The sequence below is a fragment of the Cajanus cajan genome, chromosome 10 (genome assembly GCF_000230855.2).
Source record: "Cajanus cajan strain Asha chromosome 10, NIPB_CcT2T_4, whole genome shotgun sequence".
Lineage (NCBI taxonomy): Eukaryota > Viridiplantae > Streptophyta > Magnoliopsida > Fabales > Fabaceae > Cajanus > Cajanus cajan.
Window position 1 is genome coordinate 49,205,415 of NC_138526.1, and position 60,647 is coordinate 49,266,061.

At 26.5% G+C, this 60,647-nt stretch overlaps 5 protein-coding genes and 1 pseudogene across 7 annotated transcripts in view; all 6 read right to left on the reverse strand.

Moving 5' to 3' along the window:
* The window catches only part of TOP6B (topoisomerase 6 subunit B), an 8,531-nt gene extending 6,221 nt beyond the window's left edge, over positions 1 to 2,310 (reverse strand). Inside the window, exons 1-9 of one of the 2 annotated variants that reach the window (XM_020369197.3) lie at positions 2,077 to 2,310; positions 1,940 to 1,992; positions 1,751 to 1,848; positions 1,532 to 1,637; positions 948 to 1,085; positions 722 to 773; positions 553 to 617; positions 298 to 404; positions 115 to 217 (exon numbers count right to left, since the gene is read on the reverse strand). In XM_020369197.3, the coding sequence (XP_020224786.2) occupies positions 115 to 217; positions 298 to 404; positions 553 to 617; positions 722 to 773; positions 948 to 1,085; positions 1,532 to 1,637; positions 1,751 to 1,848; positions 1,940 to 1,992; positions 2,077 to 2,170 (816 nt within the window). In that variant the 5' untranslated portion in view covers positions 2,171 to 2,310. The remainder of the gene's footprint in view (positions 1 to 114; positions 218 to 297; positions 405 to 552; positions 618 to 721; positions 774 to 947; positions 1,086 to 1,531; positions 1,638 to 1,750; positions 1,849 to 1,939; positions 1,993 to 2,076) is intronic. The other variant, XM_020369198.3, reaches the window with a different exon arrangement.
* A 6,549-nt stretch (positions 2,311 to 8,859) lies between these two features.
* Positions 8,860 to 20,489, reverse strand: LOC109805952 (beta-glucosidase 12). Its single transcript, XM_020368255.3, has 13 exons — positions 20,280 to 20,489; positions 19,032 to 19,101; positions 18,011 to 18,069; positions 13,496 to 13,571; positions 13,314 to 13,391; positions 13,121 to 13,208; positions 12,166 to 12,421; positions 11,952 to 12,067; positions 10,743 to 10,960; positions 10,622 to 10,653; positions 10,414 to 10,516; positions 9,222 to 9,330; positions 8,860 to 9,137 (listed from the first exon to the last, which is right to left on the reverse strand). Exons 1-13 carry the CDS (start codon positions 20,442 to 20,444, stop codon positions 8,969 to 8,971), a joined length of 1,539 nt encoding a protein of 512 aa, XP_020223844.1. The 5' UTR covers positions 20,445 to 20,489; the 3' UTR covers positions 8,860 to 8,968.
* A 9,944-nt stretch (positions 20,490 to 30,433) lies between these two features.
* On the reverse strand, positions 30,434 to 40,491 carry LOC109805798 (cyanogenic beta-glucosidase-like). The gene is made up of 13 exons (XM_083065649.1): positions 39,126 to 40,491; positions 37,673 to 37,742; positions 37,193 to 37,251; positions 36,923 to 36,998; positions 36,739 to 36,816; positions 36,528 to 36,615; positions 33,133 to 33,388; positions 32,885 to 33,000; positions 31,832 to 32,049; positions 31,709 to 31,740; positions 31,526 to 31,628; positions 31,253 to 31,361; positions 30,434 to 31,165 (listed from the first exon to the last, which is right to left on the reverse strand). The coding sequence occupies exons 1-13, from the start codon at positions 39,282 to 39,284 to the stop codon at positions 30,994 to 30,996; spliced, it is 1,536 nt and encodes a 511-aa protein (XP_082921775.1). The 5' UTR covers positions 39,285 to 40,491; the 3' UTR covers positions 30,434 to 30,993.
* Positions 40,492 to 43,018: 2,527 nt separating this feature from the next.
* LOC109805606 (beta-glucosidase 12-like) lies at positions 43,019 to 45,825 on the reverse strand (annotated as a pseudogene).
* A 106-nt stretch (positions 45,826 to 45,931) lies between these two features.
* On the reverse strand, positions 45,932 to 52,500 carry LOC109805809 (beta-glucosidase 12). Its single transcript, XM_020368018.3, has 13 exons — positions 52,306 to 52,500; positions 51,935 to 52,004; positions 51,061 to 51,119; positions 50,712 to 50,787; positions 50,518 to 50,595; positions 50,317 to 50,404; positions 48,679 to 48,934; positions 48,430 to 48,545; positions 46,832 to 47,040; positions 46,714 to 46,745; positions 46,516 to 46,618; positions 46,262 to 46,370; positions 45,932 to 46,184 (listed from the first exon to the last, which is right to left on the reverse strand). Exons 1-13 carry the CDS (start codon positions 52,474 to 52,476, stop codon positions 46,013 to 46,015), a joined length of 1,539 nt encoding a protein of 512 aa, XP_020223607.2. The 5' UTR covers positions 52,477 to 52,500; the 3' UTR covers positions 45,932 to 46,012.
* Positions 52,501 to 54,242: 1,742 nt separating this feature from the next.
* Positions 54,243 to 56,615, reverse strand: LOC109805448 (uncharacterized). Of its 2 annotated transcripts, none has more exons than XM_020367518.3 (3): positions 56,454 to 56,615; positions 56,163 to 56,246; positions 54,243 to 55,005 (listed from the first exon to the last, which is right to left on the reverse strand). In XM_020367518.3, the coding sequence occupies exon 3, from the start codon at positions 54,957 to 54,959 to the stop codon at positions 54,549 to 54,551; it is 411 nt and encodes a 136-aa protein (XP_020223107.1). In that variant the 5' UTR covers positions 54,960 to 55,005; positions 56,163 to 56,246; positions 56,454 to 56,615; the 3' UTR covers positions 54,243 to 54,548. The 2 variants fall into 2 exon arrangements, with proteins under 2 accessions (XP_020223107.1, XP_020223106.1); XM_020367517.3 differs by having other exon boundaries at positions 56,406 to 56,615.
* Positions 56,616 to 60,647: the final 4,032 nt, after the last annotated feature.

Below are 60,647 nucleotides of genomic sequence, written 5' to 3' on the forward strand. Positions count from 1 at the left end.
GCCTTTCAATACAATCAATAAGCATGACAGCAGTTTATTAAAGAAAATGAAGCTGCTCAATTATATCTAGAGTTTGCAATAAAAGTATTAAAATTTCATCAAATAATTAGATACCCGGTAAGTTGTCCAGTTCCCCTCTATGACAACTTGAATTTCAGCTCCACGCCAATGTTCCTTGTTCTCCCGTTTTTCATGTAAATGTACATGAGGAATATTCCTGAAAATTGAAAATTTTGTTTATTCGGAAGGATCAAAGGAATTTAAATATTAATTCATTTACAATGCTTAAAACCATACTTATGAATGTCTATATCCAGCCTGCAGAATGAAATATAATTTTGGTTCTTCATTGATGAAGAGATCTCAATAGGAAGCCCAGTACTCATTTTAGACCATATTAATGCCTGCATACATGAAAATACCAATTAATAAGGCCACGTTAAACAAGTATGTAATACGACTTCAACCGAAAAGTTGCCAACTGTTATAAATTAATTATCAGAGTAAATAAAAACAAAAACAAAGAGGGAAATGCATGTTGTTAATCAATACCATCTTCGCACCAAGACCAAACTTTCCCCGCGTCTGTTTTAAACCATATTTTGTCCCGGATAGAACTGCATGAATTGATAAGCTTACAGTATGTGAGATTTCTAATTACTGCTGAAATGTCTAAACATGTTGATTCAGGGATAACTGAAGCAGCAAGTAACTGACTGACCTCGGCCAAACATATTTGGGATGTCATCATGTGGCATTCCTTTTCCATTATCCTAAAATTAGTAACAAGAGTGAGACTGATAACCACAAAAACTAGAAAATAATTTCAAATTGGATTTCAAAATCTGATCGAACAGTTTTTTTCTGACTGGATCAAAGTTAACACAAAGACAATGCACATCAACACAGTATCACAAAGGAAGGCCTGAGGCAGAAACCATGCGCACCTTGCATGTAACTCTGTAAAAGGAAGCCTCACCTCGACCCTTGATAACCTTTGTAGCTGACGTTTCTTTCACTTTCTTTCCAAGGGCAGCATTCTTTGCTTGCATTTCTTGAGCACGAGCCTCTTTTGCTAGTCGTTTCTGCAAGGGAAGGTACTACATGAAACAGAACACTACCTAGAGAGACTTTCACATTTAGGGTCTATTTGGATAAAGTTGTCCAAAAATAGTTCTAGGAGAAGAGAATAAATATGGAAAAAAAATAATAAATTTCTCCAAAAGTTAAAATTATACATACACTAATTTGTAGAAGATTTCTCATACTAACTTATGCGAAATATATTTTTATATATAAGCTAATTTTCTTCTTATTTTCCTATCTATTAAGTTTCTATAAAAACATTTGTCCTACCAGACCCTTAGTCTATTCAATTGCTCAAGTTGTTTGTAGGAATGAACCAAGATGATAATTTGAAATTTGTTACCATAACAACTTAACCAGATATACTTCCCAAACCCAACCATTTTAATCCAGACTGGTATATCTCAGTACAACAATCAACTTTACAAGATAAAACTAAACACACCTCACGAGCCTTCTCAGTTTCATAATCATCATACAACGCAGCATCAACACGTTCCCGGTCAACAAGACCAATCATGGAATTAAATTTGCTCTTCCCTATCTCCTCACTACAACAAATACATCACAAAACAAATCATTCACAAATATAATTAAAAACCTGTTGTTCACATAAGCTCATTTACTGGTTCATCATTCATCATACTTGTACATGCAGACTTACATGGTAATTTCAACCACCGGAAGCTCGGATATGGACTCCGCCGAGTCAAGCGAATTCTCCACGAGCTCTCTAACAGTAGTATAAAGAGATTTTCCAGGCTGCAGTTAAATAGAGAAAACATACATATATATTAAAAAAAATCACAAAATGCATACACATGCCAAATCAAACACATCTTTGTACAATTACGTTATCAAATCCTGCAATATTCTTGTTTTCCGCGAAGAACTCAGCAGGAGATTCTACAAATTTAAATAAATAAATAATCAGTTGAAAACAAATGCGTTCCGACTTGAAAATGAACTGATAGAGAGAAAGAGAGATACTCTGCTTCAGAAGGCTTTCTTTCGGTTTTCGAGGGGTCTTTGACTTGGTTTTCTTAGTTTCGGTTGGGCTTTCACTGCTGTAATCTCCATCCATGGAAATTTCACCCCTAGAATCTCGAATTGTCGCGGATTTTGAGATTCAGAAGCAGAACCTGAGAGTGAGTGAGACTGTGAGAACAATTTTTCGATTCTGCTAGCTCCTGTATCAACCACTACACTAGGGCTTCCAAGTTGAAAAACTGAAAGTGTTTGATTTGTGCCTGTAATCTGGTGTTGTCGTCCGCATCGCGGGTCATGCAGCAATGGCCAATTGTCACATTGACTCCCAAGATCAACGACCAATATTTTTCTATAATATCATCGCTAGTATTCGGATATTTGGACGGTCAAGATCCGTGATGGTTCAGACATTATGTTCTCTGTATCATCAGGGTATTCTGTGGAAATTTCATCGCTTTTTCCCGCCAACCCAAAAGCTTCATCTGTTTGGAAGATTACATATTCCAAAATTAAAATTAATGTAAGGAACGATCTTTCATTATAATTTTAATTTTTAATGTTTGATAATTATTTAAAAAAAATTCAAGAATATAATCTTTTAAATTTATTTTTATCTTATTTTTCACAAAATATTTTCATGTGAATAAGAATACAGCTTTCTTGACAGAAAATTAAATAGAGGCTTTATAATCTTTTAAAATTTTCATTCACTTTTTCACTCTTAGTTAAGAATGAAAATATATTAAATCTTAAACAAAATTTATAACTTGATCTCTTTAAAATTTAGACTAATCCGACTTATTCAATTAAAATATTAAATTTAGATTTTTAAAAATCAATTTATATAAAAATGTTAGACTTAACTTATAAAAATATTTATTAAACTTGATAAGTCAGCTTATTTATTTATATAATATAATCAAAAATTAATATACATATATTATTAAAAATATAATTAAATAAATAAATAATTTTATAAAAAAAATTATTAATATTTAAAATATATTTTTATATAATTTTTTTATTATATGTTTATAAGTTTTTGACTTGTGCGTGAATATACGTCAACATACGTGACTAAATATGAATTGTTTTTTCAACACAAAATGATTCACTTTTTTCTATAATATTTCTTTCAAAATTTAAATTTTAATAATATTAAATAAATTATATTTTAAAAAATATATTTATATAATGTAATAATAAAAAGTAATATACATATATTATTAAAATATAAACAAGCAAATTAATTTATAAAACAAGAATAAATTATCGATGTTTAAAAAAAGTATACAATTATTTTTTTCATTACAGGTTTATAAGTTTATGACTTATGTGTAAGTATATATCAACATACATAATTATACATGAATTGTCCCTTCAATAAAAAATGATTCATTTTCTCCCCTATATTTCCTTTAAAATTTAAATTATAATAATCTTGAGTAAATTATATTTTAAATATAAGTTTGGTGACTTTTTAAAAATCAAGTGTATTGATCTAATTAACATCATTAATATAAATAGACTTTTAAACAAGTTAATAAGTTTAATCAAATTTTAAAAATATCATGTCAACTTATAAAATAAATCTATGATAAATAATAGGTCAGACTTAGGGGGGTGTATTGGTTTAGGATTTCGTAAGATTTTAAAAGACTTTTTTTGAGTAAAAAAGTCCATTGGTATTCAATCAGGATTTTATGTCACTTAAAAACAATCCAGTGGTATTCAATCTGGATTTTCAATATTTTTTAAAGAGTTCATTAAAATCCACTGGTATTCATTTGAGATTTTTTACAACTTAAAAACAATCCATTGGTATTCAAAAATATAAGGATTTTAAAGGATTATTGTGTGAGAGGGATTTTGAAGGATTTTCTAGTGTTATCTATAAATACCAGATTCATAAAACAATCTCATCCAAACCCATCGGATTTTGAATGATTGTTTGAAGTGAATTTTCAAGTGTTTTAAAAATTTTCAAGTGAGTTTTTCATATTTTTTTTATGCTCCTGTCTTCTCCATTTTTTCTCTACTAATAATACTACATTATTGTTCATTGCTCATATATAATATTGTAGTACTGTTCTCATCCCATTCCCCTATTTTGTGAAACTTTGCTATGTAAATGATAGTGTTATTGACTTGCTATATTTTTCTGTTCGTTCTCTTTAATTGACTTGCTTTATTTATTATATGTAGTTGAACTTTTTCCTTTATTTAACACAAAAAAATCCTTGAAATTTCAAATTTTAAGTGGTAATTTTTTTTTATAACACACGTCAAGAAAAGAAAAAGGTGAAAGATGAAATTGATATTATAATCTCTACAATATATATATATATATATATATATATATATATATATAAGATGAATTTGTTAGGGTTTCCGTAAGTAGAATGAGATGAAAATGGATCTTAGTTGGGGAAGAACCCTCTCAACATAAAAACTGCGAACTCTCTCCTTCCCTTGAATTTGTTACTCTTATCTATCATTCTTTTATGACTCAAGAATTATTTTATTTTTTTTACTATGAATTTATCTTTTTTATTTTTATATTGTGAAATTAAGATTTTTTTATATTTTAAAAAAAGAAAATTAACATAAGACATTGCAGTATCTAATTTTTTAGGGTTTAGGATTTATGTCTTCATTAGCTTATTTTTTAAAAAAGAAAATATTGTTAAAATATTTGTTAGAATAATTTATATTTATAAATATCGTTAAAAATTATTATATAATATATAACTAAAATAATATATATATATATATATATATATATATATATATATTCTCTATATCTAAATACTTTCGTTTATATAAAAAAAATTATATATCTAAATATTTTCTCAGTATCGAATATACTAATTTCTTTTTTATATAAAAAATTATCTTATGTTTCTATATTTCCGGTTTTACATATTTTTTTTTATAATGACTGAGGTATATGATTGGTGTGCTTCTAAAAATAATAATATAATTTTATTGATTTTGTCTCTTATCCATAATTATTTATATAACTAGTTTTCAACATATATTGTTTTAGTAATTCAAATGAGAGATTCACGAGGAAATAATAAAGAAAAAGGAAAAGAGAAAGAAAAACTATGAAGCTTGGACCAAGGAGGATTCCGATGAATTGTTACAATTGATAGTAGATGCTATAAAAAGAGGATAGAATATTATGGAGAATTATCATTATTATTTATCTAGACATTATTATTATTTTTTTTTTTTGTCTTTAACTCTTTTTAAATTTGAATGTATGCATTTTTTTTAAATCTTATCAAATGTCAAAACTCTACAAAATCTCACAGAATCCATTAAAATCCTGATTTAAAAGTCTTGCAGAATCCATTAAAATCATGATTTTAAGTCTTATGGAATCTTGCAAAATCTTAAAAGTCATAAAAATCTTGCAAAGTCTTTTAAAATCCGCAGGATTTTTTTTAACTAAAAAAATCCTTTAAAATCCTAATCCAATACATCTCCTTAGACTTTAATTTTGTATAACAAATTCGAACTATATATTCAAAGTCTAACATAAGATGATGTATTCTCATCCTTACTTTTACTCCTTGCCTTTCTCCTTTCTCCTTATATTTCTATCTATCTTTCTCATTCTTTGTCTCTCTCACTCCCCCTTTATTCCTCTCTCCCTAGCTCTCCTCCTCCCATCTTTTTCCTTCCCTCCCGTATCTCTATTTTTCTCTTTCATTTGTTTTATTATTTTTTGATTTTATTAATTTTAATAATATTATTAAAGTTTATTTTATTTTTACATTTTAATGGTATTTATTAATATTTTTTAATTTGAGTGAAATAAAATAATATATCTTTATTCTTCTTCATTATAATGTAACATTTTATTATTATTTTTCGTTGAATTTTATATTTAAATAATTTTAATAATTTTCAATTTTTTTAAATATTTTAATGTCATATATGTAATAAGGTTGGAATAAATAAATATATTTAAAGAGTTTATTTTAGTAAAAAATATTTTTTATAAAAAAATATTTATATGTATAGACATATACTATTGTAATCAAACATAAAAAATTTTAATTCTCATAAATCTAGAAACTTTTATGAATAATCAAACATATTTTAACAAAAAAAAAATTTAAATTGAGTATGAAAAAAACTTTTTTCCTATCAAATGTCTCCTAAGAATAATCGTCCCATATTAAAATTGAAATTGCCTAATGTTAATGTTTCTTGTTGAAAGAAACTAAGGTTAAGTTTAAATATTTATTTACCCTTTATAACATTATTAAAAATAATTTTTTACCTTTATGATAATGAACAATAGTAAAATAACATTTAGTTTCATATGATTTTACATTTATTAACCTGTTATGTGGACATTAATAATCAAGTTAGTCATAATTTATTAAAGTATAGCAACACCAATGAAATCTAACCCTAAAAACCAATTTATGTGATAAAAAAACTAATTTAACCATTTTTTATTTTTGTAGGTACAAATATTTTATTTTAGTGTTTATTTTTCAATAATTATAATGTTGGTAAAGAGTATTTACCGTCAAAATTCAAACTTTAAACAATTTGATTAAGAAATACAAGTTGTTATTACTCGTATCAACCAATGTTCCTATAACAATAGATAAAAAATATATTGATTTTTTATTTTCACTTTTTTTAAGATTATTTATTTTTTAATTAATTTATCTGTATTATATTTTTATCATTATTTTTTATTTTGACTAAAGACCATCCATTCGAATAATTGAACAATTATACATTCTTTTTTTTTAATAAGAACTGATAACCATATTTTTCTATCAAATAAAATCACCATTATTTCTTAAACTATAATTTGTTGACACTAAGTATAAGTTAAAAAAATGTAAAAGAATTTTTGTATCTTCAATAATTTTTTGTATAATGCAAATTTAATCGATTCAACTATTGAATTATATAATATCATGCTTATGATCATGTATATTAATTTCACATGATTTGAACTTTTATAGATATATTACCCAAAAATAAATATTTACACATATTTCAAATATCATATTATACATCAAAATAAAATCACGTGATAAATTACTACATAATTTTGAAAACGTGTGAAATTAATATACATAATCTTAAGTATAATATTGTATATTTTAATAGTTGAATTGATTAGTTTACATTATACAAAGAATTATTGAAAGTATAAGATATGGTGTAAATTTTTAGACATACAAATGATGTTAAGAGATCTAACTTTTATTTCTTTTAGTAATCTCTATTATTTTCATTTTTTTAAAATAAATATATGTAAAAGCACATAATGTTTCTTTCTCTCAAGTTTATATAATTTTTTCTTTGTAGTGCCCTTTTTTTATAAATTTTTTATTTAGTTTATGAATAAAAAAGTTGTATGAATACAAAAATTACTTTTTAGTATTTTTATAGTAAATAAACAACATAGATTAAAAAAAAAGTTATATGAATAAGAAATAAAATAAAAACACTATTTAATTATAAAAACTAAAAAATAATATTCATGAATATATAATGATTAAATGAGTATTTAACCTGTAAAATATAAACATATTTTTAATTAAAATATTGTAAATTTAAGTTCCATGCACAATAGAAATACTTTTATCCTATTAATAAATTAAAAATCAAGGAGAATTATTGTTAGTCTTTTTTTTTATTAAAAAATGGTAAATATGGGATGACACTTTCATGGATATTGGACAAATAGTCAATTACATGTTTAAAATTTTTAGACTAAGCATCATTGTTCACTTAGTGGTGAGTCAAAGTTCAGTAATGTCAATTTAATTTAGGATTTTACTTATCAAATTGAGAATTGGTAGAGACTCGCCAAGGAAATTTCACATATGGCACCAAGTGATCTCCTTGAGTAGGTATGTCTACTAAATTATGATTTTAATGGTCACATGGGAATATCGAACTCATGTCATGGAGAACTCAAATTCTAGTTGGATCTTAAACTATTTATGTCAACTTATGATGATTTACTCGAGTTAGTCTAGTAATAGAGAGTTATAAAAAATAATATAAAGGATTCAACCAATGAAATAATAGTTAATTTTTTATGTAATTATTTCATTTAATAACTTATGATCTACATTGAATTTCAACAATTGAATCGTTGAAATAAAAATTATTAATGAATAGATTAAATTTACAAAAATTTATAATTTTTTTTTAATATTTTGTTACATAATTCAAATTGACATATATTTATACAACATGTCATACATTAATTTGAATTTATATAATAAAGTATCAAAAGTTTTTTAAATTTTGTAAAAATTTGTAAACTTAATCTATTCATTAATAATATTTATTTCAACAATTAGAACGTTGAAATTTAATGTAGATCTTGAGTTATTAAGTTAAATAATTTTACCAAAATTACTCATAGAATAACACACACATATATATAGAGAGAAAGAGTAGGAGTCCACTAACTCAAAGAATAAATTTGCCTAAGCTTACTTCACTTAATATTTTATGTTATATATTAAATTTCATTGATTCAATCATTGAAATAAAAAAAATTTAATGTATAGATCAATTTTGGAAATTTTAAAAAAATTTGAAGACAATTTGATATTTCGTTTTATTAATTCAAATTGACGGATAATCATAAAAATATTTTATACGTTAATTTAAATTTATATAACTAAGTATTAAATAGTTTTCAAATTTTTAAAAATTTTACAGACTTAAATCTATGCATTAAGAACTTTTAATTAAACGATTATATATTTAAAGACACAATTATATAAACATGATTTTTATTGAAAGACCATGTAATTATTTAAAATTAAACATGGTTGATACAGTTCATTACATTATTTATGCGATCATAAGGTACACATAAAGTCTATTATTTTTTGAGAAAGTTCTTGAACCATTTTGCTGAGAGTTTTTGGTATCTCTTCAGACCATTTTTGAAGTCCACAAAGTTCATTCCAAATCGCACTGTATAACCATTAGCCCATTCAAAATTGTCCAGCAATGACCATACAAAATATCCTTTTACATTTGCTCCATCCCTTATAAAATAAAACATAAATAGTATTAAAAAACAAAAACAACAAAATAACTATTTTAAAACATATAAAAGATCATTGACTTACTTGATTGCATGTTGAAGATAGAAGAGATGACGATAATAATAATCTATTCTATGAGTATCTACAAGAGCTTCCTCAAGTGATAATGTTGGATCATTAAACTCATCGATACCTGCAAATTAAGTATAATATGAAAAATAGTTTTCATGACTATCTTCATTAGTATATTAACATAAAAGATAAAACACTATAACAAAACAAAATATGTTTGTGCATTGTTTAAGTGCCAAAATAAAATGTAAAGGGCATACAAATTTTAACTATATAGAAAGTCGTTCACTAATATTTTATTGGAACAAAAAAAGAAAATTACCAAAAGAAACATAAAATAATAAACAAATGAGAGATGTAAAATATAGAAAAGTCATGATTATGCTTGTGTGGAATAATGTCACGTTTTTTTTTTATTATCAAAAATTCAAGAGACTTGTGAATTATTTTTTATATAATGTTCATTTTCATGTTTAAGTATAGGAAACAAAAAAAAAAGGTCGAAAGGAACTGTAAATATTTAATATAATAACGAGGTTTTTCAGTGTTACATGAAAATTATTGTTTGATAATGGTTTTATTTGTGAGATGCTATCAATTATTAGATTCTATAAATCTAATATAAAATTTTATATAAATTGAATTATTGAGTTTTATGAATTTATTGGTTTTTGGTATTACGTGCATAATAACAAAAATTAAATATCACATATACATTAGTATATTGCCACTAAAGAGAAACAATAATAGCTAGTAGAAAATCGCGAGTAAAGTGACAAGTCAAATAAATAGTTAAAAAGACATTACAAAAATGTAAGATTAAAGTTGGATTGATAAGAGGAATTAAGAATATTGAATAGTACGTCCACAGTATAACAACCTAACCATATATGATGAAAAGAGTCTAAAATACAACAAAAGAGAAGTTAAAAATAATTAGATTTATATGGTTTAAAAAGTATAAAAAAAAAATTTGAAGGAAACTTAGGTGTTGGTTCCATAGCCCACACTTCACTTTTTTTTTTTTTTTTTTTTTAAATAATGTATGGTAAAAATCACATTATGTTAATAGTCAACTTTAAACATTACGTAGATCAATTTTACGAAGAAAAAAAAATAGCTATACATATAACCATTTTTATATGTAAATTTACTTCACAACAACATTAAAGATTAATAAACATGATATTCAATATAAAATTACCATTTTCAGTAATGTAAATGGATGGATTGTTGTACTTGTTCTTGACATAGAGTAATAATTCACGAATTCCTTTGGGATAAACATATAACCAACTTGAAGCAGCCTGTAAATGCAATTACAAACAAAAGTTATACACACACATATGAAATCAAACATTTTAATAATGATACGTAGTTATAATTTAACGTAGCTATACATATATACGTACATTTGAACCTATGGGAACCCCGTTGCGTTGAGCTGTGCTCACAAAACCATAGATAAGTTATTATGAAAGGTCAACACATATATACACAAATTATAAAGTAAATAAACATAGACATTCTTACTCGTAAGTTTGGCATGAAAATCAGTGAGGTAACTGGGTCTAGCATTCCTTAGTTGAGGTGCATCACCAGCATAATTAGCAGTGTAATAATTTAAACCAATAAAATCAAATGAACCCACTACTAATTTGGCTTGTTGTTTTGAGAATTTTGGCAATCGTCCTCCAACTAGGGATCGCATGCTTTGAGGATAATTTCCTGTTGTTAGTGGCTCTATAAACCTGTAATCATTGTTACAAAGTACTTAACTTGAGAATCATTTTTGTTGTGTTTTGACTTTATATATATGCTTTATTTTAGTGATAAGCGATCATCAAGTAATGCTTATGAAACTTTAAATTAAACTCTTGAAAACAAACGGAGAAAATGTTTTAAGGCCTTCGTCTTGGACATAAAACCATGAATTAGAATGTCAAGCCTTTTCTCAATATTATAATTTGTATAAGGTAGGCATGACAATGAGACGGGGTGGGGCGGGTTTTATGTTCTCTGCCCCCGTCCCCGCAGATTTAAACCGTCCCCGCTCCCGTCCTTGATACTCACTGAGAGTAAAATTTGGGTATCCGTCCTTGTTTCCCGCAGGGTTCGGGTTTCCCCACTCGCCCTTGCTCCTACCTTTTTATTTTATTTTTTTCTTTTTTTATTTCTAATAAATATGAAAAAATTTAAAAAATAAATAAAATAAAAGTAAAATAATACAAATTTTTATATATAAATATTTCTAATTTTGGTTTATATATATATAAATAATTTTTTAATTATATTATTAAGCGGGGCAGGGACGGGTACGAGGATGCAATCAAGGAAAACCCAAACTCAAACCCAGTAAACACGAGTTTTTTCCGTTCAAATTAGGACGGGTACTTACGAGAATGAGTTAGATTGTCATGTCTGATATAAAGTGGTAAATATTGAGAAGATAGTTGAGTAATTATTGATGACCCACATGAAAGACAACCTATAAATAATGTCTTGAAATAAAATCAGTCCAAAATGGAGTGAGATTGAAAACAAAGGAAATATGAGATAGAAAAACAAATACCTAGTCAATAAAAATAATGTAGTAATTTGGAGTTTTTGACACACATGTGCATTAATTGATTAAATTCTAAATCTTAAACCTTAAACACACATATATTGTCTTAATTAATGACTAACTAATTCATGTTTATTTAGAGAATGATTATATTATATTGTAAATTTAAACATTACCATCCAAGCATGAAGTCAATTGCTCTCCCAGCAGCATCTTGGTCTAATTTTTTATTTGAAATTGGCACATACCAATGAGAGACAAGGGTTATGCCTATTGTACCTTTTTGAGATGTCTACATATATAAAATGTTTTGGATGTGAGACAACAATAATAGCAATAGCACTTATAAACTTATAAGTTAAAAATTCACTTAATAAAGTTATAATAAACCTGATACTTCTTTTTGTACACTTGAACAGCTGCTGCATGAGCAAGAAGTAGGTGATGTGAAACTATATAAGGCTCTGTCCCTGAATCACCACCAATGCATTTTGGGTTCGACCATTTAGAACATCGACCTGGTGCTTTCACTCCAGTTGCATAGCCACCAGTACTATAAGTATATGGTTGATTTAAAGTAACCCAATGTTTCACTCTATCTCCAAATTCCTTGAAACAAACTTCAGCAAAGTCTTGAAAATCATGTCTGGAAAATAATCATGGATTTTGATATTACTTAGTATACAAGGTTTAAAATTTTATATTGAGAAATAGTATAAAAATAGGAAAAATAAAAAAAAATATATATGTTTGACACATCAAGTGATTCTTTTACTTATCATTGTTTTGCTTTGCAACATTGGGTCAAATTTACTTTCATGTGGGATAGTAAGATTTTGTAATTTGGTTAATTAATCTAAATTATCCTTAACCAATACCTTATAAATATGAGATTATGGCATCCCTAGTGCCACAATATAATTTTATTTGGCCGTTTAAAAAAAAACGTGTGCATCATATAAGTTTAGAACCTATATTCCTTATAGAATCTCATGACATGTTAAATATGAAAATACTAATATGCTTTATTTATAAAAATATTTTTTTTATTGTTAAAAGGGATAAGTTGAATTACATTTTGTGTACAAATTATGAAAATTGGTATCCAACGTGAAATTGTAAACATATATTGAAGATGATTTCTTATTTATAACGTTATTTTTAATAATTATGTTCATATATTTATATGTTTGAAAAACTAAATTAAATTGTCAATACAATATTTAGAATTGGAATTTCATTCCATTAGAAATATTTATCTCATACACACGCGTACACACAAAATATTATATAATTATTTATAATAATTATAATTTATATAGAAATTAAATTTTGTATCACTTACATAATACGAGGGTTTAAGAAGCCGCCATACTCATCTTCCAAAGCTTGAGGAAGATCCCAATGAAAAAGAGTCACAAATGGTTGTATACCTATAGTATTAAATTTAATCAACAAATTGTTATCAATTGCTAAGAGAAATATTCACATGTAAATTTTAATAAGAAAAATATAGTAAAGGAAGTTTAGATTTTTACCATTAGCTAATAATTCGTTGATGAGGTTGTTATAATATTTGATTCCTTCCTGATTTATACCTCCGTTCAACTTTCCCTCTGTATAGTTTATGAGAAAAATTGAAAAAGTCAATTATATATAAACATCCATTAAGGTAAAATTAAATAAAAAATTATGAATATATCTTCAATATTTAACTCACTTGGGAGAATTCTTGGCCAAGAGATGGAGAATCTATAAGCATCCAAATTCATATACTTCATGATCCCAACATCTTCCTGTGATCAATAAAGATATACAATAGGCCATCATTTTATTAATAGGCCATCATTTTATTGTACATGGCAACAAAAATATTAAAACGAAGAGGAAAATTAGAGTTTTTATTTTAGTCTACTATATTTTTTAATTGAATTGAGTTGGCTCAATTTAATAATACACGTACTTTTATTTTCATTTTTTGAATTAGTTTACAGTCTGATGGAAATATAATAACAATATCATATCGATGGAGCAGAACACTTTTATATTGTTAATTAATAAATAAAAAAAATTATCGTTACTACTTTAGTTTTTAATTTTTATCATAAAAATAAAAAAAGTTACATACACTATGATTTGCGATTAGATAATGGTATGAAATAATTTTAACATTGTCAATTCAGAGCTTATTTTCTCTTAAAATTATTACACTAAATGTGACTATTTAATAAATAATACATTTATAAGATTGAAGTCTATCATTAAAAAAAAACTCATTATAATAAAAACGTTTTGAAGGTCAGTATAAAATAATACAATATAATTAACTATATGAAAGATGATCAGATATTAAAAAAAAAAAAAACATAATACATTTTGCTTATTTGAAGGTCAATATAGATCAACCTATTTTTCGTAAGGCAACTTGCATCGAACTATATACTAAAATTTTGAAATCGCTCAAGTTAGTCTAAAATAATTTTAAACTTAAAATTTAATAATGTAATTTATGTTTTATAGAGAGCAAATCAAATTCACCCATAAAGAAAATACAGGAGCCTCAATTTTCGTTTGATTTTATTTTACACTACACTTTTACTTTACGAGAGATTTATTGGTTTAGGATTTTATAAGATTTTAAAAAAATTTTTTAAGTAAAAAAATTTGTTGATATTTAATTGGAATTTTATGTCACTTAAAAATAATCTAGTGGTATTCAATATGAATTTTTAAGATTTTTTAAAGAACCTATTAAAATTCATTAGTATTCATTTGAAACTTTTTACAACTTAAAAATAATTCATTGATATTCAAAAATATAAAGATTTTAAAAGATTGTTGTATTAAACGGATTTTGAAGGACTTTTTAATAGTATTTATAAATACCAAATTCATAAAACAATCTCATCCAAACCCATCATAATTTGGAGGATTGTTTAAAGTGATTTTTAAGTGTTTCAAGAATTTTCAAGTGAATTTTTCATCTCTATTATTTTTCTGTGCTCTTGTATTCTCTATTTTTTTCTCTTCTATTTGGTGAAATTATAGTATGTAAATGACAGTATCATTGACTTATTCTATTTTTTTCTCTGTTCTCTTTAATTGAGTTGTTTTTATTTTCATCTATTTTTTTTGGTTCGTCCCTGGAGTATCAAGGCCGATAGCAGTGACTAATCTCCTCGCTACGTTGGAGGCACCTCAAAGGGTAGGATAGTTGGCCCCAAGATTTAACGCGGCTGCATACACAAGGCAGGATTCGAACCCCTGACCTTGCTTAAGCGTGGATCAACCCCTACCGCTGAACCACACGTTTGGAGTTTTATTTTCATCTATTTAGTTGAGTTTGTTCCTCATATATATATTATAACAAAGAAAATGTTTGAAATTTTAACTTTTAAGTAATAATTTTTTTTATAACGCGCGCGTCAAGAAAAAGGAAAGGTGAAAGCTGAAATTGATATCATGATCTCAACAATTAATTGTAGATCTTCAAAACCTTGTAATCAATTTAGATTTATTAAAATAACACACACACACACACACACACACACATATATATATATATATATATATATATATATATATATATATATATAAAAGATGCATTTGAGTTAGGGTTTCTGTGAGTAGAATGAGATGAGAATAGATCTTAGTTGGAGAAAAAACTCTCTCAGCACAAAAACAACGATCTGTCTTCCTCCCTTAAATTTGTTACTGTTATCCTTCCTCTTTTTATAACTCAACAATTATTTTATATATATTTTTTACTATGAATTTTATTTTTTAAGGGGGGTGTATTGGATTAGGATTTTAAAGGACTTTTTTAGTTAAAAAAAATCCTGCGGATTTTAAAAGACTTTGCAGGATTTTCATGACTTTTAAGATTTTGCAGGATTCTATAAGACTTAAAATCAGGATTTTAATGGATTCTGCAAGACTTTTAAATCAGGATTTTAATGGATTCTGTGAGATTTTGTGGATTTTGTATAATTTTTGTGGAGTTTTGACATTTGATAAGATTTTAAAAAAAAATTCATACATTCAAATTTAAAAAGAGTCAAAGACAAAAATAATATAAAAAATAATAATGTCTAGATAAATAATAATAATAATAATTGTCCATAATATCCTATCATCTTTTTATAGCATCTACTATCAATTGTAACAATTCATCGAAATCCTCCTTATTCCAAGCTTCATATTTTTTTCTCTTTTCCTTTTCCTTTATTATTTCCTTGTAAATCTCTCATTTGAATTACTAAAACAATATATGTTGAAAACTAGTTATATAAATAATTATGGATAAGAGACAAAATTAATAAAATTATATTATTATTTTTAGAAGCACACCAATCATACAAGATCAAATATATCTTGACTATCCCAATGGATCAAATACCTCAGCCATTATAAAAAAAAACATGCAAAAACAGAAATATAGAAACATAAGATAATTTTTTATATAAAAAAAATCAGTATATTTGATACTGGGAAAATATTTAGATATATAATTTTTTTATATAAACAAAAGTATTTAGATATAGAGAATATATATATATATATATATATATATATATATATATATATATATATAATTTTAGTTATATACTATATGATAATTTTTAACGATATTTATAAATGTAAATTATTCTAACAAATATTTTAACAATATTTCCTTTTTTTTAAAAAAATAAGCTAATGAAGGCATAAATCCTAAACCCTAAAAAATTAGATACTACAATGTCTTATGTTAATTTTCTTTTTTTAAAATATAAAAAAATCCTAATTTTACAATATAAAAATAAAAAGAAAAATTCATAGTAAAAAAAATAAAATAATTGTTGAGTCATAAAATGAGGAAGGATAAGAGTAACAAATTAAGGGAAGGAAAGAGATCGCAATTTTTATGCTGAGAGGGTTCTTCTCCCAATTAAGATCCATTTTCATCTCATTCTACTCACAGAAACCCTAACAAATTCTTCTCCCAATTTTTCTTTTCTTGACGTGTGTTATAAAAAAAATTATCACTTGAAAGTTAAAATTTCAATCATTTTTTGTGTTATATAAAGGAACAAATTCAACTACATAGAATAAAATAAAGCAAGTCAATTAAAGAGAACTAACAGAAAAATATAACAAGTCAATGACACTATCATTTACATATCAGAGTTTCACAAAATAGGGGAATGAGATGAGAACAGTACTACAATATTATATATGAGCAATGAATAATAGTGTAGTATTATTAGTAGAGAAAAAAAATGGAGAAGACAGGAGCATATAAAAAAATATGAAAAATTCACTTGAAAATTCTTGAAACACTTGAAAAGTCACTTCAAACAATCCTTCAAAATCCGATGAGTTTGGATGGGATTGTTTTATGAATCTGGTATTTATAGATAACACTAGAAAGTCCTTCAAAATCCCTCTCATACAACAATCCTTTAAAATCTTTATATTTTTGAATACCAATGGATTGTTTTTAAGTTGTAAAAAATCTCAAATGAATATCAGTGGATTTTAATGGACTCTTTAAAAAATCTTGAAAATTCAGATTGAATATCACTGGATTGTTTTTAAGTGACATAAAATCCTGATTAAATACCAATGAACTTTTTTACTCAAAAAATGTCTTTTAAAATCCTACGAAATCCTAAACCAATACACCCCCCTAAACTTTTATATTGTGAAATTATGATTTTTTTTTATATTTTTAAAAGGAAATTAACATAAGACATTATGGTATTTTAGAATTTAATACTAAAATATTTTTTTTTTTCAAGTGAATAATTGAAAGTAATTAAAAATTTAAAAAAATTATCTTTGACTTTTTTTTAATTTGAATATATGAAAAAAAAATTTAAACTTTTATCATATATAAAAAATTCATAAAATTTTGCAAAGCTTACCAAATCTTACATAATCCATTAAAATCTTAACTTAAAAATCTTGTAAAAATTATTAAAATATTAATTTAAAATCTTACAAAATCTTACAAAATATTAAAAATAATAAAACTTCTACAAAATCTTTTAAAATTCGCATGACTATTTCCTTAAAAAAAAAACCATTAAAATCTTAATCCAATAAAGTTTCTATTGTATATTTCATTTGCCAATTAAATCCCATTACGATTAATGGATGTTGCTTCATAAATCATAATTATATTAAAAAAAGGATCATGTTTGGTTCTTTAGTTGGTTCTGTCACCATAGATCTCGAATATAGGATGTACCTTGTAGCGGTGATATTGGTCGACAGCGACATCTCCAGTACTTCTATCCACTATCTTATCTGCACGTTGCATATTTATGAAAAATGATGAATATACATTTTATTTTTAGGTACAGGCCGTAAAAGAAAAGAAAAAGATAGAAAAACATAAAAGAAAGTACAACTCCAATAATAATTAATGTGACGAAAAATAAAATAGAAATGAAATAAAAAGGAGAAAATGAATATAAGACAAAAGTAACTCCATATTTATTATTCAATTAACGATTTGTATAATTTTAAAAAAATACAAATAAACATGTTATATATGTGAGAGAGAGAGGTAACCCACTATATAAATTAAAAAAAAAAACTAAATTACATTTTTAATCTGCTGATTCTAAATTTTAATTAGTTAATTTTATAAAATTCATAACTTTGATTTTACAACTAAATGTTTATCTATGAACTGTTAAAATCGTAAAACTAGTTAAAATAACACAAAAATAACATTTTTTTATTAAACACTCTCTATATATAATTTATTATGGCACTTATTTAATTAAACATTTTTTTAACGTTTCATGTTTTAAAATACAGTACTTATTAATAAATATTATCTAAATAGTACTATCTATTGTTGATGTAGTGTTTCTTTATAAAAATTTTGGTCAACGTTGAATCTAACTTTACATTTTAAAACCTTTTTTTTAACGGTATATAGATTTTTTTTTGTTGAGAAGCTTGAAATATATTTGACTTTTTTAAAACCTTTTTTTATCTGTATTTAAATATTATTTTTGAATTTAAACCGAATCAATTTTAGTTTCTTATAATTTATTGTGAGGGAGGATTTGAAAGTTATGACGAATTGTAAGCTTACGTACGTGAGTAGTGACTGTGGAATTGCAATGATATAATAGAAACAAATTAAAGAGTTGTGGTGAAGGAACGATAGACAGGGAAGATTTTGCTTTATTTTGCTTGTCCGTGATTGCATGTGGCTATTATACATTTTAGAGAGAAAAAAGGTTGAAATTTACCTGGATATTTATGGGTGAAGGTGTCCCATATGCTTTGTCCTTTACCACCATCTTTTGCTCCACCTTCGTACTGTATTTAATGAGCAAAATAAAATCATTAATCAACTTTATTTGACTGCATGTCCAAATAGTTTATAACTTAAAGTATTGAAGGCTTTCCATAAAGAGGGTTACTTAAAGGGATATTTTCAGCAATTGGAATGGGGCCATGCGTCTTTTGATATTTCTAATTATTGATTAGTTTCCTCTTTAATGGTCCCACCAAATTAGTTGTACATTTAAAAATGATAAGTGCATTCATGGACCCAGCTCAAACCAACTAAGAGTATAACACTTTATTTATTTGTGTGTGTGTTTTTTTTATCTATAAAAATTACGATGATAATTACATATAACATATTCTATCAAAGAATATCTATTTCAGAGAATATCTATTTCAGAGTTCACTTGAATAAGTTTATGAATTATTATAAATCCTTTAATATTGTTTTCAATTTTTATAGATAAAAAATAAATAAAATCACTTATTTTAGCTGAACTCCACCAACATAGCTACGCATTTTTTAATGATTGTTTGCAACTGGTAGGATTGTATAGCATGTTTGGTTGCACGTTCAAAACGCGATTCAGAGCAAAACTTATGTTTAAAACGTAAAAATTATAATTGATAACTTTCATTTTCATGTGATTTATCACGTTGAAAATCTGAACGACAACACTTAGTTACTAAACAAACAATGGAATATTTCCATCCTCCTTTCTTCTTACTTTTTTTCTTCTTTTTTTATATTTTATTTTTAACCGAGCAAAGAGAGGTTTAAACAAGAATTCCAGGAGCAATTCTTTATTATGAAATCTTTTCATGAGGAAGAGACGAAGTTTCATTTTGAAAAAGATTTTGAAGAGTTTCTTTGTGTTGAAAATAAGAAAGTATTTGCGGCATAGAAATTCTAAAAATCACATTTGACTTGTGTTCAAAGTGAAGGGTACGAGGCAAATAAATTTTCAAAGTCTCCTTACAGAATAACAGTGATAATTTAGGGAACTCAGATCCAAAGACACACTCTCTTATGGTAACTCAAATCACTAACTATATATAGTGATGTGGTACCACAATTACACAAAGATCTTTGAAATTGAGGTAGGGGTTGATGTTACTAGGATTAAATCCTGAAAATATAGTGTTTGGTTTAGCATTAACTTTTGGAACATGAACAGTGCATTGATTACATAGGAATTTTGTTATACCTGGTAGGACGCGGATCCTGCCCCAAAAATGAAGCCATTGGGAAAAGTACTTCGATTAAGAGAAGAAACGTCGAGAATAGGAGCAACAGGTTCTCCAACAGTGAAGGAGGGTAATGTGATAGCAAAAGCGAAGAGGGAGAGAAGTAAAAGCACGTTGTGAGCCATATCATGTGATGATTCTGCTCAGTGCAGAACTTAGAGTAAGATGCTCTCTATTTTATACACAAAGTGAGGGTACATGTGTTTCACGCCTTTGTAAATTGTTTTTTTTAAGGTGTTTGGCACGACTTTTTTTTTTAATGAACTGGTATATTTTTTTTAGGAGATAATCTTGTTTGGATATGTGAGATTATTATGGGTGATATAGCATTTTTTTTTTAATATTTAATACATATGTATATTTAAGATTCAAATTCAAGAGTCAAGAGTAAGATTCAAGATCTGATTAAGCTAAAATAATTCCATAGTGGTTGGTGCACAAGTTTGTCATAAGATATATATTTTTTTATTATCAAAAAATATTTTTCATTGAACATAAAAACAATCATTAGTTTGAGACAAATACTAAATAAATAAATATTTCTTCTTAACTCAAATTTTCTAATAAGTTTTATGCATTTGATAAGGTATGTGTGATATACATTTATGGATTTGATTTGATTAGAGGTAAGTTGATTGAATAGGTATGTGGACACGTGTTAATTATGTTAATTATTATATATATATATATATATAATATGTTTAGTTTAATGACTTATTAGCTCATTACACTTTATAACTCAGTTACTTACAACAAAAATAAATATTTATACCTAAAATTAATATATAAATAATAAATAGATATATGTACAATAATCTACTATTCAAATAATAAATCTACTATTCAAATAATAATTTTTAGATATTAGTCAAGAAACACAACTAAGTCACTTACATCAGAGTATTTTAAAAGACTGACACTACCACTATTCAACATAACCTAAAATTTACTACGCCTCCGATCTATTCATGTTCTGCTCCCGTATAAATCTATAATTCATATAAAAAATTTAAAATAGGATAAAATGAATAATAAAAGTATTAAATTAGTATAAACATCATACCCAAATATATCTAAATTAGAAACATAATAATACATGGAGATAAGTATGAGAGAAAATTAAGAGAAAAAAAATATAACAAAAATATATATTTAAGTCAAACTCATCATGTTTCACGGTAACATCCTTAATTAAAGTTAAAAATGAGAAGACAAAAGAAAGTGTGAAAAAGACTTGTTAAACATCGAGATTCTTTATTAAAAAATAGTAACCTGCTACTCTTTGTTGAAGCAGTCAAAGTCGCAATGATTTAAATAAATGATGCATCATGCTTACGTGCTACTAGATATTGAGAAAGATAAAAGGATAGAATTCATACAAATATGAACATAATAAGTGATCAAATAAAGAAGAAAAAATAACAAAATCAATAATGAATGTAGATATAATATCAAACGAAAAAAACTAAATGTAAGTATTATCGTTCGAGTGTATTGTTGTAACCCGGGGTTACCACATGATTTTACTTTTTGATATTATCCAAAAGACATTTCTACCAATGGAGATAATCGTGTATATATAAACTCATATCTATTTTTTAATTTGAGTAATGTGGGACTTTGCTTGCATTCTAACAATTCTCCCCAAATAAAGAACCACAGTTTAACCTCTGCAGTGAAAATTATTGATCCATGAATATTATCCGATAGTGCCACAGAGCTCACTCACGTTCTAAGTACTTGCATTGTTGCTCCATCGTGACCTCACGATAGCGAGACATGCCTCCTAACTCTTCATGTTACTAGGAATACTCTTTTCTACATGGATCCATCGTTAAGAAGACTTTCGACACAAGAGATCCTATATACCCAGACCCACCTATCAATTCCATCATACTCGTCGAGCCAATCATACTCGTCGACCATTAGTCTGATCAGGTGACCGACTAAATGAGTATAATGGAATTGGCAGGTGGATTTTGGTATAGGATCTCTTATAACAAAAGTCTTCCTAATAGTGGGTCCATAGATCGATATAGGAGTGTGGTAACTGTTAAGTCTCAATTATACCTCTTTTTGGACAAGACTTAATGAACAATTCCACTCATTCTTTGAACCACTGCAATATAATTGTTCTCCTTTTGATCCATTTTGTGTGCAGATATAACTAACCCAAATTTAGCTAACAATACCTTAATACACCTCATTTTTTGTGCAGGTATTGAGCTAGATACTTGAGGATTGAAGACCCATAGGATTGAAAATCTAAGAAGTTAAGGAGTAGAGAAGAGGTTTTGTGCCGGGCGCATGATGACCCGCGCCGGGCTTGAGCAAAACAGAGTATCTCACCTCTAGAAGGCATTGCGCCAGGCGTAAAAGGAATTGCGCCGGGCGTGTCCTGAGGCAGATAGTGCTTAAATTCCCTGGAAGGCCTGCGCCGGGCGCGAAGACTTATGCGCCGGGCGCGTAAACCCTAATCTGACTCCCCAAGCTCGTATTTGAAGACATTTTCGGGGCTCTTCTCCTCATTCACACATTGGGCGCGTTTTGGGAGCTATGGAAGGGATTCCCGGAGCTTGGAGCCGTTCGTGTGTGGATCTTTCCTTCGGTTCTTCATTTCTCCCTTCATCTCTATTTTGTATTTACCCTCATTGTTTTGAGTGGTTCTACCCATTTTTTGTGGGGTTAGATGTAACCAACGTATTCTATTGTAATCCTTACGTTTTCAATGATATATATATTTGTTGTTCATTCATTGTTGTGTATGTTTCTTTTCTTAATGCTTGCTTTGGATTGATTCTCCTTGCATGATATAGGTTCCATTGGGTATTGAAAAATAACCATTGAAACTAGCTCTGAAACAAATGCCTAGTGGGAAATGTATCTAGGAATGGAGCTTGGCCCATTAGTAGTCTTAAACCCTAGCCCGTAATGCGGGTGTAGATATTGGGTACTCAAGGGATTGATATTCAATATCCGCACATAAGCTCTTGCTCTAAGGGATTAGGTTTGAGTAAACTTATGGGTTGACTAAGCAATGTATGTAACAAGAGATTAAGGATTCATCAGTGTAACGTTCGGTGAAATCTGACCCCACAATCTCATAAAACCATTATACCATTTCTACCCTTTTCCACTCAACCAAACAAATTTTATAGTTTTAACATTCCAGTAGTCATGCTTTTCAATTCACATTTACATGACAAACTACAAAAATGGAATTATTCTTTAGTCACGAATAGTCAGTAAATGCTTATGTTACCTTATAATTCCTGTGGATATGATAATTTTACTACTTGAACGGCCGATATACTTGCCGTGTTTGAGACCGTTGATAGAATTAAACTGATTTACAATTATAACAAAAGTGTTTCAACGGAAATCTCAATAGTAACATGGAGGGTTAATAGGCGTGTCTCATTCACGATGGAGCGATGGTGCAAGTACTTAGAGCGTGATTGAGCTCTATGGGCCACCATCGAATATACTCATAAACTAATAGCTTTCACTAGAAAAAAGGGGTAGAACCATAGTCCTTTATTTGAGGGGGGGATTGTTGGGATGCAAGTCACATCATTCATGGGTTTATATACACATGTCTCCATTGGTAGAAAGGTCTTTTGGATGATATCCAAAAGCAAAACCACGAGGGCTACACTCAAAGCAGACAATATCTTACTAATGTGAAAACACGTATATGTGTGTAGTAACCCCAGGTCACAACAAGTATAAATAAAAGGAAGAAACAATCATAAAGAAAAATGAAAGAAGAAAGAGAAATCGATAAATATAACAAATTGTGTGATAATAAATGAAATTAGAGATAAAAAAAATGGAATGAATATGAAAGAAAAGAAAAATTAGATGTGTGGTATAATAACTCTATCAAAAGTGTAAATCATATAAATGTTATTTTAGAAAATGTTTTGTCTAATTAACTATTATCTTAAAGTCAAAATTTAAACCATTAGGGTTAGCTTAGTGGTTGGGTGGGGAGAGATTGTGATAGTTAGAAGCATGAGGACCTAAGTTCGATCCTCATTGCTACCATCTTTATAATCTTTCCTATCTTTATTAAAAAAAGTCAAAATTTAATTTATTTGAAAATGTTTGTAAAAGAAAAAAATAATTATATATAAAAGAAAACTATTTTGAATTTTACTTGATCTAATAAGATTATAAGATTGAAGTATAGGTCTACTTGATAGTTGATATTCAATTATGAAATAGTTAGTTAAAAATGTGTGGAAAAGTCTAAATCAATCTAATCCATATTAAAAAGTTTGATTTGTTTTGAGAAAAATCTCAACTAATTTATTTTGTAAAATTGATTCGATTATTCGATACATTTTTGTAAAGTGGATCAATTCAATTTTGTTAAAAAATTTATTAATACATATAGATATAAAGTGAATAACTGCCATACATTGAACCCATTTAATCTTAAAAATCTTATTCATATTTTTATAAAAAATTGAATTAATCTATTTTGTAAAAAAAGAATCGATTAATTGATTGAATTTTATAAAACAAGTTAATTAACCAATCGCTTTTATAAAATTGTTTAGTTTGAATGTTTTAAAAATCTACACCATGAACACTCCTAAAATCTCTCATAATATTTTAAATTTAACAACTTAGACTATAACTGTATATACTTTTTTTTGCATAATATTGACAAGAATATCTACTAACTTCACTAAAAACTAATCTCTCTTGAAACCTAAAATAGATTAAAACTATCCTTTCTAATATTTTTTTATATTATCAAATCTAACACTTAAATTCAAGACCTTAAGACGTGAGAATCAATTGCAATACCAATTATTTCAATGCATCTTAATTAAAATAAATTTTATATCTTAATGTAATTACTTAGAATCTTATATCAAATATTAAGAGTTACAAAAATGAGTTAACTATAATTGTATCTACCATCAAATATAAGACAAACAAATTATGTAAATCTAACATCAAATATTAAGAGTTACAAAATAAGTCAACCAAATTTAGCCTATTTAAGTCCTTACATCGAGGAGAGTTAACCTACATTTTATTTTCATCGTATTTTCTTCTCATCTCATTATGCATTTTTCACCAAATCACTAATCACATTTAACAGTTTTTTCACTATTTTTTTGTGTTTTTTTTTTATTGGTCCACTCAAAATGAGGAAACATTTATGATTACTCCCTAGTAAATTACTTGGACTTTAAAGTTCTTTTGTAAAAAAAGCTCAGCAGAAAAAAGACAAAGTAAGAAAAGGTGATCAAATATCATGATTATTGTCTTGGAAGATATTAATTGTTATCAAAATTTTTCTAAAATCTTACTAATTTGCATGGATGATAATTCGTTGAAACTAGGCAAACACTTTTCTTTTAATAAACAGACTCATTCTTATCAGGTCTTAGTCATGATTTTACATTTAATCAAATTTTGATATTTAATAAAAATATATTAATATTTAATTATTTGTACCAACAATTTTAATATTTTTTATTATTTAAAAGTGTTAGAGGCTGTTTTTCTTATTAGTTTGATTTAATTTATACCTTGATCATATGAATTCAGTCTGGTGTCCTATGTTTTTTTTTTATTTATTTAAATTTTACAGTTACATATTAATAATAAAAATTTTAACTGGATAAACAGTATTTTATATAACATATTTTTTAGCATTATATTATATATAAATATGAAGTTCATATAGAATGATTTTATAAAAATCATCTGGTATAGTGATGGCAATGAGGCCCCATGGGGGCGGGTAATAGTAAACCCGCTCCCGCCCCGCTGAATGAAAATTGGTCCTATACCCACCCCATATCCGCGCGAGTATTCATTAAGCGGGTATTCATGAATTTCGTGAATACCCACGGATATTCACGGATATCCATGAATATTTATAAATTTTTTAAGAAATTAAAAAAATTATATTACAAATAATTTTAAGTTTATATTTTAATGTCAATAAAATATTAAAAATAAAAATTTAATGTTAACTTTGAACTTTTATTTAACGTTAATTTTGTCGAAATAATAATAAAAATTCAAGATAATCAATAACTTAAAATATATCAATCTCACAAATAAGTTAAAGTCTCATCCCAAAGCTACAATAATTCAATCTCATAATTGCAAATGAAAGTAAATAACTTAAAATACATAAATCTTATTGGTCCAATCAAAGCTAGAAAATTAATCAAATTACATCTAACATAATTTTATAACATGCTTAACACATGTCGGTAACTTCATCACCCTCACTTTTGTAAGAAAATAAGATGAGAGAGTGTAGTTTTAGGGTTATGTGGTACAAAGATAATTAGGATATTTAATAAATAATATTAAACGGGTACCCGCGGGTATGGATATCATCATACCCGCCCCCGCCCCATTTATAAACGGGTAAAAAATTATCCGTCCCCATTATCCGCGGGTACCCAATTAGCCTATCCATTTATTATCCGTAGCGGATTTTATCCACAGATACTCGCAGGTGCGGGTATTTTTGTCATCCCTAATCTGGTATGTCGAACAATTTAATTTCTTATTATTAATTATATCACCAATAATCGTTAATTTATTAGAGTTTAAAATAATAATTTTAGGATCATTCAAATGACAGATATCAGTAATTAATAGCAAAAGTGTCACATTATATTCATTCACATTGGAAATTTTTCCTTAAGAAAAAATAATTATAAACATAAAATCATATAATTTTTATTATTTCTATTCACACACATACATACCCATATAATAATAATAAATAAATAAGAGTATATCCTAAAATCAAAATAGACAATGATTTACAGATATTTCCCTTAAACTTTCAAATTGCATTAAAATATATAAGATAAGGTTTGTGTGATTGAGCATAAGAGTTATAATTTAATTGGCACATGCTTAATTTATAGTTATTTTCAGTTGGATGCATTCGGGACTTTTCGAACAATAAGGTAGTCATATTACTATTAGTGTATGATATAATAGTTTTAGACTTATGAATATAAGGTTAGAATATGTCAGATTTTAAATAATGAGTGAATAGTAAAGTTATTTAAAATTCATCTTAATTTGACTTATTTAATAAAGTATTAGATTTAAGTTTTTACAAATATTTATTTATTTAAAAAGATTTAATTTAAATTTATAAAAAGTTTGTTAGATTTGATATGTCAATATATTTATAATATAATTAAAAAACAATATATATATATATATATATAACAGTATAAATAATATAAATAAATTTGTAATAAAAAATCATATTATTTACATTTAAAATATTTTTAAAAAGTCTTGTCAAATTAATTCTAACAGTTACATGTTTGTCTATTTTTTCTTTATCTTCATGGTTGATTATTTAAAATATTTTAATTAAGATATAAAAAATATTTAGAAATTTTTTTTTAAATTATCTTATTTCATTAAGGTTTATGTGTGAACTTATATTATTGTATATGAATATGCATGAATCATTTTTCTTTTTTATTACATCTCTTATTTACTACATTCTTTCTTTCTCTTCGTTATTTATTTTATTTTGTTTTAGGTGATATTTCTCTGCTTAGCACAAACAATTCCTTAATAATAAATGAAACAACACATTGTTCCTACCAAGTTTTATTTTTATTTTTATATTATACTATTTCAATGATAAATCCGTCCTTATTAGTTTGTAGTTAAAAAAGTATACGAGACTTATAATAAAATGAAGGTGTACACACGTGCATGTAAGAATAAGTTTGTAGTTAAACAAACTACAAGTATACGTGTGTGCCTGTATTTCATTTATTTATTTTAAGAATAAGTTTATTTAAATTTATTTTACTCTTATTTATGTTTTAAAAATTCTTAATATATAGATCAAGTTTACAAAATTTTTAAAATATTGAAAACTCTTTAATACTATATTTTATTAATTCAAATAAATGGATAATCGCAAAAATATTTTATATGTTAATTTGAATTAATGAAATAAAGTATCAAATAATAAAGTAAGTTGATCATAAAAGAGAGAAAGGATTCACTTACTCCAAGAGTAAGTCTACTGAAACTTACTCTCTTTGATAACTCATATTTTATATCAAAATTTAACGATCTAATTGTTAAATTAAAAGTTCTTAATGTACAAAACAAGTCTACAAATTGTTAAAAAAAATTAAAATTATATGATACTTCATTTTCATTAATTCAAATTGTTAATTGATCATAAAAATATTTTATACATTGATTTGAATTTATATAATGAAACAAATAATTTTTAATTTTTTTAAAAATTTGTAAACTTGATCCATGTATTAAGAACTTTTAATCTAATGGTTGAATCGTTAAATATTTGATATAAGATATAAGTTTTTTAGTGGTGTAAGTTTACCTAAACTTACTCTTGGAGTAAGTGAATCCCTTGTCTCTCTCTCTCTCTATATATATATATATGTGTGTGTGTGTGTGTGCGTGTGTGTATGTGTGTGTGTGTGAGAGAGAGAGAGAGAAAGAGGAGATATCTGTTTACTCTAGGAATGAGTCTATCTAAACTTACTTTGTTCAATAACTCATGTTCTACATCAAATTTCAACTATTCAACAGTTGAATTTAAAGTTCTTAATGCATAGATCAAGTTTGCAAATTTTAACAAATTTAAATACCATTTGATATTTTGTTTCATTAATTCAAATCAACGTATAAAATCATTCATACTTTAAGTAGAGACATTCGCTGAATCATGTTGTTAGAGATTGTTATTCCAATTTGGTTGTTGACCTAGCAGGTGTAAAAATGTTGTGTTGGTTTGGTAAGATCAAGTCACTTGAACTATTCATCATGTTGTAGGAGATTTCTGTATGTGAATGCGTAATGACATATTAGTTTATGTGTATGTATATGGTGTGGTGTGATATGCTTGTTCATATGATTTGGTGTTTATATGGTTGTATGACATGGTTGTGGTGTAAGTTTGAATTGCTTGAATTGTTTGCTTTCAAACTTGTTGATGCCATGTTGGGTGTTGTATGATGTAAGCCATGAGATGCATATTAGGTGGTTTATAAGTTTTGTTGATGGTATATTTGTATTTTATCTATACTTGTTTATGTTTACTCTTTTGGAATCTAACTTACCCTTATATGTTTCTTGGTGGTTGGACTGCGACCATCAACCTAAGTTACATTATGGTTGTTTTTTTTTAAGATTATTGTATATACATATATACTTGGTTAGTATTTCAAGTGTTGATGTAAATTTTTGTATATATATATATTATTGCTTATATATTCATGAGCTATTTGTATGATAACGTTAGGTAGTAATTATTTTTCACTACTAGTAAGTAATTATGTTAAGTGTAGAAATCATATTGAATCGTTACATAATTAAATAAAGAATGAACTTGTGCTAATCCAACATGAAACACTAAACTAATTTAGATGAGCCCAACATAAACACCATAAATAAATAAAAAAGAATTAAGATAAAATAAACAGGAATTTAATAAGCTAAAGAGAAAAGATAAAAGCCAATAGTAGTACAAGGTACCAATTATCTATAGACTATAGATAGGACCTCATTTAATTAACAATATGCAACTTCCTTCTACCATTTTTATGACCCCACAAAAAGATTAAACTCATTTAAATAACGATGTTCAACTATTTCATGTGCCAAGACATAAAATAGAGGCGAGGTAAATAGACTATTTTTGTTAGGGATGACAACAAGGTGGAACGAATGTGAGTTTCAATATCTTTTTTTCATTTTCATTCCTGTATCTCTTACTAATTTTTATTTCTACATTCATCAGGTATGAAATTTGTATTTCTATATATTCTTCCTTGTCCGGTATTAAGTACACTCGTATTCGTATCATATCCACTCAAAAATTAATTTTTTTTGTAAAATAATATAAAAAAAAGTAAAAATTTCTATATATAGTAATAATTACAAAATTATATTAATTAAGTTTCATTTAAAATAATTTTTTAAATAAATAAGAATTATATAAATGTCAAATAAATTCTAAAAAATATACATTAAGTTTCTAGATGGTTTGAAAGGTTAAAAAACTTCATCATTTCAAATTACACACTCATCTTAGTTATAGTAAAACAATGTTAGATCATCTAAACAAAGTTTATACCCTAAACGGGTAACCTTTATATGTATATATAATAAACTTCTTATTCAATTTGTCATAAAATAATTTAGGAACTATTATTTTGCGTAAGAAAATATAAAGTCTTAACTTATAATAACGAAAACATATCTTTTGTAGTCAATATTGTTATCAAACTATTAAATATGTAGCAAAGTATTTAAATATTTAGAGAAATAAAAAGAACTCCTTAGTCTTTATCCTTCCTTAAATTTAATGGACAATAGAACACTACATGCCAGACTAAGGATTCTTTGTCTTATAATCATAATAGTTCTTCATTAATTAATTTTTCTATTAAGAATCAATAAAAACATGATTATTATAACTTTTGATGACTAATTATTATAATATATAACTCCTAAATATGAAACAATTAATTAAATTAATGAAATAATTAAACCGTACATAAATTCTTATACGAGCCACATAATATTTTCCAACATTTCCTTCATGAGAAATGACAAACATGTAATAATTCATATGTTTTATTACAACCATAAAGTATATAAATTCTAATATTTTTTAAGAAATTTTTTGAACCAATTTGCAGAAAGTTTTTGATGTCGCTTCAAACCATTTTTGTAATCCACAAAGTTTATTCCAAATCGCACTGTGTAACCACTGTTCCATTCAAAGTTGTCTAACAATGACCATGCAAAATATCCTTTTATGTTTGCGCCATTCCTTGTAAAGTCAACAAAATAAATATAAATTAGATTCATAAATAAAATACTTTTCAAACATGCAACAAAAAATCATCGATATTATTACCTAATTGCTGAATGAAGATAAAAGAGATGACGAAAATGATAATCTATTCTAAAAGTATCTAGAAGGGCTTCCTCAAGTGATAATGTTGGATCATTGAACTCATCAATACCTACAAATTAAATGTAGTATACATTAATATGTTAGAAGAAAAATTACATGCTAATAATATACAACTTTATGATAAAATTATCATATTCCCTATAATTTTGTCTATAAATTTATTTACAATAGTCTTAGGATAATAAATAGATGTTTAATGTAGTTATCACTTACCATTTTCAGTGATGTAAATTAAAGGATTGTTGTACTTTTCTTTAATATAGAGCAACAATTCTTTAATTCCTCTAGGATAAACATATAACCAGTTGGAAGCGGCCTACAAATATAATTACAAATGAGGTTATATAATAATAATAATTATTATTATTAAAGTTTGACATGGTAATATGAACATACCACTGGACCTATAGGAATCCCATTTCGTTCAGCTACTCCCAAAAAAACAAAAACAAAAAATACGATATTATCAAATTCAATATATGTACAATTTAGAGAAGTGATAGATAAAGGAATCCTTACTTGTAAGATTCGCATTAGAATCTGTAACATAATTAGGTTTTCCGTTACTTAGCTTGGGTGCATTGGAAGCATAGTTAGAGGTGTAATAATTTAGTCCAAGAAAATCAAATGAACCGTTGATAAGTTTGACTTGTTGTATAGAGAACTTTGGCAAACGCTTTCCAACCAAAGAACGCATGCTTTGTGGATACTCTCCTGATGTCAATGGTCCCATGAACCTATAATCATTGTTACAAATGAAAATACCCAATTTGAGATCCTATATTAACTTGTGCTCTTAACTAGGATCACATCTTTTTATATATTATTGAATTGTTATTTAGTTATGCTTGTCACTGTTATATGTATATGGTGTTTTGAAATATACACATAATTTTAATGTTAATTTTAAATAAATTTTAATTATATAATTGTGTATTATTATATTTTATTTATAAAAAATATATTAATATATATTGTATTTATAGTATATGTAAATTTATTTATTTTTAGTGTTTGCTTTACACAAAAAGAAGGAAAGGAAGGTATATAAGATGTTTGAAAAGTACCCCACATGTAGAACAACCTTTAATTAAATAAAAAATAAATTGTGAGGAACAACATACGGAAAAGGATTATATACTAGATGTGTCAAAAATAACACATGTGGGCTTAGTGGCCCTAACTTATAATTCTGCTTATTGTGAGACCAATGATTATAATTATAATTATAAGTCATTAGCACTGAAAAGATATAATTTAGTCATTTGTGAGTGACCCAATTAAAAGGTTAAAAAGAAGAGAGAAAAACACTTATTTAACAATAACTTTTCTAGTTAAAAAAACTCAAAGTAGACCTTTTATATTATAACCTAAAGTGATACAAACTAAAATAGTATAATTTTTTTTTTCGCTTTAACCTTTTTTTTTTACAGAACTTTTTTCTCTTTAACCTAAAAGCAAAGGAAACATGTATAACACATAATAACTACTGGATTCACCTTAATTAATTACTCTAGCTAATCTATATTTATTTGGAGATCGATGATATTTTAATACAAAATTATCATTTACCATCCAAACATGAAATCAATTGCTCGTTGAGCAGCATCTTTATCTAATTTGTTATCTGAAAGTGGCTCGAACCAATTAGTCACAAGGGTTATACCGATTATTCCTTTTTGAGATACCTGTGGAAAGTGTTTTGTATGTTAGACATATAGAGATGATCAAAGTAATTAGACCTTCACACTAATGTTGAAGCTCAATAAACTTTAAAGCTTTTTAATTAAAAGTTATATATTGTCAAGATTATAAAGAACCTGATACTTTTTCTTGTACACTTGCACAGCTGCAGCATGAGCAAGAAGTTGATGATGGGAAACTATATAAGGCTCTTTCCCTGAGCCACCTCCAGTGCAATTTGGATTTAACCATTTAGAGCATCGATTTGGTGGCATCATCCCCAGTGTATAGGCAAACAGGCTGTAACTGAGTGGCTCATTTAAAGTAATCCAATGCTTCACCCTATCTCCAAATTCTTTGAAACAAAGTTCCGCAAAGTCTTGAAAATCATTTCTAAAATTTAATCATACATTATGTTATTATATGATATATAATAGAGAAAGGTTTTATATTGAAAAACAGTATAAAAAAAAAAAATTAAAAACTTACCATCTCTAATAATTATAGTGAACTAAATTTTATTATATTACTACTTCTGTTTCTAATTACCTAATTAACTAAGATTTAAAAAAATAATTAATTTAATTTATAATAACTAGAGGAGCTGAGGCACTTCGTGCTTCTAATAATTATACACGGACAAATATTAGAAATTATAAAATATATAAGAATTTTATTTTTTTTACATTCAAGGGTGATATAAATGTTTACTAAAAAGTGGAGACCAAAATGATAGTTACTAAATGTATTCCCTTTATAATAGGTATAGATAAATTTGTCCTTTTATATATATATATATATTAAATTATTTTTATATTATTTTTTCTTAATTAATATTCATATATATTTTAACCAATTAAAATGAATATTCTATATTATTTTTTTCTCCTAATTAATACTCATTTTTTCTAACTAATTATAATGCATTTTTTTTACAAAATTTATAATTAATATATTTTACTAAATTAAAAAAAACTCACTTTAATTAAAAATATTTTAATTAAAAAAATTAATATATGAGATAACATGAATTGAATCTTATATAAAAGAATAAGTAATTATTTAAAATAAGTCTTATAAATAAAAATAGGATAGTATGTTATATGTCATTCAAGAGTTTTTCTTTTTTTTTAAAAAAAAAAAAAAAAAAAAAAAGAGGTTGAACTTTCGAAATAATTACTCAATGTTGAAGTTTTCATGTATATTTTTTGAAGTTAAAGTTGACTTAATTGATACATTGCCAAGGATTCTAATTCATAAAATTCTCATGTTCAGTTTGGTTGATTTATTATAAGATAGTATTTCCCTAAACTTACATATAGGAAAAAAATGTTTAAATTATTTTTATTTATCATAATATAGTACTTCACTAAACTCATATATATAAAAAATCTTTAAGTTTTTTTAAAACTAAAATATATGCAAATTTTAATAAAATCAACCTTATTAATTTAATGCTCTTAATTTAAATACACTCCTAAGATGATATTATTATTTACAATAATATGATTAATAATATTTTAGGAAATTTAATGCATATATTATATATGAAATTGTAAATATTAAATGTATATAACTAATTTTCTTGATCTATGCGAGATTAAATTATTTTACTTATATATAAGTTCAAGTAAGTCCAAAAAATGAAATTGACAATACATTAGTCCTTAAAAGTAATATTAAATTAATTCCTAATTTAAAAAAGTTGAAATTAAAATCATTCTTTTAAACATAATTAAACTGTCCAATTTAAAGAATAAAAATTAATAATGAATTTCAATGATTGAGAGACATTATTTTTCTGTTATCAAATGATTACATATTAATGTTATTTTTTTAAAATGATATCCTTTTCGCGTATAAAAAACTAAATTGATGTTAATTAATATAATTTTAAATGATATTTCATCTATCTCATTATATTTTACCAGAAAAATTATGTGTCATATTATATGACTATATGTCTGTTCATGTGTTTTAGTTTGTGAAAAAATACATGTTACTTTAGAAGAAAAAAAACACTAATATATTTTTTTGGTACATAAAAAATTAATAATATAACTTAGTAAGGGGACTTTGTTAAAAAAATAAAAACAAAATCATAACTAGGGTTGTGATGCGAGATGGATCTACTTACAAAAGAGTGAGGACACTTATCCTTACTACCATTTTACACACACATACACACACACACACATATATATATATATATATATATATATATATATATATATATATATATATATATATATATATATATTAAAAAATATATATCTTAAAAAATAAAATTTATATTCTAATTTTAATAAAATAGACATATATATTTAAATTATCAAATGTATAAAATATAAATTTGAAAAAATTGTTGATTTATTTGATATTTGTTAAAATTTAGAAAGATATTAGTTTTCAATCTGATAAAGAATATTCTTTAATAATAAATCAATTTTTTTTTTAAAAATTAATTATAATATCTATATCTCTCTCTCTATATATATATATATATTAATGCTTACATATATAATGTAATATATTAAAAAAATTAATTTTTGTTAAAATAAAATTTGCAGCATGTATGTTTATTTTTTGTACTTTTTATTTATTGTATATATTGATTAAAAAAATTAAAATAGTAAAGATTGTAAGATTATATACGTTGATAAAAAAAATCAAAATAGAAAATATTAGAAGATTTATGTTCTATTTATCATTTTATTATAAAATATGTTTTAAAATAAATTATCATCTAAAAATTTATATTAGATATTAAAAACATGTTTATATCATAACTAAATTAGACTTAATTTTTATACAATTTAAAATATTTATTTTTATATTTTTATTAGTATTAAATTATTATAAAGTAGGTATTTAGGATTGTAGTTCTAATTAAATATTTAAAAAATGTTTATGACATATAAATAATTCATATTTAGAACATGTATTTTTAAAAAAAGTTAGGTTCAAATTTTACTAAATTATAATATAACCTAATTTGACCTAATTTATTTTTATCTTTAATTGCAATCGTAGATATAAAAACTTACAAAAAAATAATAATGATATATTTTTATATTTTTAAAAGTTATAATTAAATTTTTAATATTAAAAATATATGAATAAGTATTGTCCTCACTATCTAAAATTTCTGAATTTGATTATGACATTAATTAGTAATAAGTACTCTCATTTATTAATATCTTGCCTAAAAATATTTAAGACCAATTTATAATTGGATCTTCTCTTTCTCTCTCACTTTAACTTTTGGTTTCTCTTGACTAAGAAATTTATATTAAAAGGAGTAGATTTTTTTAATAAATATTTTTTCATAAATATAAATCTCTAGTAAGAGTAATTTAAAAAAAATAACTAGCATAATAATTCAAGTAATTAATATTTTATTAAAAAATAACATTGACAAACAATATAAAGATGCAAGAATTTATATTATGTAAAAAAAAACGTATTTCATAACAGATGTAGTCATATATGATATTAATAATTGAAATATAAATTAAATTGTGTTACTCACATTATGTGAGAACTTAGGAAGCCACCATACTCATCTTCTAAAGCTTGAGGAAGATCCCAGTGAAAAAGAGTCACAAATGGTTCTAAACCTGTGATATTAATATTATTTAATTAATTACATATGGTTGGTGCATTGTCACTTGCTTGAAAAAATGTTAAAATGATAAAATTTCAATTAAAACAATATCAAGAAATAAAGTACGGATTTTAACCATTAGCTAGCAGTTCATCAATGAGGTTGTTGTAATATTTGATTCCTTCTGGATTTATGCCTCCACTAAGCTTTCCTTCTACGAATAATTAATGTAAAGATTTGAAATGGTTAAATAACATTAAACATACATATCCACTCAAAATAATTAAAAGATAATAATTGATCGTTAATGTTTAACTCACTTGGGAGGATTCTTGGCCACGATATGGAGAACCTGTATGCATCCAAATTCATATATTTCATGATCCCAACGTCTTCCTGTGATCGATATACATGTACAACAAGATAAAAATAATAATTAAATACAAAAAGAAGAAATTATTTGTAATTTGTTTGTCATACAAAAGGTATCATATTGTTTAATTATTAATAATTTTGAATTAAGGAGGAAGATGTTTGACTTTTTAGTTGTTCCCTACTATGCTATATATAATTCAGAATTTGGATCGTACCTTGTAGCGGTGATATTGATCAACTGCAACATCTCCATTGCTTCTACCCGCTATCATATCTGCAGGTTACACATTTGTTATTAGATTAATTATCAATTAGGTTCCTTCATTTTTAAACACATAATAGTGTTTTTAGAAGTAATTAAAAACAAAATATACAGTATTGTTTTAAAATTTAGATGAACAATTATAAATTTATTGAATCATATTTTAATTTTAAATTATTTTTAAATGCAAAAAACAGTAAATTTATATCTCATTCTTCATCTGTTTTTCTCTGAATTTGATGAAAAAATTTGTTGTAGAGTAATATTTCTAGTCAAATTTAAACCACACAAACCTTATTGACACAGAGAATTAGACAAGCTGTGATTAGTTTTAAGCTTAATTAGTTAAGTGAATCTATAAAATAAATAACAGATAATACAATAAAATTAAAAAAGAAAAAATATTTTATAATTAAAATTAATAATCAATAACCTGGATGTTTATGGGTGAAAGTATCCCATACACTCGGTCCTTTACCACCTTCTTTTGCTGCACCTTCATACTATATATACACATAACACAACAAAATCATTGATGAATTAGTTTCACACTGAAAGTTGAGTTTGGTTAAATAAGAAAATATTTCCTTAATACAGATTATATTAAGTAGGGACATTGTTAGTGGGAGCTCAACAAAAACAAAAGCTCGTGACAACGACCAATATAATAATAAGAGAAATGATACAACCAACTTTGGTCTCTCGTCTTTTTTGTTTGAATTTTTCTTCTTCTTCTTCTTCAAAATCATATCTCTTATTAGTTAGAAAAATGAAAACTATGAAACAATTTTAACTGTATTTTCAAAATGGTTTTCAAGTCAAAAATTTTAAAGTAGGTCAAACATATGTTAACTTAACTGATGTGAAAAGTATGAGTTATTAACCATGTGTTTGGTTAGGCATCACTGATCAACTGTAAACGTGCGTAAGCTTGAAGCAACTCTTACTTGCTTCTAAGTTCTAATTTGAGAGATTTAATTTGGACGGGAATTTGTAGTATAAAAAACATGAACACTGAACCCCCGATATCCAAATACATACACAGTTATACAAGCTTCTGTGTTAAATCATGAAATCCCGTGATTTTGGAACCAAAATTCTCCAAACAAGTCGTCGGATTGATCTTACAAGGATCCAAATCCATACTCAGTAATACTAGGATTTTGCATTTTAACTCAAAATCTTACGTCATTAAATTGATAGATATTTTTCACATGTTTAATTCTATTATATTTGAGATTCTTTTATTTATACTTGAATCCCAACAACTTAATTATATATTTTATTTTAAGTATATCACTAATCATATTGGAATTCCTATTACATTCTCTCATACTAAAAGTTATATATCAAAGAAATTAAAAGGAGTAAATATTTGGGAGTGATTTGATAACAAACTTAATGATAATTACTAGGATAAAACTTGATGTACTCTACATAACATTTTATAGGTTTAAATATGTTTTTAGTTCTTTAAATTTAAGGTAATTTTATTTTTGGTCCCTCAAATTTAAAATTGTTGTTTTTAGTCCTTATAATTTCAAAAAATCTTATTTTAATCCTTATATTCAAATTTTGTTAAGAAATTTATCAAATATTATTACATAAAGTCTACCTATTGATATCCCTATTAGTGAAAATATCACATTAAATCTAATTGATATTGCATAACTATCTTAATTAGTCACTTTCAAATATATTATTAGTGACCTACGGACTAAAACAATACTTTTAAAAATTACATGGACTAAAAACAATAATTTTAAATTTGAGGGACCAAAAATAAATTTGTCTTAAATTTAAGAAACTAAAAATGTATTTAAGCCCATTTTATATATAGGAATTTTGATGGAATGTTAATGTAGTTTGTAAGCATATGTATATACCTGGTACGACGATGATGCTGTGCCAAAAATGAAGCCTGGTGGAAAGGTGCTTCGATTGAGTGAAGAAACATCGTGAATGGCAGAAACACGTTCTGCAAACGTAACCGACAATGCTAATGTGCTAACAATGGCGAAGAGGAAAAACGCCTCGTGTGCCATGTCACGTGATCAATGATGGTGATGATTCTGCTTATTGCAAACGGTCTTTATATAGGGTGAAGATTTTCATGTGTGTTTAAAAAACAGTTGATTTGAACTTAATTAGAATTAAAAAACAAAATTTTTCCTTTTTATTTTATTTTATTAAAAGTAATTTTAAATTGATATATAATCATAGACTATGTTGTTAAGACTAAGAATAATTATTGTAAATAGGGAATCTCGGGAGTTGAGACTGAAACGGCAGAACATGTAATGTCGTTGTGGTGTGTGCAGGCTCGGCCGGACTTTGAAAAGCATAATTTTGAAACACGGTTCTGTTTCTCTTGTCGTTTTCTCTGTCCCTTTAGTTGAATACAAGAGAGAAAAGACGGAAATTTTTATTTATTTAGGTGTCCCTGATTTGCCACTCAACAAATGTTCTACTTTCAGTTAATATTTGATGCCCTGTGTTAATCGATGGATCCAGAATTTTTCATTTGAAAAGGAAGCTTTAGTTTTTTTTTTTTTTTTTATTCATTTCAAATCATATTATTTTGTCAATTTATGTATTTTATTGTTTGAGTTTTAATATTTACTATATTAATTTATCAATTTTATTTATTTGAGGGATATAACAGTTATTTAAACAAAAATACATGAGTTCAGAAACACATCCATGGACTTGTGATAATATCTAAGCAAAAGAGAAGCTTTAATCTTCAAGAAACTCCGGAAAGACGCAAGTCAATTAATATTTCTCACATATTTTAGTTTATTTTAAACTATGATTATTTATTGTGTTGTCTTGATTTGTTTGTAAATGTTTATTTTAAAATATAAAAAATATTATTTATTTTTAATTTTTATTACATGAAATAAAATTATATTGACAAGCTGGATTTTGTAAGACATTATTGAGTAATTTAGTTGCGTAAGATATTGCGTAATTCACATATTTAAACTAATTAAGTTTCAATTAATAAACTTCTTTATTTGATTTAAATCAAGTTGTAATTGATATATTTAATTTATTGATAAATTTATTTAAATACACAACAATTAATTAAATTAAAGTTGCTAGAAATTTACAAACTAGCTATAAGAAATATTAAATACAATAAATTAAAAAAAATATTATTATAAATATAATAAATATAGGTACAAATTTATTTAATATATAATTACACATAAATTTAATGCTAATTTTGAATAAGATATAACAATATATATAATATATTACAATATTATATATTTATATTTTTTAACAATATATCAACAAATATTATATATATATAGAAATAAAAATAATTTTTAATAATAAATATAGTGTTAATATATGACATTTTTTTAATATAAATAAGGATTACGACTAATAACTAACTAATATCTTATAACATTAACGAAAGAGTATTAAAGGAATGCAATAATTGCCAAGAGATTAATAAGGTAGGAATAATATAGATATATTGCTTGAACAAGCAAGGGGAGACTGAAAGTTTGAAGAGGAAGCTTCACCATTTCAAATCACACACTCAAAGAAAGGGTTTCATGCGCAAATCATTAAAATATATATATATTTTTTTATTTGTTTTTTTAATTCTTTTTAAAAATAAAAAATGATAGTAATCTTTATATCCTTATCCAGGGACGGAGCCAGGATTTCAATACTGGGGGTGCCATATAGGGGGTGCCATATAGTAATATACATATGAGTTTATATTAAAAATATGAGTTTATATTAAAAATAGGGGGTGCCATATAGTAATATATATGTATATAAAAAAAAATTAAAATTGTTGGGGGGGCCGTGGCACCCGTAGGTCCCCCCTTGGCTCCGTCCTTGTCCTTATCCCTTCTCCACTTCTTCTCCTTGTCCACTTCTTTGTTTTTATTATTATTTTTAAACTGCTTTTCCTTTTTCTCTTCCTCTACGATAACCACTATCTAGGCACCCATCTCCTTGGTATGCATAATTTTTCCATGTCACCATTTTTACCAAAATCTTAATCTCCATTACCTTTTGAGGAAAGAGAGACAAAGTTTCATCCTTTCTCGAGCCGTTGGCTCATAGAACTACAATTATTCTTGGCAAATCAGACATTACTATTTTATGGTGTTTGTGTGCAACGGAAAGGGTTTCAAATCTTTTTGACTTTTGCTACTTTTGCTTTGAATATGAAACCTTGCGGTGAAAAGGGATTTCAAATCCACAACACAAGAGATTGTAACAAAACAAAATTAATTAGTCTAGAACATTCTTTTTTTCATCTGAACCTTATGGAATATGATGAAAATCTTGCAAAAATTGCAATCCACGTTCAACAAAAAATGGGTGATAGTGGTGTTTTAAATAAGAGTTAAAATAGATATTTGATTTAATTAATTAATTTAAATATTAAATAAAACTTGTTAAATCTGGTTCATTCATTTAATTTTTTTTTATCAATCTAACAGTATTCAATCAATAGTTCACGGGTGAACTATTTTCGTAAAACACAACATATTAAAAATGCATCGATAAACCACCAAAATGATGGTTCATGGTAGAAAGTACCCTCAAAGAGTTATACTAAAACAATGTTTCATTACATTATTTATTGGAACAATAAGTTATATAAAGTCTAGTATTTATTAAGTAAATTCTTGAACCATTTTTGCTGAAAGTTTTTAATATCGTATCAAGCCATTTTTATAATTCACAAAGTTTAATCCAAACAGCAAGGTAAAACTAGTATTCCATTCGAAGTTGTTAGTAATGACTATTGTAATATTCTTTAGATTTGACGTCTCAGCGATTTCACTCTACGACACTTGACACAACTTTTGTTTGTTTGCTTCTAGAATCAACAATTGACCTCTCAAACCAATACAAGTATTTTCGGTGTATTTTGCTCTTACTCGTATACTTTTAAGAAATTTTCCAAAAAGTCATTTATCCCTAAATTACTCAAAGCCAAACTCACTTAACTATGGAGTTTCTTTGTGATGAGCTATCCATCTTTGTTGGTATAGTTAGTACAAATTAATTCTTTTAAGTCATCTTCAACTGTACAATCGCAAACTTGTACAATTTCTAAATCATTTTCATTTCAATGTGTTCGAAATATTACAACCATGAAAAATATCTTATAAGAATCTATCAAGGTCCAATATTATCAAATATTATTTTCAAAGGATGGAACACTCAATGACTAGAAAAAAAATCTCAAAGAGTTAAAAAATAATAATTTGAAGAGTCCAATGAGCCCAACATCAAATATTAAAGATGTTATAGTGGACTAAACTTTACTTGGATGATTTACTTGATTTTTGGACTTAAAAGTTACGTAAGCCTATTTCCCTTTTTTTTTTTTGTAATTTTCATGTTTTATTTTAATTAAATAAGTTCATATGACTTTTCATATTGCCTAGGTTAATTTTAAGTGTTTTTAGACTTCTTAGTGAAAAATAAATGTTAATAAAAATTAGTGAGATTTTATTTCCTAGTAAAATTTAGTGAAAAATTACTATATGTAAAAGTGATATATTGTTTATCTTAGTCTAAATAGGATCCTTTTGTAAGCATTCAATGACAAACTAGAATATTAATAAAATTGTGAGTTTCTCATTGTGAGAATTTTTCCTTTATTTTTGGATAAGAAATTGATAGTGTTAGTTTTACCGACAGATCATAAATAGTCACGCATCTTTTTGATAACTTTGGTTCTATACCAACATGTCATAATTTGGGTCAAGTTTCCTTTTATTTCTTTACTTGTTTTCAAGATGATCCTATAATTTAAAAATCATATTAATATCCTTTTATGTTTGCATCATTCCTTATAAAGTTAACAAAATAAAATAAAATAAAATAAAATTTATAAGCAAAATACCTTTTAAACATGCAATAAAAAATTATTACTTACTAAAATAAAAGACATGACGATAATAATAATTTATTCTATAAATATTTAGAAGAGCTTTCTCAAATAATAATGTTGGAATAATGTTGGATTAGTGAACTCATTCATGCCTATAAATTAAAAAGCAATATACATTAAAGTTAGAAAAAAAAAATTGAACGTTAACATCCAACTTTATGATAAATATCCCATTCTAAAAAAAAAGAAGATGTATATAAATTTATTTTACAATAGCTTTAGGATAATAAATACGATATTCAGTATAATTACCATTTTCAGTAATGTAAACTAAAGGATTCTTGTACATTTCTTTGATATGGAGCAACAATTCTCCAAATCCTTTGAATAAACATATAACCAGGTTGAAGCGACCTACAAATATAATTACAAATGAAGTTATATATAAAATAAAATATATGAATAATAATATGTAAGTAATGTTTGACATGGCAATATATATATACATATATAATTGGACCTACAGGAATTCCGTTGCGTTAAGCTACTCCGACAAATTAAACAAAATAAAAAAAATGATATTATCAAATTCAACATATATAATGTAGAGAAGTGATAGACAAGGTGTTGTGAAATTGGCATTAGAATCAGTAGCATAACTAGATTTGCCATTACTTAGCTTAGGTGCATTGGAAGCATAGTTAGAGGTGTAATAGTTTACTCCAACAAAATCAAATCAACCATTCATAAGTTTAACTTGATGTTTAGAGAACTTTGACAATTGTTTACCAACAACACAACGCATGCTTTGTGATACTTTCCTGATGTTAAAGGTCCCATGAACCTGTAATCATTGTTGCAAATGAAAATACCTGATTATTTGAGATCCTTTTTTAATTTCTTTTAACTATGATTACCTCTTTTTATTAGTCCATTACTTTTTAGTCATGCTAGCTTACCACTATTACATATATATGGTAGTGTACAACTTTGAAAGAACAATCCCTAATTATTTCAAATTTTCGTAATTCGTCTCATCATAAAATTTATTATATTTATTTAATAATATTTTAATTAATAGGATTATTCAGGCAACATCATGATATAATATTTATTAATTTTAATTTATTATAAACAGTATATATGATACCTTTTCTCATGGTCACTCATTCAATAAACAAATTCTAAAATAAGATAATTAGAAGGATAAGGTTTAGTCCACATCTAACGTGGAGAAATCAGAGTTTCTCTATCAAGCTCACGCTCACTCGTTGTGAGGTTTTCATAACATTATTCATTAATTATTTTTATTAATTCTTAGTCTTAGTATTTTCTCTCAATTTCTCAATTATCCTTTAAAACGTACAAATGATTATTTTAAAATGTATAAAATAATTATTTAAAATGTACAAAATAATTATTTCAAACGTATAAAATAATGATATCAGCTAGGTGGTAGCTTAAGCTCATCGGGTGTAAAAATCGTGAATTGCTTGTGATCTCAACCACGCTAGATGTAGGCTTGGTCCCTGGATGTATCTAGTCGAGTGCGGGGAGAATCACACTAATAAGTGTGTATGTGCAAGTGATTTTTGTACATAAGTGATTGTGATAAGTAAAAGTGATAAGTGATGAATTATGAAATGATAAAATGATATAAGTGATAAAGTGTGATGTGTTATGAATTATAAGTGATAAGTGAATTTGTGTAGTAAATGCATTGAGTCTTGAATATCATGCATCATATGCATATGTATTTTTTTTTATGGATACAATGTGAAATACATTGCTAGGGAAGGTCTCCTTGTGTAAAAATTTAGAGATTAGTCTTTAGAGATAGCTTGGTTTGAGAAGCTCTAGTCTTGTCCGATGGGACTATCTTCTACGGGTCAACTATCACCACAAGATCCAAGTTATATATCTTTCTAGTGAGAGTGTTGTGATGGTTTGACCTGCCATGTACTCCTAGGCTACTGGGTCTTTAGGTAAGGAAAAGTTTTTTTTTTACCGACGCCACATGCATATAGTTTAGGAGAGTTTAGTTTATGTATGATCATAATATATTACTTGTGTTTAAACTATATTTGACTGATATTATGATGAGATGAGATATAAAGTGAGTTATGTGGTTTAAATTATTGTCATATTATCTACGTATGGATTGATGAGAAATATGATTATTTGTTTTATATATATTGTTTGTGTGTGGCTATTCGACCTTTTATTTTTAAACCGGTAGTCAAAATGAGGTATGTTTTCACTCCCTTATTTTCTTTCATGAATGTTTTATGTGTTTGCAAAAGACTTCCTTTTTCGGGGGAGTCTAGTTGATTGAAGAGATAACTTTAATATTTGTGATATCAGAGATCTTAAAATATGATTTTATGTTTTTAGAATTATAACTTACTTTATTTAAAACATATCTTCTCTAAATTTATAATAGCTTGGTGTTTAATTTATAGTAGGTTTTGAATTTTGAACATAATACTCTTTACCTTTGTTTAAAGTTATTCAAGTGTGATATTTACCTTTAATAATCATTGTTTATTTAATTATGCATGCATGCATGTTAGAATGTGTCATAAAACCCTTTTAAAGTGAATGGTGTAGTAAGGATAAAGTGTAAAGTACTTAGAATTATTATTACTTGAAATTTTAACTTTATTTTATACATAAGCAATTATTTTATTATAATCTTAAATCCTTTTATTAATTAATTAGAAATTATCGCATGCGATCTAATTTTTAAATATAATGTGATTTAGAAATCTCCAAATATATTACCCACTCTAAAAGAGACAAATATGATATAAAAAGAATAATTATTGGAATATATTTTTCTTTCTAATCATTACATTAATTATCATAATACAATATGTATACAATTTAATATTTTTTTAGAAAATTCGTGAACCATTTTGCGGAGAGCTTTTGATGTCGTTTCAAATCATTTTTGTAATCTACATAATGTATTCCAAATCGAACCGTATAACCATCATTCCATTCAAAATTGTCCAACAATGACCATGCAAAATATCCTTTTACGTTTACGCCATCCCTTATAAAGTCAACAAAAGAAATTGAAATTAGGTTTATAAACAAAATATTTTTAAGTTGTGAAAAATCATTCATTACCTCATTGCCGAGTGAAGATAAAAGAGATGGTGATAAAAATAATCAATTCTATAAGTATCTTGAAGTGATTCCTCAAGTGGTTGTGTTGGATCAATGATTTCACTCATTCCTACAAATTATTAAAAGGAATGTACGTTAGAAGAAAAAATCCATGTAAATGTACACCTTTCTAATAAATTTGTCCTATATTTTCAATAATTTTGTCTATAAACTTACTTTACAATATATTCCAAGAATAAAAATATTATAATTACCATTTTCAGTGATATAAATCAAAGGATTGTTGTACTTTTCTTTAGTATAAAGCAACAATTCTCTGAATCCTTTGGGATAAACAAATAACCAACTTGAACCGGTCTGCAAGTATAATTACAAATAAAGTTATAAATAAAATAAAATAAAATAAATTAATAATGATATGTATCTACAATTTAACATGACCATGTATATACCTTTGGACCTATAAGAACTCCGTTACGTGTAGCTGCCCCACAAAAGAACAAAGTTTCAAATTATCAAATTCATCAACGTTATATAATTTAAAGAAATAATAAAGGTGTCCATATATACATGTAAGATTGACTTTGCAATCTGTAATGTAATTAGGTTTGGCATCTGGTGCATCGGTAGCATAGTAAGTGGTATAATAGTTTAGTCCAAGAAAATCAAATGAACCATTAATAAGCTTAGCTTCTTGTTTAGAGAATTTTGGTAACCGTTCACCAACTAAGGAACGCATGGTTTGTGGATAGTCTCCTGATGTTAATGGTCCCATATACCTGTAATTATTGTTACAAATGAAAACATATATTAATTGTGACCATTATAACCAAATAGTATAATATAAATGCAAACCTCCTTTATTGTATATTATATATATGTGTGTATATAGAGGGATTAAAAGAGGAAAGGGTGCATAGAAAAAGAGAAAGAGAGAAAAGAGCTGGAGGAAGAGATTCACGATGATTGAAAAGCAATATAACATATTCAGCAATCTTTAATTAAATCTCTGAGGAAAGGTTAGAAATGAGGAGAAAGATAACACAAACTCAGTGTTGTTCAAGATATGCAAAAAAATTAAGGACACGTATGGGCTTAATAGCCTTAACCTCTTAGACCTAATCTTCAAAAGTAATAGAAGAAAAATAATATACTCAAAGGACCTTGTTAGGCTTATGATTATGTATTAGGGTGACAAGTTATTAATATTCTTTTATAAATAAAATAGTAGATAAGGAGACGAAAATGACGTGCTAATTAACAAATAATAATCTTATAATTAAACTTTATTGTCTACTTAGTGATTTGTTAAAATTTAGTAATATTTTATTTGATTTAAGACTTTATTTATTGAATTGTGAGTCAGTTAATCTCTATCAGAAAAATTATACCTTTGATACTAAAAAATCTTTTAGAATAAATATGTCTATCAAAATAAGATTTTAATGATAGTAAAAAAAAATAGTTTCATGATGATTAAAAAAATATAAATAGATTAATATAACAATGATTATCTACTTCAACACTAGATCATTTGTCCTTACTTTTTTCAACTTATCTATTAATTAATGTCTATTTTGAAGAGAAAAAATAGTTTCTCTTTTTTTCAACTAATTATTTGGTATTTTATAAGAAAAATAAGTGAATATAGAACAAACATTTTTATATATAAATGGTGGGATATAAGTTAATATATAATTGGACTAGTTTACCCCCCTAGTATGATCAGATATACAAATTAAGTAAGGCCTTTGGATTATAACTAAAAGGATTTACAACAAGTTTCGATGGGAGAAAAAGTATGTTTGTCATTATCATAATATATGCTAAATTGATATATTATTTTCTTAATTAAAAATAGAAAGAATATATATATATATATATATATATATATAATAATGAAAAAATAAATTCTCTCATTTGGTACCCATTATATTTTTATTTTATCCTTAATGATTATACAAAATTTTAAATAACTTACAAACTATATATTAAGATAGATAAATTTTATTTTATTTAAACAGAGGCTCTTTTTTTTTTTTTTTTTCTCACTAGTACCCGTAATAACAACATATTATATATTCACCTAATTGTGTGACTCTGGCTAGCAAGCATTTATATTTATTAGAGAAGGATAGTATTATAGTAATATAGAACTAAGCACTTACCATCCAAACATAAAATCAAGTGCTCGTTGTACAGCGTCTTCGTCTGATTTGTTATTTGAAAGTGGCACAAACCAATTAGATATTAGTGTTATGCCTATCAAACCTTTTTGAGAAGCCTGTGTCGAGTGTATTATTGGACGTTAATTAGATACTAGACTTATACAAATCAAGTATTTAGAGCCTCACAATAGTATTTAAGTCTTTAAAAAATTATTGTCAAATTATATATTAAAAAAAAAAAAAAAGAACCTGATAATTTTTCTTGTAGACTTGGACAGCTGCCCCATGAGCAAGCAATAGGTAATGTGAAGCTAAATAAGGTTCTTTTCCAGAATCACCATCAGTACAGTTTGGATTTAACCATTTAGAACATCGAGCTGGTGCAAAAATTCCAGCTGCATATGCATTTCTACTATATGACCATGGCTCATTTAAAGTAATCCAATATTTCACTCTATCTCCAAATTCTTTAAAACAAAGATCCGCGTAATCTTCAAAATCATTTCTGAAAATCAATCATAAATAATAACATTGTATCAATATAATTTCTATATTCATATAATTAGTAAAAATGTTAGTGGAAAAAAAATCCTTTAATACATCTAATGAACTAGATTACTAGCTCTCTTATATGTATCACCCAAGAGCCACTGTTTTAAGAGGTTGACTTATTTTGTACATCATACACATTCAAACTCTCAACATCTCATGTTTATATGTTGGTTGATTTATTATAAAACTAGAGCTATCAAAACGGGCCAACCCGGCCCATGTGGGCCGGCCCACCTTGACCCACTTTAAAAACGAGCCAATCCAATCTAGTACACTTGTAATTTTCTCAAAAAAAATTTGGCCTGGCCCGGCCCGGCCCACCACGGGTTGGTGGGTTATACGGGCCAGCCCACCAGCCCACCAAAAATTAAAAAAAAAATATCAACAAAATTCAAAATTTTAAATTAATTATAAATTAACATAATAGTCATAAAATTAACATCATTAATAGTCATAAGTCATAATTCATCATACAAAATTAAATATAAATCATGATAAAGGTCTAAAATAAAAATTTTCAATATACCATCATACAAAATTAACTACAAATCATACTTAAATTTTTATTGCAAAAAAAAATGGTGGGTTGGTGAGCCACCCGGCCCACCACGGGTTTAGCCCGGGTGGGCCGGGTCAAAGTGGGCCGGTTTGAGATATACCCACCTACTATAAAACTTTAAATTTTTTGGTCCGGCCCGACCCGTTTTTAAGGTGGGCCGGGTTGGCCCACGGGTCCTGGCCCACTTTGACAGCTCTATATAAAACACTACCTGTGTTTTTATTTATAACAGAAAATTTGAGATCATTAATTATTCATTTATATAAAACTCAATTCATATTAATTATTTTATATATTATTTATTTTTAGAATAAAATATTTTTAATTAAAATATGTTCTCTTAATTTGATAAATATATTAATTATAGATTTTTTTTAAAATTTTAAATAGAATCTAATTTTCTTAATCTTAGTAAATTAGGTAATTGAATCTTATATATAAAAATCAAGACAATAATATTCATTTTGATCCTTAGTAAAAATGGTTATTTATAAAAATAAAAAAAAACATTTTATCACCATAATTTATGTAATTATTATTTTAAATGACGTTATCTTCTAAATACATCCTATTGTACCAAAAAAAAAATCTTCAAAAAAATAATAGTGACCAAATTACTTTAAGAATTAATGACTTTATTCTTTATTTTCACTTTTTTTTATCTAATAATGAGTAACTCATCTTTAATTGTCAAACTAAAAGAAAATAGAATAAAAAGTTAAATTAATAATTATAATAACAATAATTTAAATAAAAATAAATATTGCATCACTCACACAATATGAGGACTTAAGAAACCACCATACTCATCTTCTAGAGCTTGGGGAAGATCCCAATGAAAAAGTGTGACACATGGTTCTAAACCTGCATGTTAATAGATAGTTAGCATATGATTGTAATCACTTGAAATATTGTTATAAAATGCAAACTTTAAGAAGAAGAAAAAAACAAGAAGGCAAAGTATGGATGATATTGACCGTTGGCTAGCAGTTCGTTGATGACTTTGTTGTAATATTCTATTCCTTCTTTATTTACACCTTCACTAAGCTTTCCTTCTGTGAATAATTTATAAAAAATATATTTATATATTGAAATTATTAATTAACATGAAATATCCACCTGACATAATTAGAAGACAATAATTGATCATCAATATAAATATTTATCTTACTTGGGAGGATTCTAGACCAAGAGATGGAGAATCTGTATGCATCCATATTCATATTCTTGATGATCTGAATATCTTCCTGTGATATACATGTACAACAAGATCCCAAAAAAAATTAAATACAAAAGAAGCAATTATAGTTTGTGATGTATATTAAATTTTCTTTTGATTTTATTGTTTTGTTGTGGTGCATGGTATGTGTTTTTTGTTCGTCAATCCCTTTCGAACTCATGATGGTAATGTATGTGCTGTTTTAATTAAAATTCATAATAAATTAAAGTAACTGTGTTTAAAGTTGATATGTTTGGGTTTTTCGTTGATTCTCTGTCATGATCAAGAATCTGGACCATACCTTGTAGCGATGATATTGGTCAACGGCGACATCTCCATTGCTTCTATCTCTGATCCTTTCTGCAAATTATAGGATTATAATTAGACTAATTATCAATTATTTTTCTTTTAAAATATAATATTTATAAAATTAACTAAAGCAAGTAAATTTCAAAATTATCTCGACATATAAATTAAAATAGTTAGTTTATATGATAGTACTTTTAAGGATTATTCTCATTAATGAACACCTTTTTTATCTAAATATTTCATTAATACTTAATCCTCTTTCTTATTACACTCATCATCTTTGGCAATTACACTTTTTCATTAAGTTTCACACAAACACCACATATATATATATAAATAAAAGAAGAGACCTAAATCTACTCTATTTAATAATTAATACTCTACATCTTATTTTAATAATTTAATAATTGAATTAAAAAAATTAATATATAAATTAAATTCGTAAATTTTTAAAAATTTTAAAATTATTTAATATTTTGTTATAGAAATTCAAATCAATATAAATACTTTATTTAATTTTAGTTCAGTGTCTGAAAATTTATTTAAATAAAAATAAATAACATTTTTTGGTTAATTTTTATTCGACAACTTGGGAATCGGGTCAGAAACCCAAAACATAAAAGAAGCAAAATCATATTTTAGTTTTATTGTAAACTGAGCCAAAAAAAAAGTAATAAATGCATCATTTATTAATCTAATTCTTTATTGTCTTTTTATTTATTTAAAAATTATTTACTTAAATAAAATTTAATATTATATAATTAATAATGACATAATTATATATATGAGAGGGAAATAAAATGAAAGAAAGAATTTCCCCTTCTTCTACATAATAGCATGTTAAAGATAGAATCAAATCAAAATACCAGGATATTGATGGGTGAAAGTATCCCATATACTTGGTCCTCTACCACCCTCTTCAGCTGCACCTTCGTACTGTAATCACATTGCCTCTGATATTAGTAAAGTTTGTTGACAGTAAATAATTTTCTAAAAATAACTATCATGTTTCAACTTAATGAAACTACGTATACGTGTTTAGAAACTTATTGAGAAAAAACAAATCATGTATAAGATGTAAAATTTATAACTATTAACTTCTTAAAAAATTACGTAAAAATGTTATACCGGAGATGTGAAATCAAACATCAATATTCTAAGTAATTTTAATTTTAGTTATTGTGATTTTATATCGAAAATGTGACACCAAATTGGCTGATATGATCTGAATGCATACCTGGTACGCGGCAGATGCGGTTCCAAAAATGAAGTCTCTTGGAAAACTGGTTCGATTGAGTGAATCAACATCGACAATGGATGCAAGAGGTCCCGAACAAGTAATTGATGGTAATTTGCTAACAAGAGCGAAGAAGAAGAAAATGAAGAGAAAAAACTCGTTGCATGCCATGTCTGTTAGTGTTGAATGAATGCAACCTTTGTGTCTTTTTATAAAACTGAAGAACACTATTTCATGTTATAACTAAAAATAGATTTAAGTCATTGTGAATCAATTTCAGCCCTTCATACTCAAACTGCATGTCCAAGAGTTCCAACTTATATTGTAGGCTAAGAGTGTTCCTAGCTAACATTATTTTCGAAATTACTGTATCAGGGGTCAATATATTTATATTATAAAGATTATTATGTTTTCATTTTTAGTAATTATAATCAATACTAATAGTAAATTTTATCTTCTCTAGTAGTACAATGTATTATCAAATATACCGTCCAAACATTGCACAAGTTCAAACACTAACTATAAAATATTTCTAAAAGGACAAACAAGAGTTCATCCTAAGATAATATTATTTCATATTTTCATTCAATTAAAATAGCTTTTATCATTCATTTGCTAACTAGCGGCGTTTTTATTTTTTTTCATTAGAAGGTTATTTGGCATTCATGTTTGTTGGGTCAATACAAGACAAGATGAACATGGTTTCTACAAGTATGGGCCCAAAATAATACAAAAAATGAAAAGTTGGGCCAAATAGATTTAGGACTGGATCATACAAACAAGGTGCCCGCCAAGCCTTAGCGCAAACATGGATTCAAAATTACGTTTTTTTAATATTCTTTTTTCTTCCAAGAAAATGAAAAAGTGTTACTATATAATTGTAACAGAAGGAATAGAAAGTCAAGGCCTAAGGATTCGAGGCATGTCACCAAAAGATCAATACGGAAACGTGACCTTCAATCAATTATTGGAGGAAGGGAATCTCGTAATCATTTCGAATTTTGAACTAAGATGGTGCAAATAGCAAAGAACCTGCTTATTTCCTCACCAGATAGGCCCGTTAAAAAGTAAAATATCCTTTTGATTCCATGTTTAAATCGAAGATCGAATCCAAGAATTCCTAAACATTGATTAAGTGCATGTTTGGACCTATGTTTATTATGTGCGACTTTCAATAAAATTACATCAACTAGGACAATGACTAGGAAATACCATGAAAAAAAAAATGATAATGTATGTTCCTTATTTATTTCCAAACACATACTAAAGAACATAAATATCAAATTACATTTAATAACAATTTTCTTTGTTTTGTTTTGCTCAACATGCCTCTCTGTTTACAAAGAGAATGCAAATAAGCATGCACGCCATTTTATGCACAAGAGAATATCTAACTCAGAATTACCACACGCGTAAAACAAGCATTAGCAGAAGATTAAATCGTTTTAAAATAAATTCAGTAGGTACTTTTGAAGTTCACCAGTGTCTTGGCATATGATGCACTTTTTATGCACCAACTATCTTTTCTATATTAATCTAGACTTCTTAAAACTGTAAATAGCCTGTTAGGCATAGAAGTAGAGTGCTAAATCCTTCCAACAAGTTTCATTCAAGGTCCATATTTGCTTCATTCTTACAAAATGACTTTAAATTCAGAGGCTCAGACACATTTGAACTTTCCATTTATCTTTGAAACTTAAGAGAGAATGGAAGGGCTTCTGTAGGGAGGACAACAGGTACTGCAAAGATGATAACTCAAAAAGTCAAAACCGGCTTCGAGACAATGTGAGAATAATGCAGAAAATAAGGTAAGGACTTGAGTAGTTCTCTGCAATTCGCAGTCACCAAACTTATAACTAGGAGCAAAGACATCATTTCATTTTTGGGGACCTTGGAATGCTATGATGATGAAAGGATAGGGAGCATAAAAAACCAAATTGAAAGTAAAAGTAGAAAAAAAAAATTTAAACTCGAAGTATTTTAGCATTATAAGACAACAGCCAGCATTGTAAACTCTCAAATTCATGATTGAAATAAAGAAAAAAAGGAATTAATGATAGGGCACCACCAAATGGAACCCCTCAAATCAGACTCACCCAGGAAAAAAAAAAGGAAGCTAAAAATAAGAACAAAGAGACAAAACCAGTAAATGAAATAAATGACACTAGGCCTCACTTCCTATCTCATGATTGTAACTGATAATATGACAAAGGAAGAAAGCTATTGCACAACTTTCATTGTTCTCACTTGCACTGCACACCTGCTTCTGCAGCTCGCCGTGGCGTGCTCTTGCGCCTGCTTCCATTATGCCTAAAACCATTGGACTTTGTCAACTCATCAGTTGTGCTTGATCCATTTCCAATGCCATTTTCTTCCTCAACTGAGTCTAGTTTCTCTTTTACCTGCAAGTTTCGCTTCCTTTTCCTCCCGTTTTCTGCTGCAGTTGGACTTTTCATCTCTTTGTTGGAGATTCCATTCTTGACATTGTCATTGTCGTCTTCTATTTTCTCTACTTCTTCTTCGTCAAAGTCATCCTTTAGCGGCTTTTGTGGCCTCCCTCTTCTCTTTTGCATGGGAACTTTTTCATCCTCACCACTTGCAGGATCCTCATGATTGGTAACAGTTAATTTTTTACCCTTTCTACCTCTACCCATGGTCTTAAAATCCTCAGAGAAGTTGTGATCATACAAACAAGGATATCTGCAAGAAAAGGGCATAATGACACATACTAGACCAGTTCAGTAGAGATATAATAGGATTCTTAATCAGCTTAAATTTGGACAGGTTGAAGTAGCTTCATTAAAAGAGATACAGGTGTTTGGATAAATTTCTTCAAAAATACTTCTAAGAGAGAAAAATAGGAAAAAAAATCAAAATAAGCTTCTCAAAATCTCTATAAGCTAAAACTAATTTATACATAAGTTAAAAGTAAGATTTTGGAGAAGTTAATAGGAGATAACTTCTACAACTTAACTTATGTATAAGTCAATTTTACTTCATCGAGAAGCTTATTTTGATTTTTCATTGTATTTTTTTCCTCCTAGAAGTACTTTTGAAAAAATTTGCTCAAACAGACCCAAAGAGGTAAATCCATGTATCTAATAAACATAAGCATAAAGAGATAAAGAGGTAAAGCCATCACTAAAAAAAACTTTCACAAACTCAAGCTTAAAAAGCCTCCTCTAGAGCATTACAAAATGAAAATCTGATCTGAAATAATATCATACCTATGATTTGTTACTGAGCACAAGAAACCATAAGAAGAAATAGAGTCTCCCGTTTAATTTTATTTATAAAGAAAAAGACTTTCCCTGCCTAATTGTGCTTGCACTTGCACACTTTTATTCACCTAGACCAAACCAGTAAACTATAGCAATATTTCCAGGTTTGATTTTTCAGTGAGACAACCCAAACACTAAATAATTTCTAGCACTATAGAGTATAGAACAAATCTACAGATTGGTCTTTAAAAATCTGAAAGCAAGGTAAAAGAGATGCATGCATCACCCAAAACTCGAACAAAAAAATTAGATTAGGGCATATAAGAACACGAGAAATTGACAGTCCAATGAAATTGTAAATCATTTGAGAAACAAATTCACAAAAACAAACTTCTAACCTAAACATAAACAATCCCCAGAAGATTCACAATAAACCAAGAAAGCAATAAACTTGTAATTGGAGAGAACTGATAGCAATCGAAATCCACAAAATCACCTTAAACTTTCGAAACCCATAAATCGAAAAGCACCAAGAACAAAACCGGGCAAAACAAACGCGTACTCTAATCCAAATTCAGCTAAAAGAAGAACAGAAAATAGAACGAAATAAAAATATTAAAAAAAATAAATACAAACCTGAAATGAGGATAACAACAGGGTTGGCATATCCAGCATGAGACTCAAGGAATGGAATATGCTAAAGCCCTCAGAAGAAAAACTCTAGAATAAGCAACACCCAGAGAGAGTTATAAGTTATTATTTATTGAGAAGCAAGTAGATTCGAATAGTGAAAAGCTCAAAAACGTAAATTTCAAAAAGACAGGAAAAAAAAATATAAAAAAGAGAACTTTGATCCGAGTAAGAAGAAATAAGCAATACCCAGATGATGAAAGATTGAGATTGAGCAAAAGAAGGATTGGCCTTAACCTTAAGGAGTGTTTGAGCTTTGAAGAGTGTGGTGGGTTTGTAAGAAATGAAACAGAGGCGAAGTAGGGATACAGATATAGAGAGAGAGAGAGAGAGAGAGAGAGAGCGCAAGCGTTAATAGATATTTGTCTATTGGTTCTTGAGTCTGTGACTCTGTACACTGAGGTGTATTATTTATGCTTATATGAAAATTAAATCGTTAGGGCTAGTTTGGTAATTTAGAATTGCAACCAAAGTGTAGATAAAAACCGTGTAGCGTGAGCAGCTACATGAGTTAACCGTTAGTGCTTGCGTGTGTTGTGTTGTGTTGTGTTCTATTCCATGAATGAATGAATGAAGCTAAGTTAAGTTAAGTTGAGTTGAGTGCATGTTGTCGAACTCCAAAGTGCAGATTGCATGGGAACGAGAACTGAAACCTAGGTAATTGGAAATTGGAAAATGGGACATTCTGTGTGACGCGAGCCTTTGCTATTAGGGACATAGATTATGCCATTACATCATCGTTAGAGTGTGATGTAATCTCAGACTAGAGTTCAAGTCCTTTACTTTAATCGTAATAGAATATCATCATCGGATTTTTTTAAGCGTATTTCGGATTACATTTGTGCTTTTTATTAAATCTTTGCTCTAACCCAACGCCAACGATGAGCGAATTATTATTTTATTTTTATTATTTTCTTACTATATAACAAGTGATTAATTAGCTTAAAATAATATTTTTTTTACATGTACATGTAGTAGAATATGATCATTTTACTACCTCATTCAATTTATTAATAAGTTATAAAAATAATTGTTGTTACTTAATTATATACTTAAAAATATATATAGTGTCGAATGTTGTTATTTGATGGTAAAATTATTAATTTTTACACTAATTATTTTTTAAGGTGATTTTTAAATAATCGGTAGAGAAATTTAATCGTTGGAAAATCAATCCAAAATTTTTAATTATGAACGATGAAAGACATGAATAAGGAATATTAAACAAAAAAAAAATAATGAATAAATAATTATAAACGAAAAGTCATGAATGAATAGTCATATCATCTCTTATAAACAACTAAGTTAAATTTGTGTCTTTCCTATTTTATATTTGTATTGTATTTATATGTGTTCATACTTTAATCTTAATGTGTGTGAAAAGGGACTCCAACAATGTTGTATATCTATTTAACTTAAATACTAATATGATGTTACAACAAAATAAATAAATATTTGTGTAAAATTATTTTGTATTGACAAAATATATATATATATATATATTCTAAATGTAACCTATCAGTCGCAAATAAATTAATAAATATGAATAAAAAATGACATTATCAATTAATATGATAAAGGGGGTAATTTGGCTTTGAAAAACTAAGGTAAGTTCATGTTATTTTAGAAACGGTTGAGCCTTATTAGAAAGTATGATGGATGTTAGAAGAGGATAGTCTTCTTAATGTAAGCAGAAAGAGTCCTTTTGTCATTTCATTTGATAATAACGAAATCCATCCAAACTATATTGAAAATCAAAATACAAACCAAATTACGCATTATATTTGTATTGATTTTTTATACTCTCGTAAAAAATCTCATAATACTTAGTTATGAGTTTATGACATTTTCATGGTACGTGACTAAATTGTTTATGAAAAAATTGGGATGTACTGTTTTATAAGAGATTTATAATATTATTATTGTTTATTGTTATGTAAATGTTAATTTCAAGACTCTAAAATGACTCAATTAACTATTAAAATTTATATTGTTTCAAATTTTTTGTGTTGCTAAATTAAAAATTTCTTAAATTATATAAAAATAAAATTGTAAATTGTAAATTTGATTAAGACTAAAAAAAATAATTAAATTGATTTCATATGAATTTGATATTGCATTCAAATAAAATAAATATTAATTTTGTGTCTAGTTCAGATAACTTTGGTTTAAAAATCATATTAAACCACATTGGGAATATCTCTTGTGAGAGTTAAAGGCTTGACCACCTTCTCATCAACATTGTCAACATTCCTTGCACAACTTTTGTATTAAGGACTAAGGAGTGGTGAACAAGAGTAGCATTTGTTCTTATAGATGTATTTGTATTGATTGCGTTGTCATTAAGAATGAGAATAAGTTCTATGAAATTAAATTTTAAGTCAAATTTATTATTTATTATAAGTTTTTTATAAGTTTGACTCATTTAAAAGTATGATTTGACTTAGTAATTTATTTAAAAACTTATTTTATATTAACAACGTTAAATATATTAATAAATTTGATTTAAAATAAGCCAATAAAACCAATTTTAAATATGAATCCCAATCTTTTTTATAATTTTATATGATAAAAAAAACAATTCATTTTATAATTATTAAAATTTAGAGTTTTGCTTTAAAAAAAAAACTAACATAAGAGAGACATTCATGCATACTCATGGCACTTATTCTTATCTTTAGTTATCATTCATTGAGAAAACAATGTATCTTCCATTATATCATTTTCTAAATAAATAATGCTAATGCAAGACTTGATACACAAAATTGCACCGTGTCTTAACTTAAAACTCTAACTGAAATGGTCATATGAGTATTTTAAACTCTTTAACTCTTTCATTATAGTGTCTAGCACACAATGAATAGTCTTGTAAAATATTAATCACATAAGCTTACAACACTAAAATTTGTATATTAATCACATAGCATCACAACACAAAAATTTTTAATTTTTGAAAAAACAACCGTCACTTAAACAATATTAACTTATAGACCCATAAACACTCTATATAGGCTAAGACCTCTCACTTACCTAAGAAAACAAGCCTACCATTTTAATCCAATAGTAACTCAATGACTTCTCTAACAATATTAGATTTTTGGAAAGTGTAACCCATTGAACTTAACCAACTTAGTTAATCATAATACCTTTTAATATGACATTATTACTTTCAAACCCAACTAAGATACGACATGTAATTTCTAAAAATCACTACTTACACTTTATACTAAGATTCTTGATCGAGTAACACAGATTTATGAATTTTCCTTCCTATTTCAAAAAATATGTCGTCTCCTAAAACATAATAAAACTCCACTATTCATATTTTACTAACAACAAAGGATCGAGAAGACCTTATGGCAATTAGATATGGATCTCTAACATTGGGCCTACTAAAGTCCATACATATGACCCACAATTCAAAACTTCCTATGTTCACTATTTTACTAAGTGCGATTTTACGATTAAAACTACCTATAAAATGTTGGTAAATTTTTAACCTAACCTACTCACATTAGTTATTAACAATATTATGTTTTTCACATACTTGAAACAAAACATTCTTATTAGACTAAAATAGTTACACGAATAAATGAATTTAATAATTTTGTTATGCTTTTATGTGATTAATTTCATGTCAAAATTAGTTTAAGGATCGTGATACCTTAATTTTTTTTAAAATATTTTACGGATTTAATTGAATTTTAGTTAAAATAACAAATGATAACGATAATAGCCTCGTTTGTACATGCAATAATTAAAGGCAAAAGTACTGTGTTGGAGTCAAACTCGCAATCACTTGTCCAACATCAAATAAAACTAAACAATAATCGCTCTCCAGTTAATATGTGGAGTATATGGCCACTACTAAAAAAATAAAAAGGATTGGATTAAAAAAAATCCAGATTGTGTGTGTGTAATTAATAGTTTTTTTTTTGTCACATGAGCAAAAAAGAAACCAACACAAAGATAAAAAAAAAATTTAAAAAAAAAACTAGAAACGCATTACTAAAACACCCAGATTAGTGTCTAAAATAATTAATGATTATTTGCATATTTCAATTATATAGGTGCGTAAAATTTTCAGAATGAGAAGAGAGACCGAAAATGTGATGAAAATGCAAATCTGATTGTTCCAACTCAAACATTAGCTGCAGTTCTTGGCTGATGAAAATAAATCATTACCGAAACCGATGGATGAGAATTGAAGCATGAAGGACACACAGACATTGATTATAATTTATTTTATTCCTTAAAATTTTCTTAATTTATCTCTTTTATTTAAAATTGTCAAAGTGGGTAATCTGGTCCGGCCCACCATGGGATGAGCAATAAGTGGGCTAATTCAGTCCGACTCACCTTTAGTTGAGTTTTAAAAAATCAATCTGACCTGGCTTATCACGAATTAGTAGGTTAAACGAGTTGATTCAC

Bases quoted from the DNA above. Each gene is read 5' to 3' on its own strand.
- LOC109805952 (XM_020368255.3), bottom strand. From the start codon at position 20,444: ATGGCTCACAACGTGCTTTTACTTCTCTCCCTCTTCGCTTTTGCTATC. The intron at 18,070-19,031 runs GTAAATTTCAAC...TGCAACGTGCAG, and splicing joins CTTCACCCATAAATATCCAG to ATAAGATAGTGGATAGAAGT. The intron at 13,392-13,495 runs GTGAGTTAAATA...TAAACTATACAG, and splicing joins TTGGCCAAGAATTCTCCCAA to AGGGAAAGTTGAACGGAGGT.
- LOC109805798 (XM_083065649.1), bottom strand. From the start codon at position 39,284: ATGGCACACGAGGCGTTTTTCCTCTTCGCCATTGTTAGCACATTAGCA. The intron at 37,743-39,125 runs GTATATACATAT...GTGTATATATAG, and splicing joins CAGCATCATCGTCGTACCAG to TATGAAGGTGCAGCAAAAGA. The intron at 36,616-36,738 runs GTTAAAATCCGT...TTAATATCACAG, and splicing joins TGATGAACTGCTAGCTAATG to GTTTAGAACCATTTGTGACT.
- LOC109805809 (XM_020368018.3), bottom strand. From the start codon at position 52,476: ATGGCATGCAACGAGTTTTTTCTCTTCATTTTCTTCTTCTTCGCTCTT. The intron at 51,120-51,934 runs GTATTTTGATTT...TATAATTTGCAG, and splicing joins TTTCACCCATCAATATCCTG to AAAGGATCAGAGATAGAAGC. The intron at 46,619-46,713 runs GTATATACATGG...TTATACTTGCAG, and splicing joins GAGTTCTTATAGGTCCAAAG to ACCGGTTCAAGTTGGTTATT.
- LOC109805448 (XM_020367518.3), bottom strand. From the start codon at position 54,959: ATGGGTAGAGGTAGAAAGGGTAAAAAATTAACTGTTACCAATCATGAG.